The 72,089-nt window shown below is 35.6% G+C and overlaps 1 protein-coding gene and 1 pseudogene across 1 annotated transcript; one reads left to right on the top strand and one right to left on the bottom strand.

The window, feature by feature from the left end:
* Positions 1 to 17,100: 17,100 nt before the first annotated feature.
* SLITRK6 (SLIT and NTRK like family member 6) lies at positions 17,101 to 23,717 on the bottom strand. Its single transcript, XM_008499275.2, has 2 exons — positions 23,178 to 23,717; positions 17,101 to 19,995 (listed from the first exon to the last, which is right to left on the bottom strand). The coding sequence occupies exon 2, from the start codon at positions 19,978 to 19,980 to the stop codon at positions 17,461 to 17,463; it is 2,520 nt and encodes an 839-aa protein (XP_008497497.2). The 5' UTR covers positions 19,981 to 19,995; positions 23,178 to 23,717; the 3' UTR covers positions 17,101 to 17,460.
* A 13,236-nt stretch (positions 23,718 to 36,953) lies between these two features.
* LOC115600479 lies at positions 36,954 to 37,054 on the top strand (annotated as a pseudogene).
* Positions 37,055 to 72,089: the final 35,035 nt, after the last annotated feature.

Raw genomic sequence — 72,089 nt, 5'->3', positions numbered from 1 at the left:
TATTCTTTACAAAAATAAAATGTATACCTATTATAAAGTGATTGTAGCAGAATAACAACAGAAACTGAAGTCTGTTCTTGACTTATCAAGAGATAATCACTCATACTATTTAGTCACACATAGTATTTTGTACTCACACTCAAAGTTAATCCCTGTCAATAAAATGAAAACTTTATGCAAACTAAATAATAACAGCAAAGATAGAAAATATCCTATCTATAACCATAGATTTTACAAGATAGATCCTCTTAGGCAAAAGAAGGATTTTAGCAGAAATTTTCTTGTGTCAAAATGAGTTTCAACCATTAAGTTAGAAAGTATTGGACAAGGATACCAAAAGCATCACGATTTTTTAGACATTTCTCTGTGTGTGTGCTAAAGGTCCTTAATGCCCTTAATGGATCATGAATCCTCAATGAAGACAGAAGCTTTTCTCCAGACCACAATAAAGTGGCTCTCTTTAAGAAATGAGGCGTAAGACCTGCAGCACTCCTCAGCATTTTCTGCCAGCAAATTTACTCTGCTTAGTTCAGCAGCCTGGCTTTATGGATTGTTTTAAGTCTGTAACTCTCCTCAAGCACCATGGAAGGTATTTGGACACTGAAAACAGATTATGTATATATTCTACTATGTGGCAAAATATGTGAAAGAACAGGAAATTACCACATGAGGCATTTTAAGACATCTCCAATTTCAAATATTTTAATACTTTATGGAAAATGAATATCTGGAGTCTTGGTCCAAGAATTTCTTATCAGTTCTATGCAACCTACTTGTTACTAAATTAGAAAAATTGCTTTTCAACCTGTCAGTTCTGCTTTCCAGTAATTTAAATACATCTAGATAATTAATCAAAGATACATGCTTTTCTTAGAAAGAAAACAAGAAACTAGAAAGCTAGCATTCTTTCAAAACTGCATAAGCAACAGTTAAAAATGGTACAGTTTTCTTTTAGTAGTATTGGTATAGTATGATCCATGATCTCTGTGGTGGGTTGACTTCAGCAGCCACCTAGCTGTTCTCTCACTACCCCTCCTCAATGGGAAAGGGGGAGAAAATAAAATAAGAAAGGTCATGCATCAGGTTCAAAACAGGAACATGAGCAGTTCAGGAACATGCGAGTTACATTGCAGACCTCTTTGCTGCTTTTTCCTCCTCGTGAAGATGAGAGGTTCAGGAACTGCACCAAATTTATAACAAATTCCTTACCATTAAATAATATTAATATCACGGCCTTGGCCCAAATTGTGGGTCTTTTTTCATCTCCAAACAGTAATGTTAAATCAATGTCATTTTATGAAAATTTTAATAACTGTCAAGAAAAAAAGGTACCAGTCTGGATCTATGGTTACTGTTTTCAGTGACTCTGTGGGCACATAATAATGATTGACATTTTTCCATATCACTGCAATTTAAAAAAAAATAATCTAGAAAACTGGAATGAAAAAACAAGCTAGAAAGAGTGTCAGTAAGGTTTGGATATATGTGGTAATCAGTATATCATTCAGGACTCTAAAAATATTTTTTGTTGTGTGTCTGACATGTTAACATTAGTTTAATTTAGTCACCTGTGTTAATGACTTCTCATTAAACCTGCTGTACCAAACATTTTCAACTCTTCAATTCAATGGAACAAATAAGAAATATTTGAGAAAAAAAAAATCTTGAAAACCCAAAGCAGGTACGTACAAGATCAGACTATAGTTTGCTGTACTTTTCAGTGTTTAATGACTCAGGGCAAGACACTGATTTGTTAATTAATCAACATTAATTAAACTTTTCTAGGATAAGGAATAGATCTGGTTAACTTTAATGTGTTCACTCTGATTTATTTTGTCACATAGGTCAGAGACAATTCAAGGAGCTTATAGTACAGAAGAGACCAGAGAAGTTTTTAACCTAACTTTAAGTCAGAACACCTAATTTTAAGCATTTTCATGATTACACAAAACACTACTTTTGTTAAATACTTCACATTTTCCATTGCTTTTCTACATAAAATTACTGCTTAGTTTTAGTTTTTTAGTCAAAATTTTTATCACTTTTGCACATTGCATGTTAGCAATTGTTGTGTTGTTGGGGGTTTTTTCATGATTTTTTGTTTTAACTTTATTTTTTTATCTGTTGTTGCTAACAGCAGTAAGTTTCTGAACATACAAAATTGTCTGCAGAAAGGGAGAGCTGTCTTTTTAAACAGACACAGTTATCACTGCCACTGGTCAGATCAAGATGAGATTGTAACAACTCAGCGAAAGCCAGATGCAGTCCACTTTTTCAACATACCTTGAATTTCCTGTAGGCTGAAATACCTCTGTTTTTCCATTTCCATTTTCCTCAGGCAAGCAAGTCCTTGCTTGCAGGAAACCCATCTGGTTCTGCAATGCAGGAGCTGGCTGTGGGAGGTCACAATGTGAGGAGCCCAGGCGAGTACAGAAATGTCTTCTGAGCCCCAGGAAGCCCCCAGGCAGAACTACCCAGCTCTACCAGTCTCTCCTGTGAAGAAGTTAAAGAAGCTCAAGGCAGTAGTTGAGCAGCTGTTAAAGGGAAGTACAATTGCATCTTCCTGATTCCTATGAATCAGAAATAAAGATGTTAATTTAAAATGAGTGCTGAAAAACAAAATTATATTCAGGATGCTATTTTAATGTACTCATGTCCAAACTATATTTACACATTTCGCAGGTATGTTCAAAGTGAATTTTTTTAAATGCTGACCTCTAGCATTAAAAACTATCATTTTATACCATTATACTATCATTTTATACCATTATTAAAGAGCTCACCAGTAGGTAATATAAGAATATAACAATAGTCTAACTGCAATTTTTTTTGTTGTTGTAATGACTAAATGCATAGGGAACTGACAAAACAAATCATACAGAATTTTTTGTTTTAGAACAAAAACAAATTTGTGACTAAGACAAGTCAGATTTAACGGAAGGTCTGCAAAGCTTTGAAGACACCATTAACACTGTTTTAGGGAAAACTGTGTTTTATACATGTTTTGAAATGACAGAAAATAGAGAATATTACAAAACACTAAAAGATTAATTACTGCAATTAATGACTAGATCATAAAGTAAAAGACATAAAAGAAAGAGTCAGAGCTATTAAATGTATGAAAATCTTCCAGACTGCCACCCAGAGAGACAGAAATATGGTTTTTATGAACACGATTAATATTAGTCATATTATGGTAACATCTAAGTCTATGACAGACCAGTGAACATCTATTCCTTTAATGAAATCTGTACAAGTTCATACTACCTGAAAAGAATAAAACAATATAATTATCTGGAAAAGGAAGCAGGAAAAGGAGCAGGAAAAGTAAAGCAGAAGGGGAATAAAAGAAAACTTAAATTTACTGATATCCTCATTTACCAAATAGGAACTGAAACTGTAATTTGCTGAATCTCATACTTATGTCGGACAATATTTTGAATCTCCTAAATACGAATATATATGAATAGATATATTCAGAACCAATATTCATATGTATTGGGACCCTTGCCATTATTTTCTCATATTGTCTTTCAGGAAAATTGCTTTCTCATTTCCTGTCTCTCTTTTATGGGCTGAGGGAAAGGGAGGCAGGGAGGCAGGGAGGCAGGGAGGCAGGGAGGCAGGGAGGCAGGGAGGCAGGGAGGCAGGCAGGAAGGCAGGAAGGCAGGAAGGCAGGCAGGAAGGCAGGAAGGCAGGAAGGAAGGCAGGAAGGAAGGCAGGAAGGAAGGCAGGAAGGAAGGCAGGAAGGCAGGAAGGCAGGAAGGCAGGAAGGCAGGAAGGCAGGAAGGCAGGAAGGAAGGCAGGAAGGCAGGAAGGAAGGCAGGAAGGCAGGAAGGAAGGCAGGAAGGAAGGCAGGAAGGCAGGAAGGCAGGAAGGCAGGAAGGAAGGCAGGAAGGAAGGAAGGCAGGAAGGCAGGAAGGCAGGAAGGCAGGAAGGCAGGAAGGCAGGAAGGCAGGAAGGGAAGAAGGAAGGCAGGGAAGAAGGAAGGCAGGAAGGCAGGAAGGCAGGAAGGCAGGAAGGCAGGAAGGCAGGCAGGAAGGCAGGAAGGAAGGAAAGAGAAGAGCTGTATCTTTCCAACAGTCTGTGTTTTAACTGACTTCCTTCAAAGAATAAATATTTGAATCCATAGAGGAAAAAACCAAAAGAAAAGGGGATGCTTACTTATCCCAAATAAAAGTGACAGGCTTAAGATCTTTTCAAGGTACATGGCCTTTTAGCCATGAACAGAAGGAGAACAGAGGTGGATACTGTGGTATAAACATGGTGAGTTTAAAAAGACATCATGAACAAATTGGTGTATGGATATATGCATGAATTCCTATGCATATTTTACACATTTTACATACATACACATAGAAATAATTTTGAAGGTATTGTTAACTTATTTCCATTCAGAGAGAGAGTTGTTTTAATAGAACTTGTTTAGAAGGAGAAAGACAAGTCCGTTTATTTGATATAGTATACCATTTCTAAGCCTAATAGGTAACTTATGGTATTAAATATTTTCCTAAGAGTATTTCAGTTCTGCATACATCTTTGTAATTGCCGTATGGAACAATACACAAAGAACATCTGTAAAACCCCAGAAAAATTAAAAGAAACATTTTAAATGGTTTTGTGAATACATGCCCCGCAGTTAGATATAACTGTAGAATTCTGCTTGAATGAAACCTGAGGTGACAGTCAAGGGAGCACACTCATTTAGTAACATGTGATGAATTAAGAAACTGTATTACTTTTTAAAATCACTTAGGAAGTCTCTTCTCAATGTCCTTGGTTGTCTGGTTGATTCTTCTGGACAGCATGTCAAAAAGATTTGGAAACGTGCAGTCTGTACAAAGCACCATGTCTGGTTTAGCCTCTTTTTCACTTTTTAAGGAAACTTACATCAAAGCTTTGTATTTCCATTCCAATAAATGTGCTCTGTATGAGAGTTTTCCTTCTGGGACAAAATAATGCTCATTATCACAAAATTTATTCTAAAATTAATACATAACCTTTAGCATCCCTCACTCTTAAATATATTTTCTTTCAAAGAATAAGAATAAGCTAATTACATAAAGTCTGAGTATTATTAATTGTGATTAACCACTTATTTATGTTTATGCATAATAGAAAACAAAGCCATTTACAAAAATAAATCTTTCCAGGAAAAACTCTTCAAATGTCTAAGCATTTCAATGTCTAAGCATTCAAAAGAATCTAATGATTAAAAGAAAATACCACAAATACTATAAACTCAGATTCATCAAAATTATTATGGAAGAGTTGTTTGAACTTGACAGTTGTGGTTTTTAAAATGTTATCAAAGCAATCAGGGAATGACTACAACCGAGGTAAAAAAAATTACATAACCGAAAGATAATTCCCACCACTCACAAAGATTTGGTGTAACAAAGTAATTACAGTAACTTTTTCATGACTTTTTCAGAGTTATCCTCAATATTTCCATTTCTAGAATAGATTATTTAAATTAATTCTTCATGAAGCACAAATTAACATGACGTCTAATGTGATAAGAAATCCACACTCCTCTGAGTAGTAGCAGGTAAAGGGAATGTCATTCTATATAAAAAGACAGAACTTCTGAAACAGGAGTTTTTTAATTAGAGATGGCAATTACAGTACAAACTAATCTTTCTGTGGAACAAAAGTTTTAGCTCCAGCTTCTCATTTGTCAGGGGACACTTTGAGGCTTAAAGAAACCAGCTAGCACTGAATGCTGTGAACACTCTAGTTTAACAACTCCATGTAAACATAACACTAAATAGAGCACAGTATGCCTGCTGATTAATTTTCTCTCTTGATTTTAGAATTAATTCACAGAGTCAACAATGTCCTGAGTAGTGGATTAAAAGTCTTCACCCATGAGAAAGTCACAAATTCTCTCTTAATATAACAGCTGTAATATCTTAGTATACATATATAGAACTTGACCTATGATATTGTGTCTCCCTGTCCAGACTTCAGTATTTGCATTATATTATACACATGCATTTATACACCATGACTATAAGAAAAAAAAAAAGAACTTTCTTTTTCTGGTACTGCGTGTCTTACAAAACTACAAACAATTATAATTTTTAACTACTCAAAACCAAAAATCTAACCATTGGTTTTAGAATTACAAAGTGAAGTAAAACTTCTGCTCTAAGCATGTGTTGATCATATTCATAATCTTGACAGATGTTTGTTCAGCCTCAGTTAAAGACTCACGTAACAGAGATATAACAGCCTTTTAAATAGTATAGTTAATGTTCTGCTATCTTTATTATAAAGTTCTGTGAGAGTCTGATCTCATTGATTTGAAATTGTCTCAAAAGAACAATTTTAAAGTGAATAGCCCTGGCTAGGGTGAACTGAACTGGCCAGAGATGAGCAGGGAAAAGAGATAAGAACCTGGAAAGAGATGAAAACTAAGAACTGACTGCTGGGTGGAGACTGCTCCCCTTTTCCCCGTCCCTGCAATGCTGGGACGTCCCTCCAGGCACCATTGCCCTGGCCAGGGTGGAGGAAGCCACCTTGATTGTACTGATGCTGATGTACCTGGCTGAGGGGGCTGGAACAGAGCGGGGAATGGTGCCTGGAAAGAGATAAGAGCTGTGTGCTTGAAGCCCCCCCTCCAGGCAGCCTGTCTGCAATGGCTCTGATGCCAATGCCCCTGGCTGCTGTGGCAGCTGACTGACAGCTGCCCCTTTGGAACAAAAGGAACTCAGGGGTATATATGGCTGTCCATGCTGGGGCTGTTTGGTCATCTCTTGACCCACCGCCATCTTGCATCAGGCCCTGTCCAGGATCAGCGCCATCTTGAAGAAATTCGCTGGACATCTGGGCCCCTGGCGGTGACTCTCTCTCTCTCTCTCATTCTTTCTTCCCACTTTCTTCCCTTTTTTTCTCCACTTTTCTCTCTCTCTCTCTCTCCCTTATATCTTCTTTTCCTCTCTCACTTTTTTTTTGCCTGGCTCTATAGTTTTGCTTGTGTCAATTGTCAAATAAAGTCTGCTTGCACCCAACCCTTCTATGGCTGGACTTCGTTTTGTGGATACAAAATGAAAATAAATTTTAATGTTTCCTCAGACTATAACAAGTTCCATGGCTGTTTTTCTGTTTTAGCTTCATCTAACCTAACTGCCACCCACTAAATTTTAATACTATTGTTATTTTCGTATCTTAGAAATTAATCCTTTTCGTTTTACAACATACTTTTAGGCATTAAGAGAATGTCACCTTACTCCTTCTATATTTTTTTCTGTGAGGCTTTTCTGGTTTTGAAAAAACAGAAAATATACTATTTTTTGCACATGTATTTTCTTTGCAAATCTAGCTGTCTTTAATCACAGTTAGATCATGAACTACTATGAAAATATAATTTTTTGTAAAATTGTTATCTAATAATTTAATTCTTCAGGTATTTAGATATCTTCTTGTTCTGCTTCAAAAACAAAACCACTACTCAAATACTTTTCCAACAAAACCAAGATTTTTTAATCTATATGTAGTATATATGCATTCATATACAATCATACAGAAGTATGTGTGCATTTGAATGTATTTTAGACCATGATATTGGTGCACAGTTTTTAATTATAATTTTTTAAAATTTATTTATTTCAAACATCTAGTTCCAGTTTTTTTTAACAGTAAACAACGAAAACATGTTCTTCATTATGATTACAAAGCAAACGTGTTCATACTGAAGTGGTTCAGTACTGTACAGCTGCTTTCTTCTCCCTTAATATTTTCCTATTAGTTAAATGAAAAAGATTTGTCATTCATTCCGGAAGAATCCATATTTTATCATGGAGCACAAAACTTATTCTCTTCCATATCTGCAAAGGACCAGTTACACAAATAGTATGTTATCTGCCAAGTACAAACATCCAGATGTTAAGCAATGGATGAGTGAAATCCAGTAATTACTGAATTTTTCCCAAAATTAATCACAAACCCTAGAGTTAAGCTATTTAATTTAATTTTCAGTATGAAAATATACCTTAATCTAATATAACCTTATGATTATTGAAGACCATTAAATAGTTTGTTCATTAATACTGCACAGCTGACACAATTGTTAGAGTAGAAAAAATAACTCATCATTACCCCAGCCGTAGCTTAGGAAAGATGAATAGGTAAATAGAGAAGCACATGGAAGTCCACAATAGATGCTAACAAAACAACATTTTTCTTTCGCCTCACAATTTTTTTTCTCTTTGTTAGTGGTAGAAGGAGAAAAAATTTTCTTTAGTATAAAATGAAAAACTCAGTCAAAGAATGATGTTTAAATAGAAATGAGAAAAATATTGTAAAATTAATGCAAGAAATAGCTTACTCTTTTATGCTTCACACTGTTGGTTTTTAAAAAATGGGTAATCTAAATGTTACTATGCTTAGTTCACTGTTTTTAATCCGTGATTCTCCATGCTCTTTTCTAAATGATGTATAAAGTACTAGTACACTGTACAAAAATCAAGTACTAAAGTAATGTTTCTTCAGGTTATTAAATTATTTTCTCTAAGATCTTTGAAATACTCTCTTGAGCACCACATCTTTTTATTTGATTTCAAATTCCTTGATAATCTAAATTCTGGCAGTATACTGGTGACATGGTGTTTCTACGCTAATGACAGCTCTCCGGTGCACTATGCAAATTGAGCAGAAAATAATGAAATTCACTGTCTTTGTGCAAAAAATCCAATTTCATTTTCATTTAACTGAAATTTCTCATTCCTTCATATCAATGAAAATTACATTGTTTTTATGCCTTAGATACTTTAAAAAGGAGAAATCTAATCCTAATTTATAAAATAAATTCTAACAAATCCAAATTCACACAAACAATCCAAGAAGAGAAGAAAAAGGACAATTTTTTGACCAGTGTGAATTAATACTTTCCTTTAAAAAAAAAATTAAAAAAAATAGATATCTCTCATTAGTCACCTTTTCTTTTTTTCTTAAGCCCATGAAATTTTCTCCAAACTAGTTAGAAGAGAATTGCAGAGAAAGATTTTGGTCAACCACTAGGAGTTGTCCCAGCTGTTAGAATCAGTGTCCTAGCTCTTTCATCTGGCATGTGAACATTAAATACATGTCTCAAGTAATCTCCTTCATTAACTCCTTTAGCAAATTGGAATAATCACCTGCTACAAATAAAAGAGCAAGTACTTCATTGACTCACAGGCCTGACAATCAGTTGGTATGGCTGTTCCTTGTCAGCTGTGAGTTTGAAGAGTCTGGCATTAACACTTAGTAGTATGTGTTCTTAAACTAGGTTTATGAGAACTGGTAATTTTAGGATACTACAGAAATAATTTGTTGTGTTTCACACACAGCTGGTCAAACAGAAAATTTGAACATTCAACTTTGTTTCAATTTTTACAAACCCAGAAATTAAGATAGCAAAATATTTATGAAAAGTTGTTCATAAATATGCTCAGTTTTAAAAGGAAAAGGAAAGTAATATAATTTCTAAAACAAAACATTCAAATTAATTGCCAGCATGGTTTTACAAAGGCAAATTGTGTCTGAAAAGTTTGGCGCCCTTCTATGATGTGTGTACAGCACTGGTGTAAGGGAAGAGAAATTGATGTAATCTACACTGTTCTGCATGACATTCTTGTCTCTGAGTTGGAGAAATGTGGACTTAATGAATGGACCACTCAGAGGACGAGGAATCAAAACTCAAAGAGTTTTGATCAACAGCTCAATGTCCAAGTGGATATCATGGATGAGTGTCATTCTTCAGGGGTTGGTATTCTTTAACATCTTTGTTGGTGACATGGAAGGTGGGATTGAGTGCATTGTCAGAAAGTTTTCTGATAACACCAAGCTGTGTGATGTGGTCAATGAGCTAGAGGGAAGGGATGCCATCCAGAGGAAACTTGACAGGATCAAGGCAAGGTCAAGTGAAAGATCCTGCTCATGGGTCAGGACAATCTCGAGAACAAATACAGGCTGGGTAGAGAATAAGAACAGCAGAACCACTCTGAGAAGAAAGACATTGACATATTGGTTGGTGAGAAGCTAAACATGAACCAGTAATGTACACTTACAGCCCAGAAAGCCAACTATATTTTGGCCTGCATCAAAAGAAGCCTGGCCAGCAGGTCAAGGGATGTGCTTATCCCCTTCTACTCTGTTCTGATGAGACCACACCTGGAGTACTGTCTCCAGTTCTTGAGCCCACAGCACAGGAAGGATGTGGAGCTATTAGTGCAGAGAAGGGCCACAAAGATCATCAGAGGATGGTAACACCTTTCCTATAAAGACAGCTTGAAAGTGGGGTTTTTTCAGCCTGGAGAAGACAAGGCTGTGGAGAGACTTTATAGTGGACTTTCAAAAGCTGAAGGGGACCTACAAGAAAGCTGGAGAGGCTTTTTGCAAGGATAAGTAGTGATAGGGTGGTAGTGGGAACCATTTCAAACTGAAAGAAAGAAGATTTAAATTAGATATTAGGAGGAAGTGTCTTAGCATGAAGGTGGTGAAACACTGGCACAGTTTACCCTGGAAAGTTGTGGATGATCTCTCCCTGGAAGTGTTAAAGGCCAAATTCACAGAATCACAAAATCATCCAGATTAGAAAGGACCTTTGAGATCAAGTCCAACCCTTCTTAATCCTCTACCACTGTGGTTACCAGACCATGGCACTGAGTGCCACATCCACTCTCTTCTTAAAAACCTCCAGGGATGGAGAATCCACCACCTCCCTGGGCAGTCCATTCAAATGCCTGATCACCCTCTCTGTAAAGAATTTCTTCCTAATATCTAACCTAAACTTCCCCTGGCAGAACTTAAGTCCATGCCCTCTTGTTGTACTGGAAGCTACTGGGGAGAAGAGACTGACACCCCCGCTCACCCCCCCAGCTACACCCTCCTTTCAGGGAGTTGTAGAGAGTGATGAGGTCTCCCCTGAGCCTCCTCTTCTCCAGACTGAACACCCCCAGCTCACTCAGCCCTTCTGCACAGGACTTGTGCTGGATCCCTTCACAGCCTTCTTGCTCTTCGATGGGCAGCCTAGGTTAGTGAAGGTCTCCCTGCCTATGGAAGGGGGTCAGAACAAGATATTCTTAAAGTTCCATCCAACCCAAAATCTTCTATGATTCTATGATAATGATTATCATTTAGGTTTTGCATACAGTGGTACCTGCATATTTGGTTTCTGATTTGTTGATGTTTTACTTTCATCTTTAAATCATAATATACAATGATCCAGAGTATCGAAAGCCCCAGTCCTAATGAAATGTATAATCTAAATCTTTCATGGTTCCTCAAGACCTCTTCCTTTATAACACCACACCTTAGAGATTTTTCACTGTCCTCCAAATACTTAAGGATTCAGGGAACCCGAAGAGCCTGGAATCTTGCATTTTATCAAGTTTCATCAAGATTTGAGGGGATTTTTGGGGTCTACTCTAGAAGCTATATTGAAAAGACATTTGCCACAGAGGATCTTTTTTTGTTTTTTAAAAGTGCAATTGCAAAAAAAAAAAAAAAGTGCACATAACAGAGGTACAAAATAATTATTGTTTGGTCTCCTTGCCCAGGAAATTAGCAGTTTTTTACACAGCACACTATACAGTTTTAGCAGGGAAAGATGGAGGTAGTATCAAATTATTATTGACCATAATGTGGGGTTTTTTTAATGTCTCTTACTATGGAAGCATTTAAGACATACATAACCCATATATGGGTCAATACAAAGAAGCTATGTCAGCTTTGAATTTAAAAAAAATGCAAAAAGGCTGAAATGTCTTTAAAAAATTTAAGGTTATGCTAATCTGCCATAGGATTTCTGAATATATAAAAGGCTTCAGTCTTTTTATTTGTACAATTATCTACTCTTCTGAAGTTTAATTTGTAATTAACAACAACTGGAAGAATGAAGAAAATTCTTAAATTAGAAAACAACTTATTTCAAAATAAAATAATCTGAATTAATTGCTCTACAAAACCAAACATGAAATATGAGACCAAATTGTTTCTTCTTTTCTGTATTCCATCATTCCTTAGTAGTAGTAGTAATAGAGGTTGTCCTTCCAGTAGTAGTAGAAGGAGCAAATTGTAAATATTTTGAAGTTAATATCTGAAAACACAAAACTTTGATACATTTTTAATGAAATGTACTGTGCACATGTACTTGCACTCCATCTTGGTGAAGATGAATCAATAAAATTTTTTTTAAAAGTTCCTCATTGCATCTTGCTTTCATAGAGCTCAACAAACTCTGATGTTTTACTTTCTTCCTCAAGGTTAGCTGTTTTCCATTAGACTGTGGCTCTTAAGAATTTGTTCTCTTGTGCTAAAAAGCCAGAGCTGACTGTTAGGTGTGCAGAAAACACCATACTGTATCTTTCCAGTATGGCTATGAATTTCTCCATATGGATTCCAATACAATTTACTTGTATTTCAAGAAACAGAAGGATTTGATACCAATTCCTTGATCAAAATCAAGAGTATCATAAACATCAGAAAACCAAAAAAGAGTCAGGTCTTTTGACTTACAGTACAAGATGAATAATAGATGCATCTTCCCTATCCAAAATCCAACAGGGTGCACCAAACATCAAGTTCCAGAGGAACTGCTGAAAGCAGTGCACATACTGCAAAGCTCCTCCAAGAAGTGGATTTCAATTGCAAGAGACGACTGTATTGCCAGTAGCCTCTTTATGGCTCAGAAGGAACTTCAGTAATGGAAATGAAGTTATTCTGTATTGGGGAGCATAATAAATGTGCCAGTCTTAAGAAAGTTTCTCATATCTTTTGGTTTATGAAAATTGCTTGATTGATCTTTTCCCTCATGATGATTTCAGTGCATTTATGTGAAACTTGCATGTTGTGTTGTTGTGACTGATATAGACAATAGCATCCTCAGAATGATAATCCAGAATCCCTTCTGATGATGACTTTGAGATTCAGTCTCCATTTTTTCTCTTTTCACTATTGCTTTCTCCTGTGAAATAATGTTTTATTTAGTAAGGTAATTTTTAAAATTATAAGTATCTTTTTTTATTAACAGACCATGACAGGGTTTTTATAAGATATTTTGCCATCCCAGTCAAGTTTATCTTTTCAGTTTTAGCATACAACACCATTAGCAATCTCTATGTAAATGAGTGACACATTGTATGGTATATTGTAAACATCCTTTTTTAGCATTATCCTAGCTAATTCTTAGGCATGCATAGGGGGACCAAAAGCTCATCCTCAGATTCCAATGAGAAAAAAAATGATTGCAGGTGAAAAACTTTTAAATTTGAATCCTGTAACCTTTGTCATATGACTGACAAAATCTGTGAACCCATTTTCAGATTGGAGTCTGGTTACACAAAGGTTGATCTGCCACTTTAGTAGACAATGTGTGAAAATATTGTACTATTCTTGACTACACAAATACTCTATGTTGTTGGGAGTGGTCTTTGGAGTGGGGTGGTTTTTTCTTTTGTTTTGGTTTGATTGTTTGTTTTTCTGTTCAGAAGCTTGGAGATGCATCACTGTAGGTAATATATTCAAGTATCAGTACTAAGAGTCTGTATGAAAAATACCTGTAACAGGAAGAAAAAGAGAAATGCATTTGACTTTTATGATGCTGAAAATATAAAAATAAATAAATAAGTAAAAAGCATTACATTCTTTAAATATCTGTTTATTTATGGAACAAGTCTATAGTGTTATTTAATGTATTTTCTTCACCAAATGTGAGGTGAAAAATAATAGTGTTGGTTACCTTGAGGGACTCTAACAACAATAACATAGCTGCCACATGCACCAGTGTGCTTGATGAAGCACTCTTCTCACACTCAATTAAGCTATCATGCTGACAGGAGAAAAATGGATCCATTTTGTTGCAGATTGTCAAACATACTTTGCCTTCCAACCTCCATTATTCTAGCTAAGTGAAATGTATCAAAACACTTAACTGTGACTGTCACTGGAAAAAAAAAAAAAAAAAGACATTATAGTTTTAACACAAAAATTTCTGAATATTCCTCCTGAATTCCCAGACAGACCAACAGCATTAAGGACACATCATTTCTAAACATTAGAATTTTTTCAACAAACTTGTAGAAACAGATAACACTTCTTTCTCTGTGCATGCTACCTTCTGTATGTCATTTTTTATTTTTTTCAGCAATAATATAGATATTCTTCAGCTAAAGAATAATCATGTAAGGCAAAATTCTTATCTCTTTTTGTTATGGCAATATAAAGTTTCCCTATAGCTAGAATATCATTGTTTGAGAATGCTAATAAGAGGTAAAGTTGTAGGCAGACCCCTCTCATCATTATACAAACTTTCACTACATGGCAGTTCAGGAAGGACTGATGATGGGAAAGTGGATGCTGGGCCACATTCTAGTGATTCCTGGATATTACAAAACCACTTTCAGTGTTACAGATTGCCACAGAGTACAGCTACCCTAATAAAATGAATGATGTGAATCTCCTTGCTGAGGGAAAGCTAAAAGCTAAAGGCCTCTTTAATTCTGCTGAGTGATGCTCTGATACATAGCTGTATAACAGAGATGCTTTGACATTAAATGATCTCACTCTTTTTTCTGATGCTTTGAGACTGCAATGAAAAATAATATTTTACCACACAGTTGTCCTCAACGTTCTGCCAAGTAACTGTTAGCAGATAAGCAAAGTGACATCTGTGCATGTGGCAATTGTCTTCAGTCTGAAGCTATTTCTCTTAAATGTAAGCCTGAGGGCCTGAATCATCATTTCTCTGCATCTTGCCAATTGCAGGGTATTATTTTTATACCCATTTTTTGCTAATGAAAACAACTACTGAAATGAAAGACGCTGAAATATTAAACTCTGTTATCAAAGTACCATGTAAATTTTTCTTCTGTGTTTTATTTTGTTTTGTTTTGTCTTACACTAATTTGAGATCTCTGAGAATTAAATAAAGAACAATATTAGTAGATCTAATTCAATATTCAGTTTTCTGGTATCATTACCATTGACTGAATTAGGCTTTTCATTGTAACTTAATTATTTAAAATAATAAAATTACTTATATTTTTTTCTGTATAAAAGTAAATTTCTTAAATGTGGATGACTAGTGTCCTTCAGATGCTCTAACCATTCCCATCAGGGATGCAGTTTCTCCTCCAGCTGAGAATATTTTTTTTCCATAGGTTCTATGGCATGTAATGAAGTCCATTCACATCTTGAGTATGCAATGACAGCTGAAATAATACCAGTTTCCCAAGTTTATATAGCTGTATTTTCCCTTTTGTCTCACCCTTAACTGCACCTCCAGTATTATCTGTAAAGATATATTCAAGTATCATATTTCTCATTACGTTTACTTGTCTGGAAGAAAGATAGCAATGAAATATATGTTGTCACCAGATTTACTCTTCCTAATCCTAAATACACAGTTTTTCTGAACCAAATTATTTTCAATCATGGGAAGATAAATTAACACTTATTCTCTTATAACAAGCATTTTGTTTTTTGGAAGCTGACAAGTTTGACTTTCATAGCAAGTTGATGAAACCTCAGAAGTATTACTAAGGAAGTTGATTTGGTAACAGAGATGACATGGTCAGATCCTCAAATTACAGAAATTAGTGTAGCACCATCAAAGTCATTATTTCTACCCAAATTTGAAAGAACTGAGAATCTGACTTCTATGTGCAGTATAGGAAAATTTTCTCTCAGAAACTTCTGTACGAAGAATACGAAGAACTCACATTTATATATACAAACAGGTAAGACATTAACAGTAAGCTGAACTGAAGAATATAAGTTTATCAATACTTCAGTGCTAAGTTCAGCATACATATGTAGACACGTTATTAAGCTAATCTTTTGCTCTACAAATAGAAATTAGAAAAACAAGTTCATGCATAGTCAGTTTACAAAAGATATTCTTAGAGGAAGATAAATGCAGGTCAGAATATGTGTTTTGGCACCATGACAGACATGCACAGAAATCAAATGACCTTACTGCATTCTGGACAATATTCTTCTGTTCACATGATAAAAGTGAGAACCATTGAGTTTGATTCCCAAGCATCTCTAAACCTGTGCATGCAGAAGTTGCTGCCTTCTTTAAAAAGTGGCCTTTAAGAAAAAGACATTTTAAAAACTCTTTATTTCTTTTGCATCAATAGAGAGCAGCTCCTTGATTTGCTTGAAAGGCAGCCAGGAATAAACTTTTTCTTTTCTTGCGAGTGGAAAAAAAAATACAAAATTATACTGAATAAATAGTAAATATAAATCTAGTTAGAATTCATTGCAAAAATAAACCTGCAGTGTTCTACTTTTTTAACTATTTTCCCCACAATGCTTTATTTTATTATAATTTCAGAAAATATAAAGTATTTTTATGCAAACAACTAACTACTCTTTCTCTTCTTTGTGTGTGTATTGTTTCAGTTATTATGCATGGGAATTATTTTTTTATAGGATGGGAAAGGATCTGTATTTGCACTTGGAAGTTTCTAGCCACAGCAAATTCATTTTCTCCAAGAATATTTAAAGCCAACATAGAAGTTATTTTTATATATATCTAAAAAATCAGACTTATTAAACACAGTAACATATTTACAGTTGATTCTCAGTAGCTTCTCAAATTGCCTAAGATTATGAGTTGAAACACCAGTGATGCACAATATTTTATAGCAGCAGCACAGGAAAAGATTGTCCAAACTTAGGTAAAGCTATCAGACAGGGAAAGTAGCAAAAGGTTTGCTTTTTTTCTTCATTGAAGATGTTGGGTAAACATAGTTAAATATTTTTCCTTCCACATACTGATACAGAATGCATATCATGAAATTTCACGTACAATACTTAAATATCTGCAAGCTCCGGGTGCATATACAAGAATTGTTTCTTTTTGTGTATGTGTGTTTTTGTGGGTTTTTTGTTGTTTTTTTACTTGGGAGGGTGTTCTTGTTTAGGTTTGTGGGTTGTTTTTTTTTTCTTTTTTAAATGACATTTAGCATGACAACATTTCAGATCCTTTCATATTTATTATAATAGTTTGTTAGGTGTAGTTGTATACAGTGGTGGTGTATGCAGTGCATGTACTAACCTCACTAATACACTCTACCCATATAACTATAAACACAAGTGCTTTTTAAAAAAGGAATCTACTTAAACCAAGGGGAAAAAAAAAGAAAGAGTAAACATAACAAATATTTTTCTGTAGGTTGAGTACAGAATGGAGAGTGCCATACACACCTTTTTTAAATATTGAGGAATGTTGCAATAAGCATTCTTCCTCCCACAGTTCAATCATACAAAGTTCATGTTTAACTTGGTGTGAGACATGTCACCTGCACACAACCCCATGGCTTCCCACAGTGATCCCTGAGTTTTTTTTGCTAGGATTACTGCTGTGCTTAAGTTCTTACTGTTGACATGTTATTATAAGGCACTTTTATTTACAGTGGTTCCAATTTAAAATAGAATTACAGAAATTCAGCCCAACGTATAGTAACTTCATGTTTGTTGTTCCAGGACTTCCAGGTAGTCAGGCTCAGTATGTAAATTAGCTTTGAGTTCAAAATATTCATTTTTAGTTTGTTCTAGGAAAACCTTTCTTGGCCTGGAGTACATGAGTGTCTCCATTAGCTTCAGCTCCTCATGTGTTCCAGGATAATGAACTTCCATATCAGGCTGGAGCTGGACAATATTTTTTCTTAGATACTCTGTGATCCCTAGTTGCTGCAGTTCTCTCTCTTTTTCAAGAATGTTTCTATACAAGCAGCTGGCATCCTGAAAAGATAGAAATTCAGGAGATTGATCTGTAGTCTTATATTTGACATTTGAACCTGTAAGAGGTGAGCTGTTCTCTCTTTCCAGGAGACTTCGGCGGAGGTGTTTGGAATCATTAACTTCCTTCTCACTTCCCTCCTCCTGTTGCTCAGTGTGCTTGGGGCTGAAGGATGGGCTGCGGTAGACCTGAACCATGGGAGTAACCACACGTTGCTCATAGAGGGTTCCAGCTGGATGCTCCGTTGTGTGGTGTGTGGTCTTGTGCCCATACATGCTGTACTGGAGGTGGACTGGGCTATTATCTCTCATTTGCTCATCTGCTTGTTTCTTTTTGCATCTTCGTCGTCGATGCAGAACGAGAACGACTATTCCTGCTGCACAAAATACAATAGTGATAAACACAATTAGAAGTCCTAATATTAAAACAGAAAGTGGGACGGCATCTGTAAGGGACTGCAGGATGCTTTCTGCATTGTTGGTGGTAGTAGAAGAAGTTGTCACAATTATAAAACTGGCATGAGTTGGTAGGGCAGGGCTGTTTATTAAACCTGGACACAAAACTTCACTGTTCAAGGATTTTAGTTCTTTTTTTGCTAGGTGTCCTGGAGATTTACAAAAAATATCACCCATCATCGTATTCTTACTCAGTTTTTGTATCCATTTCTGCAGTCCAACTGAATCACAGGTGCAATCCCAAGGGTTGTCTTCAAGTTCAATTTGTACCAACATATCCAGCTCATCCAAGACATTGCTTACAGGTAAATGAGCAAATTGGTTTGTTTTCAGGTTTAGTCTGTTGAGTGGAACACCTGAAAAGATATGAGGTGGCAAAGTTTGCAGAAGGTTGTTATTTAAGTAGAGGACCTTAAGTTTTGGCATTGCATTAAATGTCCCTGGCAAAACTTCTTTGATGAAATTATATTCAAGGTACAAGTATTCAAGATGCTGAAGGCCAAGGAAGAGATTCTGACTTAGTTTTGTGAGATGATTGCCATTGAGATACAATTTCTGCAGTCTAGTCAGATTCATAAAGGAGCCTTCCTCAAGAATTTCAATGCGATTATTCCCCAGGTGAAGCATTTCCAGGCTGACATAGTCCACAAGATCTGATTTTAGTAATGTCTGAATAATGTTTCCAGCTAGAATAAGCTTTTTAGGATTTGGAGGAGGTGGTCCTAAATCAGACAAGCTTTCAATATTTCGCTCCTGACAGTGCATGAGAACTCCTGAGAGCATGTGGCTGGTGCAGTGACAGGGGACAGGACAATAGATTCCTGGAAACTGAGTAGGCTTGGGAGTATGAAGAACTAAACTTGGTTCTTTAGTGGGAGCTTTAATGATAGGAATCACCTTAGTTGATAGATGACTATCACTGATAGATGAGGTTACAAGCAAGGGCAGTGACCCTGAAGGATCCTCAAGTTCATTGGGAGGATGAGTGTGACAAAGTGATTCTTTTTTCAACCGACTTAAGATGCTGCCTTTGATAACTGGAGGACTGTTGCATACAACGTCACCTATTATTGACTGAGGAGGCATGTTTTCCAGCCATATCTTCAGCTGCAGCAAATCACAGTTACAGGCCCATTTATTATCTTCCAACTGTAGGTCGAGTATTCTACCAATGTGCTCCAAAAAGCCAACATAGGGCAGTGTCTGCAACTGGTTTCCACGAAGATCTAAATGGGTCAGTGGCACAAAACGAAATATGTTCGGAGGAAGATACTCAATGGCATTATCATTCAAAATAAGTACTTTAAGCCTGTTGAGCTTGCTAAAGGCACTTGCTTCAATTACTGTGATGAAATTGTTGTCTGCTTGAAGAAACTCCAGATTTTCCAATCCATTAAATGTATCCTCTCTAAGTGTTTCTAAAGAATTGTGATTGATATGAAGTTGCTTAAGAAGGCTGAGACCATTGAAAGCCCCGGGCTCAATATCTGCAATATTATTAAAGCCAAGATGTAGAGAGAGAGCATTAACAAGGCCAGCAAATTCATTCACATGTAACTTAGCCAGGCCATTGTTTAAGAGATTAAGATGAAAAGGCCGTGATGGTGGGACATTTATTTCCGATACCATCTTGATGCCTCTTTCTTCACAGTTTATAATCATAGTATCATCCTTTTCTTCACAGGAACACAAACTCTGACAGGTTCCTCTGACTGAAGGAAAATAAGGCTGTGACAGGAAGGGATCAGATGCAACCACAGCTGAATATAGAATGAAAATCCAGAGCTTCATCTTGTGGAGCAGATTCTATAAAGAAATAAAAATAGTAATAAATAAAATTTTAAAAAAGTAAAAAGGAAAAATATTTCACAGGGTTAGTTTTGTTTGTTTTTTTTTTCCTGTGGTCGAGAGAAGGAGTAGCTCTTCCTAGTACTTGTCATTGAGCTACTCCACCTCTCAAAAAGTACTGTAATCTGCAAAGCATTTCAATTACTTGCTAAACAGAGAAAAATATATTTAATGTATTGTATTGAATCAATAAACATGGTCATAAGTGGAATACTTCAGTATTTTCACATTAATACACCAAAGTAGGAGATAATCAGGAGTGTATTGTCTTTATTTATATAACATGTAGGATGTTTTCCCAGTAATTCATTTCTGTCTTGAGCAACTTACATCAGTGTTAATATGGTATTTTGGATCCTTGCTTTGTGTCATCATACAACACTGGAGTTTTTAAAAGTACCTCACTAAGATCAATTTAATATTGTCCACCTGCTGAAATGAAGAAATAAGATTTTACTTGTTTCAACAATGTGTTGTGAGTGAAAGCCTACTGAGTCAGGGTATAGAGAATTTCTCCTTTGGTTCTGTGTTATATATGTAAATCAAAAGTTATTTCCTTTGCAAGCCTTATTCTCGAAGCTTAAGAAGGAGATAACAAAATAATTATTTTTCTTTACTTAAATTTTAAGATATATGTAATAGTTTGTGTGTAAGTGGAAGCACAGCACCTAGTAGTGGAACATGTTTGAATATAATATACATATATGAATATAATATACATATAATTTTCTATACAAAGCCACCCTGCTATTATAACCATTAATTACCTCCAAAATACATAAATATACTTGTAACTTAACTGTTTTATGAATCAAAACTATCACCATGTTATGTATCTTCCATTTAGTATCATCCATATTATGTAACTTAAATTATTACCTGTCAATCTGATCTTGAACTTTGCAATACCTGACAAATGTATTATTAGAGTATAATTATGAAGTCACAAACAAAATATACACGTTGAAATCAAGCATTCGTTATCACTGTTTTGAAGTAATTCATGCAATACTCTGAAGATTCTGTTTCTTTCTTTCAAAGCTGTCATTAGCAATAAAAATAATAATTTTTGATATACGAGATGGAGAAAAACGACAGTTTATAAACATTAATTAAATACTTCCTAAAAAAACCCAAAAAACATTAAAACTGAATGGATGATTTACAACACGAGAACTTTTTTTGGGTTGAGTATTTATTCCAGGAATTCTATTTATCTCTATTTTTTTTAAGTAATTGATCAAATACAGGACATTTGATCTTTCATAGTAAACTTAAAACATGGAGTATGAAATTTCACTACACAACCAGCTGAAGTATTAATTTCTGAAATATTGGAACCTTTTACAAGAATCTACTCAATTACATGTATGAACATTCTTTCAGTGTGGCCACATGACTGGACATCTAACCAGTGCATATTTTTGTTGTCACCTTTGTTTTTAGCAACACCAAGGCTTCCCTTTAAAATGGATTAAGAAGATTTATACATGCAGACACTTCAGTGCTGTGATATGAATATTACACACACAAAAAAAGCAACAATAAAAATGTCTGCACATTAATTATGTTTTTCTCTGATAGCAGTCCCTGATAACTGGGAGTACATATATGAATTTGGAGCTAGGAAGTGCAATACATAACACTTCCTAAAAATGGTGTCCTTAAAAATGTGACCTTTTCATTTTGTTTCAGTAGGAAAAAATTTTTTGTCTCATAACACTCCTTGAACTCCAGCTGTCTATTTTGATATATGTCTTTAAGTTTGTTTTCCCAAGAAGTACTGGATAAGACACAACATGTCAAAATGCTCTTTTTACAAGTACGCAGAATAATTCTGGGATCATACTGTGCCAGAGGTTTATTCATGCTTTACATGCAGCAGTATCCTTTCTAGTGATCCAAGGTAAAAAATTCAGGCTCTTGACACAGATGCCAGCTTTAAACCTACTATGACTAATCAGACTTCATTTCTGTACATTTTTACTCTGTAGGAATTCTATCTTCAATCTGCATCAAATTCAAGCTGCACTTACAAAGTCCCCAAGAAAATTAAATGAAAAAAAAAAAAAAAGAATAATCTGAAAAGCATGTTACATTCTAGTGCATATTGAGAAATTAGGTTATAAAAATAAAAGCCCTCCTCTCAGAGATGAAAGAACATTTGTAACCAATTGGAAAACATTCCCATCTTAATCATCATCATATTTCTGTAGGCAGCACTGCCAGAAGTCAGACACACACACACACACCCAGAAATTAATAGTAGACTTGTATTTTTTCCTTTCATTCAATTTTTTTTTGGTCTAAACACTCAGGAATATGTAATGAAGCTCTCAGTGGGCTACTATTGTAAAATAAAAACTGCTTTGAAGTAACAGATGGTCAACATTTAACCAAAAGAATTCACAATAAAATAAAATTTAATTCAAAAGCCTTGACTAACCTGACCTTTTCCTGTTTCACGTGGTGAGGTTTTTCAGCAAATTCTACATGGTATCTTAAGTTTGTTCATTTTATCTGCTTTCATGTAAGTCACTTCTAAGTGCATAATATAAATAAGCTTTTTGCACTAGGGATTCTGTAAGACTCAAAGTGTCACAGTCCTTTCTAAGGAGAAAAGTTTAATACTTTCAAAAGCAGTCACCTTCTAGAAGAAGCATCCTATATTTGACAAATAATAAACAACAAATTTTTGAAACATTGCAAAAGCTTGTTTCATTTTACTCAGACTTTTGTTTGTCTGTTCATTTTAATTCAACTCTCTGTTGGAGAATTTCAAAGGTTCAAGCTAAGAATTAATAATTTTTTAAAAACCTTATGGATTATTTATGAAATTCTGAAGGGCATTACAGTAAGATGATGAATATAAGGCCAATTTTGCACTTCAGGAAATAAAAACAAACATCCATTCCCCCCCCCCCCAAGGAATCTGAAATCAGCGTTTCCTTAATACACTCATTCTACACATTTGGCAGTTTGAATAAATGCACCTGGCAGATTGTTTGAAATACAGTATAGTCTGACATCATTTAACATAAAAGTTACAGAAAGCCATGCAGAAAATAATAAATTCAGTGGGTACTGAGAAGTGAATTTCTTCTGTGATCAGCTATTTAACTAACTGGAATCCTGCTTACCTGTACAGCAGTAACACTCTCTGAATCTCTCAGTAATGCACAGTTGGAGCAGCTGTTTCAATGCGATGTAATTTTTCCCTGCGAAAAATACCCACTTTCTTCTGAGTTTCACTTTGCTGCAAGCTCTGGTAATACTACAGCTCCACAAAGTTAAAATCCTTTTTCAGAAGACGAAGTACAAAGCATTCCGTTGCAAGAAATCTTCCAAGCAGCGTGCACATTAGACCATCCTGTAAGCAGTTGTCCTTTTTCCCAATTAAAATTCACAGCATACTTCACAGCTATGCTGACTTTTCTGCATATATTTAACTGTTTGCAAGCATTTGGATGCAGTAAACAAACAAGATGCTCAGCAAAGCTTTACTTGATCACTTGGGTTTTCAGCTTTTTTTAGGTGTAAGCTGCTTCTGTGTTGTCTCTGCTCTTTCTAGTCTTTCTTGTTAGCTCAGTTTGTTATTAGTCAGATTGCCAGGGGCTGGGAGGTAGGCGTAAATAAAGAGAGTTCTTGGCTTTTGACTCAGCCTTTAAGCCCTTCCCCACCAGAGAGCTTTAATCTGCCAATGTCATTTAATACAAGATACAGCTCCACCTTGAGACAGATCAGCTCCTCCTCCTGCAATTTCTTTACCTCCTTTTCCCCTTATCTAAGTGAACTCGGAAAGTAAAATTCAGCTAAATATCATAATATAATGGATGATTTTGCAAAACAGTAAACATGTACTGCAGCTTTTACAGTTTATTCTCTTGGGCAAATCTTGCATTTAGTTTATATGTGCAAATGCTTACTTTAGAAACTGAGAGCATTCCAGCCCAAATACACTCCAAAAAACACACCACAAGGAAAACCTTGTCCTCTGGATATTTTTTCTGTCACAATGAAAATGAAGTGCATGATTATTTAAATGAGATGGTACAGCTCCCAGTCCAGTCCACTCAATGTGACTGAGGTAGGGATGAGTATGTGCAGTTGTATGTATTTTATTTATAATTATTGTAGAATATTAGTGCTTATGCTCCACAATGATTGCCTTCAGTTAAAGTTTTAAAAAAGAAGTTTTAAAACTGTCCACCTTGTTCTGTAGGATGAAAACCGAGTTGAGTGTAACAGTTTTACAAATATTAGTGTAGTGTGATAGTATCTGTGAGACTGTATTGTACTTGCATGAAATGATACTTTGATAACAGGCTCAGTTTGGGGGGGGGCTATTCTTAAAGGTGTGTATCATGCTTAAGATTTTGTTTTTGTATTCATACACAGTTAAATAAAGCTACATTAGAGATAAAGAAAACGTTTATTCCATGCAAAGATTTTTCTCCTCCTTCCTGCACTGCATGGGACGGTTTTATATGCTGATGAGCTTCCTTGTTCATCCCCCTGCCACAAAGCCTCAAAGCATCCTGGTGAACAACATGGATGTTGCATGGAATAGTAACAGTGCTTCTTTGGTATACTTACCCTGTAGAGCATACCATTCCTATTTTGTTAGTATTCTGTCTTTGATTACTTTACAGATTGTATATTGCAGACTCAAGAACAATCATATTACAGTAATTTTTTCTGTGTATATAGTTCTCTAAATGGCCTCACTAGCCTTTGAATTGTGACAAACTGTTCCATGTGATGGCTATCAAGATACGGTCCAATGTATACATACACACACGTATATATACTTCTACATCTATAGGCATGTTTATATATGCTCTGGTTTATTAGAATGTGATTATTAATACTTAATTTTCTACAGATAAAATATGTAATTTAGGAATATTAAAAAAAAAAAGAAAGATATAACATCCCTGAGAAACAGCAAGATTTTTTTTCCCATTTATTTCAACATGCCACTTACTTGATTGCATTTTGCTGCTTTTAATGAACCTTGCCACTCTGTCAAGATTTGCAGATATTTTCACTATTAAGGCTCAAAGATTCTCAGACATCTGTGCCTGTTAATTTTGAATGTATGAATTGTAAGTCAGATTCTTTCAGATTTTTACTGAACATTTTACAGATGCTAACACTTGTGATTGTTTGAGATGGAGAATATCTGTATATATGAATACACAGAATCGGAAGTGAAAACTGGACTATTTGCTTTTCATTAAAAATCCACAAGAACTAAACCAGGTTACAGAAATATTTCCAGGTATCAACTAGTAAAAATAGGAGAGCATTTCCTAACCATACACAATTAAAAAACACCAAGAATTTTTGTCAACAATGTTTTTCATTCCACAAACTGTATATATACCAGGTTTATAGAAATATAGTTAATTGTTTCCCTACCATGATTTTATGAATCATTAAGTGTAAAGAATGCAAATCTGCCAGTGCATCTTCATCTTCAGTGTTGAACTGGCATGGAATTTGTACCCTGTACTTTAAACATTCCCCTTTATCAATTGTTATGACAATGCTAAGATTTGTGAAGCTCGATAAATAAGATCTAAAACTGTCAGGCTTAGTTACTTCCGAAAAGGCCCTAAGCTTTTATGTCATTACTCTTTACCTCTTCACAGAGTACAGCACCTCCACAGATAAGAAATGATGCCATAACCCTCTCTATATATATATTGTGCGGGATTTTCCTCCATCTATTGAGTTTTCTTTCTTACCAATATGAGAAGTAGAGATAGAACTTCTAATGCTATAAAGCATGTATGCCTTGTTAAAAAAAAAAAAAAAAAAAAAAAAGCAAAGCTCAAAGAGGATGTTTTAATACTGTATACCATGTTTCATTGAATTCTGTGTTATATGGTAAACTGTGCAGCATTCTTTACCTGTATATACTTTAGAGGAAACACCAGAGCCTGAATTATATAACTTGTAAACATTGGTATCACCAGAAAATGCCCATCAAGGCTATTGTTGAACCAGTTGTTTTCTTCTTAGAAGTACAATAGCTCCATTCAGAAAAATTCTGAAGAATACATAGACAGGTGTAAGAAACAGTGAAAAGCTTTCTCAGATTCTTTCTATCAGAATTTACTAGTACCACTTCTAAATTACTTTGAAGAATATTTTCCATATAAAGGATACTAATTTCCAATGTAAAAATTATTCTTACAGTTTCCAGATTAGTTTTCAAAGTATGATTTTTTCATGGTACCTTATTCATGTATTTGAGAAGTCAGTGTTTAAACATAACAGGAGGAATAATGAACTGCATTTGCTTTTTTAATGGAAGGTAGAGCTCCCCCTCCTCCTCATTCATAGCTCATGCTGCTTCTCAGAATGCACATAAGGAGCCATTGATTCTACACAGTATGTGTGATCAAAATAATGTATCCTGTTATGTCTGAAACAAGTTGTTAGCTGATATCAGCAACTCTTCACCTACTCTGCTTTCAACACCATGTCTTTGAATTCTGTATAACTACTTGTCTGAGAACCTAAGACACTACCCCTAAAAGAAGAATTCTTCTGGAACAACTATGTAGCATCTGAGTATTTATACCCGAGACAACAGGCTGAGGGACCCTGTGTGTGCAGATGTGCATGAGCTATGTACACACTGCTTATGAGTTTTAATAAACAAAAAATTCCCACAATACAATGTAGCTGCAACTGTGTAAGCTTCCAGAACCTCCTGCAAGCCCAAAGCAAAGCTTCTCTCTCCCACGACCAAGGAAATTAAGAAAGGATATATTGAACTACGAGTTTCACAGTAATCAAGTGAAGAGGAAAGAAAAATATTATTTCTCAATTAGAAAAGAGGTAGCTTTGGTTTGTAGGTATCCATTTATTTAATTGAGCTACAATTTACATATGCATATGTAAAATACACGTATATATACATACATAATATTATATGCATTGGTAATTATCATGCAAAACTCACATTCCCAGAAGTATTTTGAAGAAAGATATGTTAGATTTCATGGGGTTTGTATTTCATTTTTCAAGATGAAAAGACATGCAGTAGGTTCAATTTCCTGCTGGAACTGAACACCACATTTTATTCTACCAGCCTTAGCACCATGACCCCTTACAAAATACTGGCTTTTTCTCCTCTCCTCTCCTCTCCTCTCCTCTCCTCTCCTCTCCTCTCCTCTCCTCTCCCCTCCCCTCCTCTCCTCTCCTCTCTCTCCTCTCCTCTCCTTCTCCTCCTCTCCTCTCCTCTCCTCTCCTCTCCTCTCCTCTCCTCTCTCTCCTCTCCTCTCCTCTCCTCTCCTCTCCTCTCCTCTCCTCTCCCCTCCCTCCCCTCCCTCCCCCCCTCCCTCCCTCCTCTCCTCTCCTCTCTCTCTCCTCTCCTCTCCTCTCCTCTCCTCTCCCTCCCCTCCCCTCCCCTCCCTCCCCCTCCCCTCCCCTCCCCTCCTCTCCTCTCCTCTCCTCTCCTCTCCTCCTCTCCTCTCCTCTCCTCTCCTCTCCTCTCCTCTCCTCTCCTCTCCTCTCCTCTCTCCTCTCCTCTCCTCTCCTCTCCTCTCCTCTCCTCTCCTCTCCTCTCCTCTCCTCTCCTCTCCTCTCCTCTCCTCTCCTCTCCTCTCCTCTCCTCCTGAGGAAATATTTGGATGTCAGTTCAAAAAATGCCTAGAGGTGACTGGCCTGTAGATAACAAAAGTTACAAGAGAACTTGCATTCTTTGGTTGTGATGGCTCAAATGCTATCTTTTTAAAAATCTACTTTGCTTGCCAATGACCCAAGAACAAACAAAAAACCCAACCAACCAAGGAAAACCAAAACACAACAAAACAAAAAAACCACTGAATCTTAGTTAGTACTGTACAGCATGCTAGCAGCTGAAGAACCTCTCAAGTACTTTACCTCCGCTTCCTTTTCTTGGTAACTTTTGCAACCCCAGAAGCGTTGTTTTCCATCAACTTGAAATTTCTGTAGATTTAGGGGGAAGTGGTCCTCTCCACTACCACAGAGCTATCTCAGACTTCAGCCAAATGGAGTGAATTATTTAATTTTTTGGTAAATTTGAATAACATTTAAACAATAATAATTTAAATATCCTTGTAAGTTTATATATGGTACTTATGTTCTACTTGCTTTTTTTTTTTTTCCACAATATTAGTTAGCCAATTAGTTGCCAAATGCACCTCTAAGTAACCTGCCTCATATTACAGTTACAATAATTGATGTGTAAGCAGACTTCTGGCCTTTCATTATCTGACTGTAGATATATGCTTTTGTCATTTAAGACCCTTGAAAAAAACTTACTTCAATACCAACAGTCAGTGCAACCCAGAGGTGAAGGAATTGTGTAGTTTTTGAAATTAATAATGGAATATTCTGTAAAGCATTTTTTAATAGCAAAATTTCTTGGTCTGCTGCTCCAAAGATGGAGAGCAAGTAATACAAATATGTACATACTGTATTATTTTGCAATATGCTTATTATGTTCTTTTTCAAATTACAACTTGGGATGCTTGTAGTTTCAGATGAACTGTTAACTTTAGATTCACCTGTGAATGGGTTTAAAAATTTGCTGCTAGGAAAAAAAAAATTGCAGATATCCTAATAAACTCTTTAAATGAAAAGGAAAAGAAGGAAAAAAAATCATTGCGTGTGCATCAATCAATAATCAAAACCAGAGGTATGGTATAATTTACATACATTTACATTTATTTTTTCATTATTAAAAATTTTCTGGAGTGTTAAAAAATTCCTAATCTTGGTCTTTTTTCAATAAGCCTGAAAAGGAAAGCATGAAATACTGAAACTGCTGTGTAAAATGATTTGCTTTCCTTTACCACATGAATAATGCATTGATATTTAACATTAATACCCTGTTAAACACAAATGAGTTTCTACATGCGAACTACGCCTAAGCCTATTTATGATTATGTGCACCTATGGCTATCCTAATTATGCATTACATGCTACTGCTATTCCACAGAAATCTAGCTAATATATATTATATCAAGCAACTTGGAAAAACACCTCTACTACTCTGTAGTAGTCAATGAAGTCTGGCATATCACTATTTTGCAAGTAGCCATAGCATTTAACCAATTAATCTTGAGGATACTGTATGCATACTCAGTAAAATTCACAGAACAAACACAAGCCTAATGCATTAATGAATTAATATTTCAGCTGTACTTTGAAGGTGATTTTGTCTTCTTTCTGATAATGCATATCCTTTACAGAGGCACTGACTTATGTTCTGAAATTCAGCTTCAAACATATAATATGGGAACTGAGGCAAATGAGCACACAGGACAAAACACTCTTTGGATCTGTAAAGTCATAGGTACCGTTCAAGAGAGTAGCAGATCTTGACATCTGGAAATATGACCCTTACCTCTCTGACTTCACAATACAGAATTGATAGGAACTAGTTTTCAGTCTAAAAATTTGTTAGTTAAGTCTGAGTTAATCAACGTATTGACCTTTTTTTAATGCATGGACAAATAAGGGATACTTTCTCTTATCTACCCTAAGATGACAGTTTTTGGAATGCATTACTGTGGAAGTCTCTGTAATTCATTGAGATATATAGATCGGGTTGGAGCTAATGGGAAATAAACAAGCTGAAAAAAATCTGAATATATCTGACTACAAATGCAACTCAGGAAAAGTATGGCAGATATGTGCTCTGCTATCCACCATGAAACACTTATTTGGTTAAAAATGCATGAGAAGAAAATAATGTATTAAGTTGGCCGGTATCAATAAGTTAAACCCTGCATCTAAATCCTCATACATTCTTAGGAGCAGCTACCTCCTTGACTCCATTTTCTTAGTTTTGCATTCTGTCACATAGCTATACTTATGGTTTCTACTCACAGTGTTATCTCAGAGTGAATAGAGCTCTGTGAAATGTTCACACTATTATCAAAGAGCAAATATAACCCATTAAAGAAATTATATCTGACAGACTCAGAGCTCATTTCAGCCTTTCTGTCAAACTGGGAAGAGCACACAAACCTACATCTTCAAATAATTTTTTTTCTTTTTCTTCTGTTCTCAAATATAAATTTATTTTCAGAAAGCAGTTCTTAAAAATGTGACAGCAATGTTAGCCACAATAGAAATAAAAAACATAAGCTTAAAATAAGAAAATTTAAATTAAGAAAAGTTAAATTGACAGAGTAAAAAGTATATAATTTCCTGAATTCAAAAAACATTATTTTAAAAGTTTTCAGGGAATTCTCTTTTCTGAAGAGGGTGCATATGCAAGCCCATTTTTTGCAAAAAGAATGTCGGATTTCTGCTTTAAAAATGTATGCCTCAAGTTTAAAATTATTGGCAGGTGTTTGACGGCACAACTTTTACTCTAGCATCAGACTCATTAGGATAACTTCTGGTTTATTTCAAACATAGGAATGCACTTATATAAATTTCTTTTTCTTTAGTGTTATTTTTTAATTTTTTCTTTTTTTTTTTTTTTAATTAGGTGTACTCCTGCTTTGTTTTTCAACAGTCAGATAGTGCAGACCTAATGAACCTTGGAGTTCACCTTTAGATGAGAGTAAGAATATTTTTATTTTATATAATTCACTGGATCTTATATGAAATGCCTTTTGTGGCTAAGATCTTGTAAATCTGTTTTTGTTTTTTTTAACATGGTTGAGGAAAAACAGTAATTCAGCAAAATTAGATATTTTCCATCTGTAAAAGGGAAGAAAATCCTTCTTAGGATGAAGAAAGAAAAAAATTAATTTAGTCCACAGGGGTGAGGGATGAAGACAGGAGTGGGAATATGTCCAGTGAAGAAAAAAGCAGGAAGTAGGTCAGAAAGAGTGAATTTTATGTTCTTTCTGCTACTCCAGAAGGTGAGAATAAGGTAAAGAATCGACTTTATTGAGAGTCCATATCACCTGCTGAGGTCACATTTTTGCACACCCTTACCTTTTCTGAATGATGCTGACAGATACAATAAACAGGAACATATAAATTATTTCTGCTTCCAAAAATCTATTGCCTTACGTGCTTTATGAACATTTAATCTTTGCTATTAAATTGTCCTTTCATTTGGGATCTTATAGATAAAGCAGCATGTCTCAGAACCTTAAGGTGAGGGCAGCTTCCAAATTAGTTTTCAGACTTATTTCTTCCTAAATCTTTATCTGACTTAAAGATTTAAATCAACTGACCATCCACTGGCAACTGCACAAAGCCATATGGATTTCAGTGTGTCACCAACCTTGAGCAGGTGTAAGCTTCACTGTAGGACAGCTACTGAGTCACTATTAGAAACTAATATTTTGCATTACATCAGGGATGGATTTTCTCATCAGAATCACCTACAGCATTGTATTCACCATCTCAGTCCAATTAAAAACAAAGAATAAATTTACAAAGGTAAATTTTTATGAAGTGCTGGGCTACGTGCAGCATAAAATAACAGAATACAGATAAATTATTTCTCCCTCTCTGTTTCAGGTTGTAGTTGTTTGTTTCTTTCTTTTGTTTTTTTTTTTTAAACAATAAGATAGAGTCTCAGAAAGTACCATAGTTTTTACTTGAGAATGTTTCTATTGGATGTTACTCATATGAATTAGAAAAACAACATCTAACTTTAGTACTTTCTACTTTTTGGAAGATTTTTTGTGTAAATGATGACCACAAATTTGCCAAAACAGAGTTGATTTTTTTAATATTTTAAATCTTTAAGAAGTCTAGAACACACATAACTGATGTACATGCTACATGTAACGAATGGTAACAAACATCCATCTGTTTTCCAGTTTTCCATAGAAATAAATTTATCTCCATACTTCAGGGAAGACCTATGGAACATTTTAAATTCACATGAAAAACAACAAAAAATCCATTATTAAATTTAAAAAATTTTCTTATTATGTCAATAATACGAAAGCAAAATTACAGTTGGTATTGTAATCTCCCACAGATAAATTATATCCTGAAAGAAGTAGCAGCATTTCTCAAATGTATTTAGGTATAGTTAACATTGTGTAGCTACCTTTCTTCATATGGTTTCAAAGCAAAGATAGATGCAGTATATAACCCTTATGTAGAAATTAATGCTATTTTGAAAGGGAAAAATATTCTTGTCATTAGAATGAAGGGGTTTAGGTGTCAGATAATTAATCTTTCTATAAGAGAGCAAAAAAAGATCTCAGTTGTCTGCATCATAGAAACTGAAAGGACTGCATGCAAAATTATGGCTTCTCTACATTAATCACCTTTCAGGTATTTCATAAGAATGAAGAATTGTTAAGACCAGGTTGGAGATATGAAATATGCAGAATAAAGTCAGAGAGAGGAATTTGTGTTGACAACATCTACAGCTGGAGTATAAAACTAGCTGTTTTATCAAAAAGGTTCTCTGTCAGAACTACATTTATTTCAAGAGCCAGACAGATGCCTTCTCATTCTCATTGACAATGTTGTCAGTCTCACAACTTTGTATGTATAGTCTCAGTTCAGGAGGCAAAATACGACACTGGATTGTTCAGCTTCAACACGTAGTCAGATAGTAGTAGATCAGACAGTTGTTCTTAATTTGCCATTACATTCAGGTGATAATATTGTAGAAAGATCCATAGTCTATTCCTCCCAAAAATTCTGGGTTTAGTTAATTAGTATTATAATACTAGAAGCATTACCTTTAAAAAATGCAACCTATTTCCTCCTGTCAACCATTTAAACATGACTGCTTAGATCAGTTCACAGAATACCTTTTGATGATGCAGTGACTGAAACGAGGGTCATCAAACCATGGAGTACATTGCTGAGAGGTTGTAGGTCTCCATTTTTAGAGATATACAAAACCTATCTGGACATGTTCCCAGGTCTACTGCTGTAGCTGATATGACTCAGCCAGGGAAGGTGAACTAGAGATGAACTAAGCAGATCCCTTCCAGCTTAAATGTTTCTGTGGCTTGACTTGACTTCAGAGTCAGGTGGTGACACAGAGTGAAAGTGTCTGTGACTGTAACCATGATTTCATATTGACTGCTGCTTTAGCAAGCAATGAAAAGGGAAGCTGATAAGAACTACAGTAATAATACTGCTTTCTCATTTTCCAGTTTATATGAAAAAAACTGTTATAACTAACTTGCATCATATTTTACACACCACCCTAGCAAATCTCTTCACCTGTCCTTCATAATCTGTAATTCCTTTTTAACTGAATAAGAATTCACATCCAGAAAATGATTTATAGGAAAAGATAAAATCATTATAAGAACTTTAATGACTTTTAAAACTGTGTTACTAGCTGTGTGTTCTCTTGTTTAATGCACATATACATTGATAATATAGGGTTGTATTATTAAGACTCACAAATATTTGGGCTTGTTAGTGTGAGAATTCAACAGACATATTTTTTATTCCCTATTTATTTTGAAAATTTCAGTGTATATTTGGAAAACTTAAACTGCACTTGTGCTCTTTGAACTGTGAATTTGTCTAAATGGAAAGTTTCTTAATTTTTCTTGTACAAAGTAATGTACACAGAGTAAAGTGGACTGAGTTTACTGTGAAAGTAGGTGATATTACTTTAGATTTATAGCTCAACATCACCCTCTCCTGGCAATATGTCTGAACTAAAATATTAATGGTTAGTTTTTAAAAGTATATTTTTTTTTTATTGTTATAAATATATGAAACTCACTGTAATTTAAAAATATGCTTAATTTACTGGTGAGGAAAAAAATTCAGATATTCTTTGTTTTTCTTTTGGCAACCACAAATCACCAAAATTAAACCTTCTAGTATATATTCATTGTGAATTTAAACTATTTTATTTTATATTCATTTAAGTACCTGTGCAAACTTGACCAGCTTTCAGATAGTTACCAACCCATGTGTAGATACCATTGTTGCATTTTGCTTTATTTCTTCCGTCTGTTAATTAATCAAGGTTAAAAAAATATAAAGAAAAGGTCTAATCAAAGAAGAGATCAGAAATTTACTTCAGTTCAAATATAATGTGAAAAAGGGAAACAAAACTGGAAATGTTGGGGAGAGAAATAAGTTATAGTTTTCACTTACCAACCTGGGTTATACACTGCTCAGGAATGGTAGATTCTCTTTCTCTCTCTTTACCTTGAAAGCTCTTTGGAACAGCTTCTTAAGCATTTATGTGCTTCTTATCATTATCAGTTTCCAAAACCAATTTTATCTTCCGTAAAATTTCAATAGTTATCTGGAAAAATATGCTGCTATTGTAAAAAATTAGATAATTCTATAGAGTCATTAGAAACCTAAGAATCAAGATAAAGTAAAAGTCATCTGGAATAAATTTCTGTTGACATTGTAATTTTCAGTTATTCTAAAAATAAAAGCATATGATGATCTAAATTTAAAATAGGTGACCTCTGGCCTGAACAGCAAGACTAGATTTTTTTTCAGGGTTCAGTATCTTCTTCACAGTAGAAAAATTACAAACATCAGATTTGGAACTTGATGTTAACAACAGAAATTACTGTCACTGTCTTTACACTTTTTAGTATTTATTATTTTTCCTCAAATAATGTATCTGTTGAAATATATAAACTTAAGTGTATGAAGTTTTCTAGTACAGTTATAAATGTTTACACATTTTGGCTCTATTGAAATAATTGGAAATTTTGACATTCACTTCACTGAGTAGGTAGTTCCATCTGGCGAATACCCATATGCATCTCCTCTCTATTTGAATTTTAGTGATCTTATTTATGTTCATAATATTTTGACTAGTTTAAAAGAGTTATAGTTATGCAACATCTGGCAATGTTTGCTTCAAATATACCATTAAGTGACCAGGTGTTCATTTTATGTTTTATATTTTTTAACTTACATTTTTGCATATTAAATAAAAAACCTGAAATATTAGCCCTGCCTAATTTAGAATTAGCTTGATAGCAATAAAAATTAGGGTTCATTACAATTAAAGAAATCTTTGTGATTATTTTGTGTATTTATTTTTTCACTAACAACAATGGTATCGAACTCTGTTTCTGCCTTTTTTGTCAACACTGGAGTGGGAAAAATGAGCTCAAATATTATCAGTATTTAATTATACCTGTAGATACCAAAGATGAACACCTGTCATGGTTTCACAGCTGGCAATTAACTGAATGACTGATGCTCTCTATTAATCCCCCTCCCTGATAAAGAAAGGAGACACAACAAGGAAAAGAGACTTACAGGTTGGAAACTGTGCAGCTTTAATGAAACAGTAATGATTTCAAAAAAGAAAAATAATTAAATGTATCAAAATATACAGAAAAATGATACCATATTCCTCACCCCTTTCCCCCCAGTAATGCTCATGTTGCCACCGAGGCTGCAGGGCAGCCCTGGGAAAGTCCAGGCTGGAATCCTGGAGTCAGCAGCAGTCGGGAGCTAGAGGCAGGAACACACAGATTCAGGCTGGCACGGATCAGGGCCACAGGCAGATGAATTGGTTGAATCGTACCAGGATGCTGAAGAAGGCAGGAAGAGAAGAAGGGCTAAGGGGTGTAGGGAGGAGGCTTGACCCTCATGATCACTCAAATTTTTACCATGTATGGGCTGGAATACTCTATTTGGTCAATTTTGGTCACTTGTTTTATCTGCTTCTCCCTAAAGGAAGGTTGCAGGTGTGACACCTTTGCTCCCTTGAGCATGAAATGTTCCTTAGAACGGAGAAGTGGCCTTGGTTCTGCATCCCAGTCTCTAGCTGTAACTATAAACAAAGAGCATTATCAGTCCTATCAGCAGACACTCACTGAGAAACTTGCTGCTAATTTCAGGAAGTACAGATACTTAAAATAGACTTAACTGAAAGAAAATTACAAGACAGAAAATTAATTCTATCCTGGCCCAAACCAGGACATCACTTAGAGAAAAGATCTTACACAAAAAATAGCATTTACCTAATGTTCAAAAACATCAATAAAACAAGATCATTACCACCCTGCAGCCCCAGAATGAAACTTTCCCTTAATTTTTTAATCAGTTTACAGTTTTCCTGGTCAGGGACAGTAAAATCAAAACTGCTTGAATTCATGGAATAGAAAATATTTTTTTGTACCCAAATCAGAAATGTCCTTCCTTTCTTCTACTAAGCTTGTTGGTTTATTTGGGAGTAAGATTATCTGCAAGGTGGTAGTTGCTTCAGTGAGAATTGACTCATGTAGATGGATTAGGATATTAGGTTTCAAAAGACTGTAAAAGAATTACTCACAGTTTGTCAGCAAAGTAATTTTTTTAGACACTGAAAAATATAGTTATCAAGTTTACAAGAAATAATAGCAAGATAGGAATGAAAGAGACCTCAAGATCACAAGATGGTAAACACATCATAGAATCCATAAGCTGTGATAACTGTTGTGATTAGATTTATTCTAATCCTATTTCCAGAATTGGAAGCAAAGGAATAGAAGAATGTGTGCTCTGAATGAAGACATAGAACTACTACAGCACAGAGGTTGCAGTTAACACAAAAAGACAATGACTCTTGTGGAATCAAATTCTGTAGACTAAAGGAAACAAAAGTCATATGGAAGACAAATTTGCTAAGATAGGCACCATCTGATTAAATATCTTCTATTGATTTTAGCCTGAAAACATACCATTTACAAAAAAATGGATAAACCATCAGGAATTATTTTCTTTTCATACACATAGACATGGAATAAATGTATTCATAAATAGAAATTAAACAATTCTTGTATGTTGACATATACGTATGTAACATTTCAGCTTTCAAGATGTGTGTAGATTAATGCAAGAAATTTAAATATCTAATGTGCTTGATTAGTTTATAGAAAACAGGGGAAAGCATACCACAATCAGCTGAAAATAAAAAAAAGAAAGAAATATTCTTGGGGGTTTAGTCTAAATTCAGATTATTAAACAATACTGGGAGTAAAAGGATATCTAAAACAAAGCTCATTTCAGCATCACATATACTAAAATTGGAATGATACATAGATTGGAATGGACCTTGTGAAGAGATGACATGAAAATTCATGAAGCATTCCATATTTTTGACACAGGCAAGTATAGTCTTTGTTGGGTTAAAAACCGGCTACTTGGCAGGGCCCAGAGAATTGTAGTTGATGGAGTTAAATCCAGCTGGCAATTGGTCACCAGTGGTGTTCACCAAGGCTCACTTTTGGGGCTGGTACTGTTGACTATTTTCTTTAATGATCTAGATGAGGGAATTGAGTGCTTTCTCTGTAAGTTTGCAGATATCACCAAGCTGGGTGGGAATGTTGATCTGTTCAAGGGTAGGAATGATCTGAAAAGGAACCTGGATAGGCTGGACCAGAGGGCCAGTCAATAAAAAGAGCTTTAACATGGCCAAGTGTTGCGTCCTGCACTGTCTGGTTCTGGAGCCCTCAACAGCTGAAGGAAATGAAGGAAAGTCCAGAGGAAGGTCATAAAGACAATCAGAGGGCTGGAGCACCTCTTACTATGACAGGCTAAGAGGTACTGATCTAGTAAGCTAATCTAATTATAATGACATTTGTACACATTTCATTAATTACACCAGGAAATGTTTTAACTATTCTACAGTAGTTCTCTGAGAAATAAAATGAGGTTCACAAACCAAATCAAATCAGTCTGACTATAATTTTGCCTCATAACTCTCAATATGAAAGCTGGATATGAAAAAAATATTCCTTCTTTATGTAACAGGAAGAGTTGTAGGCTATTGCCATTAAAGTGGGATGGAATACATGCATGTTGAGTATAGTTAAACTGAAATTGAAATGAACTGGAATACCCAAGGTCTTGAAAAAATGCACGGTTTCATGTTATACATCTCTTAGGCTCTGCTCACATAGCCACAACAGATATGAAATGACCAGAAACAATTTAATGATTTTAAAAAATTATTGGTGAAAAGTTTAGACCTCACCATGTATCCCAGTTTATAGATCTGTAACTACAATGATCATTTAAGTATCTCTAGCATTAATTTCACAAAAGCTCATTTACTTTCAACACTGAAGAGAAAATTCCTTTGACAGGTTCTGCTTTGAGAAGCTAACTGCTCTCTTTCAACATTTGTGCTTGTGGGAAATTAAGCACATATTCATATGGTTCAGATTTTCTGGGTGACAAGCAGTAACACAATTTGTCATACATTAACAAGATGCCTTCTAATAAAGGGTCTGGTCATTTGAATTCATTCATCCATCATAACAAACTAAGTTGATTATCACTTTGTGTCAGTAGATCTGTCTGTTAAACAGATGATGTAGACTGGAATTTTGGTAGTGAAAACAGTTCTAGCTTAAAGTTAGACCTCAGAAATATTAAAGAGGTGAATAATGAAAATACAGCCTGAAAAAAAGGGCACAATTTTTAACGTCAATAAATAAAACATTAATTGATGATCAAAACATCACTATTTGCAGTCACACATATCTAGAGGACACAAGAAACTCAAGAGTTTAAATATAGTGTATTATATTCATGGTAAAAGTAGTATTTTTAATGAACACCATAAACCATGATTCCATTTTTTGTGATTATTTATTAGTCTAGAGAAACTGAAAAACACACAAAGGAGAAAAAGACAGCTCTGGTTACCGTAATGAAATTTAAGTTTAGAGCAGCACTCAATGGAGTCCAAAGCAGGAGGGTCTAAGATGTATATAAGCTGGGATGCAAATGTGTATCTGATAATACAATATTTGCCACAATATGCTTACTCCACTAAAATTAGATGCTTCAGGGTGAGGATGAGTTCATTCCAGAACCCACACTTCCATTTAAACAAGGACATCTTGATCATTCTGTATATGTGTGACAAATGAATTCATTGCTTGAATTACATTAAATTTTCTCGTCAGCGTTTGTATTTAGCATAAGGACTCAGGCTAGTGCAATTATGATCTCTCTTTTTCTCATTCATGTATATGTACATGTATTTATGTAAATGCCTTCTTCATTTTGAGTGCCTTCAGAGTGGGATAATTATCTCAATACACTGGAAACTGCAACCAATTTTAACGGAGAGATGGGAGCATCAAGGACAATAGTATTCTTTAACTGTTATGAGAATAAATATCTCGGGGAGGAAGAGATGGGTTTTGTGTATTCATGAAGGAAAAAGTAAAAAGCAAGCCAAATTTATACTACAAACTAGAATTGAAATAGGAGTTATAAAACCACATGACACACTGCTGTCTGTGAGTATGGAATTACTTGCTTCAATACACGGAAGAAATTACGAAGATTTTTCATGTGAATGAAGCCACCAACCTTAGGGTTCAACAGAGCAGAAGGGTGAGTATAACAGCAAGAAGGGTATAAAAGAAGTATATATATATATATATAACAATTTTAACTACATTATTACTAATATTTTTTGTGAACAATTGGATATGAACTAATACCGGTCAGACTATAAAGATTTTATTTATATTAATAATAATGGTTGATTGCATGTATCTGAAAGATGTGCTTTCCTGTTAGGAAAGATGAGGCCCACCTGGAACTAAAGCTGGTGAGGAGTAACAAAGACAACAAGAAGGGCTTCTTGCAGTACATCAATTAAAAAAAAAAAAACAGTAGGGGAAATCTGGGCCTGCTGATGAACGAGACAGGTGCCCTAATGGCCAAAGACATGGGAAAAGCAGAGTTATTAAATGCCTTCTTTGCTCCAGTCTTCAGTGCAGAAGCCTACCCTCTTGAATACCAGACCCTGGAGGTAAGAGAGAAGGTTTGGAGATAAGGTTCTCCTTCAGTAGAAAAGGACCAGGCTGGAGACCACTTATCAACTTGGATATCCATAAATCCATGGGCTTTGTTGTGATGCATTCATTAATTCTGAGAGAGATGGAATATCTTACTGCTACACCACTCTCCATCATCTTTGAGAGCAGGAGAACAGGAGAGGTGCCTGAGGATTGGAGGAAGGCTAATGTCACTTCAGTCTTCAAAAAGGGCAAGAAGTAGGATTCAGGGATCTACAGGCTAGTTAGTCTCACCTCTGTCCCTGGTAAGATGTTGGAAAAAATAATTCTTGATGTCATCACAAAACATGTGGAAGGAAAAAATATAACTGGGAGAAGTCAGCATGGATTCAACCAAGGGAAATCATACTTAACCAATCTGAGTGCCTTCTGTGACCTAGTCTGGTTGACTAGATGAGGGGAGAGCAGTGAATGGTATCTACCTTGACTTCATCAGGGCTTTTGATACTGTGTCCCATAACATCCTCATTAGGAAACTCAAAAAGTTTGGGCTAGATGAGTGGACAGTGGCCACTCAAGCTGGCTATGTGAAAGAACTCAGAGGGTGATGATCAATGGGGCAGAATTGGGTTGAAAACCTGGAACCAGTGGTGTCATCCAGGGGTCAATACTCAGTATAGTTTTGTTTAACATGTACATCAGTGGCCTGTGAGAGGGGACAGAGTGTATACGCCACAAGTCCGGTGATGACACAAATCTAGGAGTGGTGGCTGACCCTCTGGGGGGCTGGGCTGCCATCCAGCATGACCTGGACAGGATGGAGAGCTGGGCAGATTAGAACTTGATGAGGTTCAATAAGAGGGTGATGTAGGGTCCTGCACTTGGGGAGGAAGAATCCCCAAGAACCAATGTGGGCTAGGTGTGGACCTGCTGGAAAGAGAAATCACAGAAATCACAGAAAGTCAGGGATTTGAAGTGACCTTGAAAGATCACCTAGGCCAACCTCCTGCTAGAGCAGGGTCACCTACAGGAGGTCACGTAGCAATGCCTCTGGGCAGATTTCTAATGTCTCCAGAGAAGGAGACTACAACCTCCCTGAGGCAGCCTGTTCCAGTGCTCTGTCACCCTCACAGTGAAAAATTTTTTTCCTTATATTTATGTGGAATAGATCTGGGGGTCCTCATAGATAGTAAATACTCCATGAGCCAGCAGTGTGCCCTTGTTGTCAGGAGGGCCAACAGTACCCTAGGTTGCACAAAATGTGGCCAGTAGGTTGAGAGAGGTCACTCTCCCCCTATACTCTGCCCTGGTGAGGCCACAGCTTGGATACTGCATCCAGTTCTGAGCTACCCAGGCCAAGAGAGACTGGGAACTACTGGAGAGAGTCCAGCAGAAGACAACAAAGAGGACTGATGGATTGGATCCTCTCTCTTGTAATGAAAGGCTGAGAGAGCTGGGACTCTTTAGCCTGGAGAAGAGAAGGTTGAGGGGAGCCCTTATCAATTTCTACAAGTATTTGAAAGTTGGGTGCAAGGAAGATGGAGCATGACCCTTCTCAGTAGTTCCCAGTGACAGGACAAAGGGCAACAGGCATAAGCTGGAACACAGGAAGTTCCATTTAAACATAAGAAAAATCTCTCTTACTATAAGGATGACAAGTCACTGGAGCAGGATGTCCAGAGAGATTGTGGATTCCTTTTCTCTGGAGAAATTGAAAACCCACCTGGATGAAGTCCTTGAGTAATGTTCTTTAGGTGATCCTGCTTTAGTGGGGGAGTTGGACTAGATGATCTCTAGAGTTCCCTTGCAACTTTGATAAATCTGTGATTCTGTGATTTACTACCACAGACTATATTTTAGCATTGTCTCATGTACTTTTCTAGACTTTATAAAATACATCAGTGAGCTAACTGAGATAACTAATTGTATTATTAATTGCATTTAAAAGGTTACATTCTTGCCAGTCTAGCACCAATAAATAAATAAATAAATAGAAATTAATGAAGCCAACAAGACCCAATTGTAAGCATTTAGGCATCTGGGAGGTAACTGAAGTAAGAGATGAAAACTTTGTATAATTTCTTAAGAATACCGATACTCACTGCATAACTTTTGAAAATTTAAACTAACTGAACACCAGTTTCTATATACTTGTCTTTTTTAGGATTGAATGCATTTATACATAGTAAAATCATACGAAGATTTTGGAAGGGTATGTCATATAAATGCAATTAGTGTTAATAAGTGCTGTTTACAAGTTCTGAAATAAGCCAGATATAAAATAGTGAATTTTAAGCATTATATTCTATTTCAGTAAGCACAGCAATCTGAAGCAATAATTGTTTGATTGGCTTGGAATTGTTTCTGGTTTTGGTTTTGGGTTTTTTTTTTTATTGGCTGGGGTCTTTTGGGTTTTGGGGCTTTTTGTTTGTTTGGGGTTTGTGTGTTAGTTGTTTTATTTTTGGTGTTGCTGTTGTGGTTTTTTTTCCTAATAAATAACTTCAGCATAACAAGACTTTTCCTTCCTATTGTCTTGTTCAGGTACTTATTTCATCTCTGATTGATAATTCTTCTTCTTCAATTACTTTCAATTATGTTCTTAGTTACTATTTTAAACTATTTTGTCTCACATACCTTAATTAATGGTATTAAAATTACTGTTTGAACTTGAATCTGTCTTTTATTCCTTTGCAGCAAGTAGCTTGCTGAAGGATTCATTACCAAGTCAAATTTCGTAACTTGTTACAAAGTACTTCTAGAAGGAAGCAGGCCTAATGTGTTTTGAAAACTATCCACCTCTGCCCTCTGGTGGTCATGTCTTCCCCCAGCCAAATCTTAAGAAGGGGGAAAGTAACAACACAATTTGAGAAGTAAAACTTTTATTGATTTTAGCTTATTTCATCCAAGCTTACAAAATTTAGTGACTTTTTTCTCTAGGATCTATTTTTGTACAAAAATTCTTTTGATTCATGTTTTCAAAATAAAAATAAAATACTTTGTAAATATGAAAATAATTCTTCACAAAAGCCTTTCAAGAGATTTTCAGTTTTGAAGCACTGTAGCATGGGAAATCATACTCCAACTCATTCAGAGAATTTTACTTGAAATTCCTATATTTTTTTTCATAAAACACAGTCTAGGAAAAAAAAAAAAAACAAACAAAAAACCAAACAGCACAAAACCAAAACATTGTGAATTATTTTACTATACCAAATACAATTACACTCTTTTATAATCTAGGATGGTATAATTTTTTCTTTAGGAATAAAAGTTCCAATCTTCTAACTTAGCTGTTTTGAGATTATTCCCTACCTGAAGTGTCCTCTCTGGTAGGTTCATGCTTCTAGGCTTTCTATCAATGCAAAGAGCCACTTACTGGCTGGCAGCCAAATCTAAAAACCCCTTTTTGGCCCAAGGAAATCTTCCTTTCCCAGATCTCTGGAGCCTGTCTGACAAACCCTTACTTCTCTCAGCATCTGTTTGGGATGCAGGTGGTAGCCTCTTATGCTGCATGCCTGTTAATTCTGTGTCCTTCAGTTATGTCCTCCTGAACCTCCTCTTCAAGATCAGTTGTACACTACAGAAAGGAGCAGTCATTCAGCAAGGCTCACCAGCTCTCACTTGCGCTTTAAAGGAGCACAGAATCATAACCTAATTCCAGTTGGAGGTGTGGTCTAGAGAACATCTGTCCAAAACCCACTGAAAGCTGGGTGTATTTCAAATCTGGGTGCTGTTGTGTAGGGACTTGTCCTGTCAACCTGTTAACAACTTAAAGGATAGACTTCACAGCTGCTCCAGGTATCTTGCTCTAGTGTTTGATTGCCCTCATTTCAAGGACTCTTCTGCTAGTATGCTATCTGAACTTTCTGTGGTTCAGTTTGTGTTTTCTCCTCATGTCCTACCACTGAATATTTCAGACGACCTTTTCTCCACTTACTTTGCATCCTCTCACAAAGTGACTGACAGCAGCAACACAAAAATCCATCTCCATCTGCCTCTCCTCATAGACTATGCTCTACAGCTCTCTGCAAATAGATGTCAGCCCGCTGCACATCAGGGTCTTCTGATGGACTCACTCCAGTATTTGAATCTTCTCTGGATCCCCAAACTGGATAGTGTTCCAGACATTTCTCATGTGTCCAAAAGGAAGGGGACAAATGTCTTCCCTTAACCTGATGATCCCATTTTTAGTCATACAGCTCAGGATGATATTGGCCATAACCATTACAGAACATACTCTCGATTCACAGAAACCCTGACTTGTGCAAAACTGTTTTCCATTCAGTACTTTGTGCTTTCAGAAAATCTCCTGCATTCCTTGTACCTAGACACATTGATCTTCACAAAATGATATGGTTAAAGTCCTCCCTTCAAACCTGGCCTTGAGATATCTTTTAAAATCTGGTCAGGTTAGGTTTGTACCATAACAGTTGCAGCATTGAAATGTTGTTTTCAGTAGTAGGAGCAAATCAGCATTGTGTTTCAAATATGCTTTTATAGAGTAAATTCTCTACTTCAGGTATGCAGGTTAGTTCTTTTTCAACTAATGCCAGAAAAAAAGATTTCTCGCTGGGGAATATAGGCTATTCACTATCACTGCAACTGTTTATTATATACTAATTTAAATTTGTTAAAGGTCAAATTTATATTTTTTAATCACTTTCTGTCACTTTTATACATTTTAGGAGACCTACCCTGGGGGAATCCAGACATTCCCATGTACTGTCCGTATTAATTTTATCTTTAAACTTTAGCATCTGCTAAACATTTTGACAGGAAGAATTTTGATTCCCTTTTCAGCACTTTCATTTCTGTGATCTAACAATATACATTTGCCTTCCAGAATGCCAGCCATAGACAAAGAGAACTTGACTCTTGTGAGCCCTCAAATTTTTTCTGAGTATGATGTATATCTGATGGATTTCTCCATCTGGTCAATTTTGGTCACCTTTCTTGTCCTCTCCTCCCTAAGGGAAGGTTGCAGGTGTGACCCCTTTAGTCCACTTCTCTTTCCAGAGCATAAGGTCTTCCTCAGAACCGAGCAGCAGTCTTGCTTCTGCATACCACTCTCTAGCCATACGTATAAACATGCAGCATTATCAGTCCCATCAGCAGACACTGACTGAGAAATATGCCATGAACTTCAGGAAGTGCAGCTACTTAGAAGAGAATTAGCTGAAAGTAAAATTACAAGAAAGAATATTGGTTCTATCCTTGCTCAAACCAGGAGAGAGATACAGAGTATAATAGAAATAGGGTCTTAGAATTTTTATTTTAAAAAAAAAAAGACTTACATTCATGTAAATTTCATCTCAAACTACTTTTCATGCATCTTTGAACTACAGAGGAGTATGAATGTTAACATGCACTTCATCATCTTGACTATTCACTTTTGCTCTTCTGCAAGACTCAAATCTTGAAGAAGTGTCCCTACAGGCTTCCTTACAGCCAGCTTGTATAAGGTAAGATTGTTGATGAAATTATATGGTTTTCTATTTGTTCTAAGACTAGTTCAAATATAATACAAAAATTATTTTACATTTAAAGTTAATACAATCATGTTCTTCAATAGTTCTGAAACTGAACTTTACAAGCTACATTTGCAGTGACAGAGGATTTTTTCTCTATGTAGGATCTCTCTTCATTTTTCCAAGTATTCCAGGCTTGCTTGCATCTACACTGCTAGATTGTTTTCTTTGGGATGGGCTGCCTGTGTCCATTCTATATAGCACTTGGCATAGGTCTTCTCTGGGTCCCACATGGCATTTCTGTGGAGCTTATAATGAATTAGTACACTTGGCTTGAGAGGTGGTAATGAAACTGATATAAATAACATGGAAGCAGCATGCAAACCCTGAATAGTACTGAATAGCTTGAGACTATCAGTGTATGTTAGTGTGAAATATAAAGGTAAATGAGATTGTCTGAAATGGAGGGTCTTCAAAAGAATGTTGGTGACCTGTATCAAGTAGAGGTAGCCAGCTGTTATCGCTTTTCTAGATTTAGCTCAGGAAGCAGTTCTTGAAATGACATTTGGAGAGTGTCAGCTAATTTGCTGCAAAGGGGACCATTTGAGTAACTAAACCCAATTCTGAGTGGATGTTCAGCAGTGCACAACCCCAGGAAGACCAATGAAGTTTAGTTAATCAGGTAGATATGCTGCAGAAATGTGACCTTTAAAATAATCCAGTACAACAGTCATATTAACATCATAAAGACCCCACTGAAAATATGGATAAGGACAATATGTGTCTTCTGCTGTAACTGAAAGATATGGTGAATGTCATTCTGTAGGAAGGTAATTGTAACATGAAGAGTCAATCTGCTCACTAGTTATGCATATAATAATCTCTGGTTTAGATAATCTTAGAAATCGAAAGTTTAGTATATCCTACTTCAGTAATCAGTGCTGTTAAACAGGTGAAGCCAATTGTATAAAATTTATTTGTTTTGCCTTTTCCGTGACAGAGGTTGCCAAAAATAATTCTCTATTGTTATCAGAAGAAAGATAAGAGTTCTAAATAATTTGGTTTTAACCCCACCTGATGTCATTCTTGAGAGACTTAATTAAATTCAGACAACATAACATCTTGTTAAATTGTGGAGACGATTAAAAAGGGAATGAGGGAGATGGAGAAAGATAAAGCTCATTATTATTCCTGTGAATTAACGAGACCAATCAATAAATGATCTCACTATACTATAGAAGTTGCACTCTTGGAAGAACTTTTATATTTAAGTAAAATTTAAATTTTACATTTTCAGTCTAACTCCAGCCGGCAACTAAGTATCACAAAACCAATCAGTCACTCACCCACAGTGAGATGGGAGTGAGACTCAGAACAGTAAAAGTGAGAAAACTCATGGGTTGAGGTAAAGACAGGTAAATAGATAAAGCAAAAGTCACACATGCAAGCAGAGCAAAACAAAGGAGATGCAGCCCTAGCCTACTGCTGGTGGGGTGATGTGAAAAGCAGAAAAGACCTTGACTGTGTCAACACTGCTCAACAATAATGTGCCTGTGTTTTCAATTCTATATTCAGCACATATCCAAATCATAGCACCATCCTTGCTACAATGAAGAAAATTGACTCTATACCAGTCAAAACCAGCACAAAAATGTAAGGGGTTTGTATTCCAGTTGCTGTGAGTCATTTAAATGTTTTTATTATGTATAAGGAAGAAAAGCATATAATTATTATTATTCTCTGATTTTGGTTTTATCACACCAAGACACAGACTTTCATTTGCTTTGGGAATCCCAAATACTTTTGAGATCTTAAGGTATAACATTTTCTATCCATGTCAATAACAGTTGAGACACTTAATGTAACATTATGATTGTCATTAGAATTATTCAGTTTACATTTTTAGAAGGTGATTCATCCTACCTAGCTGTGATCACGCAGATGCAGACACCTAGAATTGTATTATAACAGGAAAAAAGTAATACTTTCTATCTTAAATACCAACCTGGAATATATACCAACCTGAGTCTTTAGTAGAAGACTCATTCAAAAAAAATAAACTCAAGTACTTCACCATCAGAATAATAATTTTTACCATGATGCAAGGCAGTAAATCTATGTAAAGAATATTAGGAATGCAACAAAATTATATAGGTATGAGAAGAAATTTGAAACTTGGAAATGCCCAGAAGTAAGATCAGTCTATGGCTAAGAGAGTAACTAAAGCACGCTCAGAAAAACTATGCTGAAAGTAGTCAGATGAGAAAATGTTAGTGCAAGTAACCTACATATTTGCTTTCTTTTTACTCTACAACATCTTTTTGCAGTCACAGCTGGAAGGCACTAATGAATTAGGTGGATAATGAATTTTTGTAGCCTCCTAATTCTTATATATATATATGTATAAATTTTTTATAAAGCACATGTTCTAGATCTTTTCAGTTAAAACATATTCTTAAATACCCATATAGAAATATTTAGCACAAATAAACAACTTCATTCCTACTAATTGTAGCAATTTCTTTTATCTTTCATTTCTTCTGCAGATAAATTCAGCTTTTACTGTTGTTTTTTGTTTTGGTGTAGGTTTTATATTTGTTGGCTTGTTTGTGTTTTTGTTTATCTTTTTTCTTGTTTTGTTGGGGTATTTAATTTTGTTTTGATTTGTTTCTCTTTGAGAGAATAAATATCCAATAAAATCTGGTGTAAGTATAAAATATTACAGACACAAGCAAAAAAACTTGATAAGGTTGATGGTAAGAGATCCCTCTCTCTGAACTCTTAAAACCAGTATATTTGCTAAGACAGAACACAGTGTATTTTTGTGCTGTGACATGTGAACTCTTAAATTATGGCCTTGTTTTCTCAGCATTTTCTCTTAAGTAGACCAGTATAGAAAAAAGGGAGGGGAAAGAAGCTCACACATGGTGCCATCAAGTAGAAACATAAATCTAGTTTAAACATCTTCAGCCACTTATACTAAGAATGAAATCTCAGGTTACATTAAACAGCTCTTCACAAACCATTCAAAAGTGTCTTGTCACCTAAAAAGTCATGAAACACTCAATATTTGAGAGGCTGTCAAGGGTGAAAAGATTAACCTTTTATGCTAAATAATTTTGAGGTTCAAGTCAAAGATGTGAGTTTGGAAAGGGAGGCAGAGAACAGGATGGGCTGTTATTCTTGCTTTTTTATTTGATGGTGTTTTCCGCACTCAGCATTTGCACATTTGGTGACAGTGTCTGTAGGTTTATAGGAATATAAATCAATAGATGATCACAGTGATTTGTGAAGAAATTGCAGTATATACTAATACAAGAAAAGAGCATTTTCAGACAAAAGGATAGAAGTGAATTTTGCTTGTAAGTCACTGCCTATTGCTAGTGCATTTGACATCTCTGATCTACTCCCTTTCAGCATTTTTTTACAAAAAAGTAGAAAAGAAGGGAAAAAAAAAAAAAAGAGGGGGTGATAAAAACTAGAACTAGCATACTCCACTTGCTTAAGTGCTTCTGTAATGAGATAAACCATTAAAACAATAACTAAAAACAAAATATATAATGGAAGTAGTTATAAGTCATAGCTCTACTTCCAGAGCTTAGATGACTACTAAGCCTTGTATGGATGTTCTGGCTGTATACTAAATCAGTAACTGAAAGAAACTTCACAGAACACCAGTTCTCTCATTTTCCTTTACAGAACAAGATTTCAGGAAATCAGTCAGTCAAAAGTTCTCAGTGAGAAGATTAAGTACTGGCTCTGGAAATTTGGAAAAATCACGTCTCTATGATGTGCAGTGGGTTAAGATCCATCAGCTCTCTAATCAAAATATAATTGTTTAAAATGTTACTAGTTCCATAAACTTTTTGAATTAAAATATCCTCTGAGCCATTAGCATGTGTCCCGGGTAACATGACTGTATTTTCCTGTATAAGTTCATAAGATACAAATTTCATTACTTCTTCTTTCAAATAGATTTTGTAATAGAAAATGTAAACTATAAGCAGTAGTAATAATTATTAGGAATTTATCCGCTAGTTGTTTGCAATTAAAGATGTGTGTTCTATATACTATAGTAATCTCAATAATTTTTTTTTCCTTTAAAGTAAAAATACAACATTTTTTGCTTGCTTTTAGTTATAGCTTAAAAGTATTCTGCGCATGTAAATATGTGACCTTTTTCAGTATTCACCTTACATGCTACAAGAATTCAAATTTCTCTTTGGAAGTCTACAGCAAAGTTTTTTAAGTGGAATTATACTCTAAAAATTAATAATGAGTTGAGAACTTTGAACTGGAAAATAAGTCATAAAATAACATGTTCTCATTATATTAAAGAAATATCTGTAGTGCTAAAACTGATTGCATGTGATGAAAGTCTGTTGCTGAGAGAACAGAAGGAATATGTAGAGGTATTTTTCTTATTATGATCTATCCACCCTGCCAAGGAAACTGAGAAGTTTAAGTGAAATGCTTAATAGCATAGAAATGCTATTAGAAAATACCAATTTTAGAATGCTCCACTAATTTTGACAAGAAAGTACAAAGAATTTTGGTGTCCTAAATTATCCAGAGATTAAATAGAAAGGATTAACTCCAGGAGTGCAATTTGAAAACTTTTCTCAGTTTTGACCAGTGGAAGATTTTTGCCACTATTCCCTGAGATTTCAATAGGAAGGGGTCCTTTCAACAAGTTGACCCAACAAAAAGACAGAACTGGCTTTGTAAAACACAGTCTCTACCCTGACACTCTAGGCTGTAAAAAAGACATCTAACCTACACTCTCTGAGACACACTTTCAAATCCCTATCTTTTGTGAACATCTCCTCATTATATTTTACAGAAGTTAATTCCCCAACTTCACTGATTTCATCATGATTCTTTCTCAGTCTAACACTAGACACAGCGAGCAATAAAACAAAGGAAGATTTCTTGAGTCAGAAGGTTTAACACTAAATTTGTCTGAATCTGAAATAATTATATTTTTCTATTTTGGGCTGCTTGCTTATTAAGGTTTCAGGCATACAGTAGAAGGCTCGAACTTTCCTTTTCCTCATAAACCCTGCCTTAAAATGCCCACGGGGCTGCTTTGAATTCCTGAAAATATGATCCTAAACTCTGTTTTTCTACTTTACTGCATTAGAGGGAGTACCTACATTCATTTTACACACATTCTATAAAGCCAACAGAGTCAAGTGTGTTATTGATTTAATAGAAAGCACTTGTGGTACTTGTGTCATGTCAGCACAAATAGTAGATCAGGAATCTGGCATTTTGCCCAGATAGCTTTGTACAGGTGTATATATATTTATATATATAGGTCATATATAATCTGATAGAAATATTCCTGCATCATGCTGATCTTTATTATCCTGAGTACTTACAGCAAGGTTCTTTAGGTGCCACAAAACTATCAAATTATTCTATTACAGAATGTGCTGTTATTCAGTCACTGGAAATGTATTATGCTGTTTAAACCATCCCAATGTCTAAACCAGTTAAGGATTCACAAGCTGTACTTCCCTACATATGATTCTGCTATGTAGCCTAGTCTGTAAGGCATTCATTTATAATATGTACTGCACAATGATGGAGAATTCAAAAGACAAAAACCAGGACAAAGAATAAGGCATCATTTGCCTGTCCACATAACAAGGTCATGTTTAGACTTGCTACTAAGTTCTAGATTCTATTATTTAGCTTTTGGTGGTTGAAAACCACTTCTCCCCTTTTTGGGTACAATGGCCACACTAGCGGGATTTGCAAGCAAAGACTGAGGTACTTTATCATGTTTCCTGATTTTACAAACATTCCATGTGAACTGAATAATTATGGGATTAAAGACAGAGGCTAACTCTGTAAGCTAATGAAGTTCTTGTAACAGCAAAAAGGTAATTTCTTGTCTATATTTCTCATAATGTAGAAATAGTTTAATCCATGCAAAAACATTACAAATTTTACCCAAAGATCAGGACCTCAATTTGCTTCTTTTCCTTAGTTTTGATTTGCTGATTCTTTCCAGTTTTCTGAGACTGATTTTCCTATCTGTAAAAAATGAAATTTTTACAAAACAGGAAATGTAGGGATTACTTCTTTATCAAAGAACTTGTGTCTCATTTGGATAGGATGTTCTGCTTGGAAAACGGGGTGTAGGCTTATACTCTGAAATATAGAAAGACATGTAGTCCAGGTCTCCTTCTTTATGTCCAAAATACTTATGAATGCACAGGTTTGATTTTGCTAACAATGATATTAAATGAAATATCTCTCACAGGCTGTGATTGCCATGTCTTAATCTCAAAGTGATGCTGTCAGTAAAGTGAGTTAGTTGTAACTATGCTTGATCCACTGGACCTCTTTGGACACAAACGTTGAATTTCAAATTTCATGAGGCTAAGCATAGGTTGTGAGACAATAAACTTTGCCCACATATATTGTGCATTATGGTTTTTTGGGGTTTTTTTTTAAGAGTTTTTTTGTGGTCTTTTTTATTTGTTTGTTTTGAGTTTGTTTTTTTTGGGGGTGGGTTGTTTTTGTCTGTTTGGTTTGGCTTTGTTTTTTTTTTTTTAGAGGTGTGGCATATTTCTTTCAATTATTACTCACAAATTTAGGGCATGAAAAATTTCAGATGTTTAGAGGAATATTTGTGCCTAAACATAGATGATTCAGATATTGAGATAATATTTAAATTATGTTTTCAGGATAGAGAGCTATATGTCTTCTTTTCTGAAACAGTTTAGCTTTCCTTGAAAATCACATGCATTGAGGAAGTATTGGGAAAGCCTCCAGTCTGTTAATTGCTAAGAACCCTCCAGTAGATGGAGACAGAGAATAGGACTTTTTAGATGATGTATCAAAATAATTTTTTTCAATGTTAGTGTTCATTCATTTTCTGTCATTCTTCTTAAGGTGTTTATCATAACTGTAATGTGCTCAAGAGACCACAAACAGCAGTGTTTAGATAAGAATTCAAACAAACTCCTCATGTAAACGGCGAGGGGGACTAATTAGGAAATACATGAACAATCAATTTCCTGCTTTCTTATCTGTCATTTCAGTAGCTGTTTAAAAGGAAATACACCTTTATAGTACATTCCCTGTATACATAGTTATCTGTAAACTTGTAATATGAGTATATCATATAATTCTGATTTCGAAATAATTTATTTTAACATGCAAATTTTCTTCTCTACTATTCTAGTCTTTGCCATATTTGAAGCAATCTTGAGATTTCTGAGGCCTTATGGAAAGAACTGGTAGAACTGAAAGAATTGTTAGACTCAAAGGGCAGATTTTCTTGAATTTTCCTTCCTTCTGATGAATGGCGTAAATATGTGGTGCAAGTCTGCAACTTCTTCATCAGCAATTCAGTGGTATCAGGAACTCTACAGTGTTGCGCGGATGAGCAAAAGGCCTCATTCATTTAGAAAGATATGGAAAGATTGACCTTGCTTCTGAGTAAGCAAGTACTAGAAGAAAATTTCCTTGGAATGCTTTATCTTCTTTACCTCAAAAAGCAGGAGTCTCTGACTAAAACCTGTTGAAATTTTTTTTTTTCTTTGCTAAAGCACACTGTCTCACTAATATTTTTCAAAGAAAGTTGGCAAAGAGGTTTCTTTTCTCCTTATAAAGTAATGCTTTCTGTCAGTAATAAATGAGGAGCAGTGTACAGTGACATAAGTCATTATCAGAAAACTTAGTACATCTGTATGTGTGTATATATATATGAAGACAAAGGAAGTGTCTTTAAAGATAAATATCTTGCTCTCAGCTTTTTTCACAAAACGTAATATCCCAGTTTTCTGTCACTTATTGAGACATGAATTATTTTGGCAACACCAAGAATTGTCAAGAATTGATGCATTTTTATTTTAGAAAGAGTTCACTTAAGCAGAACATCAGGGATTTTGAGTATGTCAAGGACAGCAAACACAGGCAATTTGTTTTACCCAGTGTCTTGCTACTCTAAAGGTCAATCAATCTCCCTTTTCTACCGCCTTATACTGGAATTCTGGCAGAGATTTACTAGCATAACAAGTGATCTGAATTTGGTTTTGTCCTTTGTGCTAGAAGCCCCTGAAGTCATTGATCAGAAAGGAACATTTGTAGCTTTAGTTACAAAGTGAGCATTCAAAATAATATTCAATACTTTCTGCTGTTCTCTGTTCCCTTTGTTGTTTCAGGCGTAGTGGCACCATCTGATTTTTTCAACAGCTTTCCTGAGTCAAGGCAAAAGCACAGTCCTGACAAAGGTTGTTTCAATGACAGAAAGAGATGCAGGAGAGATTGTTTGGTACAACAAAGGTCTTCTATGGCTTGAATGTTTTATGATTTTACCTTGTCTATGGAACTTAGATGAGTGAACAACCTCCTTCTTTAGAAATAAGAAACACAGGTCAAATATGAGGCAAAATAACTGGTGTGGAGGAGATGGAAGCTAACAATCCTCAGGGATGTAATCATGGCTGTAAACCTTTTTCAGGACTATGTTTTACTTGTATACCCGCTCAGCCTCTTTGAAAATAATGTACTCCAGGTCTTAGCAAATGCATAGTGAAAGGATTGGCATTTTCCTCTAACCTCAGAGTTCCTTCTCACATGGTAACTGCTGCACCATTCTGGACTGCACATAGCAGTTTCTTGTTTCAGCCTTCCATCTTTCCTGACTGTCTTAATTTCATAACAAATGTCAACATCATTGGATTTAACACAAAAAGCTTGTAATTGCCAAGCTACTTTGTTGGTTGTAATTACCAAGTCAGTTTAAAGGGGCAACCATATTATTTGCTTGGAAGAATAGAGAGTTCTCTTCAGATTTTATGGTGTCTCAAGAAATAGAATAATCTGCTTGATCTTGTAATCATAAATTGCTTTGCTGTTTCTAGATTGTCCTACACTCTCTATGTTTTTTTTCCAATAAGTTTCTCCCAAGCCCAAAAAATTGTTACCACTCCATGTCCTCTTCCTTTTCCTTTCAGCATTTAAACACATTGGTGCAGCTCTATGATTGTCTTCAGCAGAGACTAGTTTGTGCTACTTTTCTTCAAAGGAAACAACACCAGTAAACTTCATATATATAAACTATCTGTTCCACAATGATTCATGCATAGCCTACCAGGAAAAAAAAACCCAAAAAAACAAACTACTTGTGTTCTTGTGTCATTCGAGATACGTATCCTTGGTGTGTTTTGCTTTTGTTTTTTTTCTGAAAATGTCAGAGTAAAACAGATTTGCATTTCATTACTATAACTGTGTTCCATGATAAAAAAAATCCAAAGGATTTTATAATGACTTTTTTAAAATTTCTAGCAGAATGTCACTCTCATGGTAGCATAACCAAAATATTTATTTTAGAGCCATCATTTTTATATTTATACATTTTTATATGCCATAGCAACTTAATGAGCTGCAATAAAATACACCTTGGATTTATTACATTCACTTAGATAATTTAATTAATACCTTGACTTTATAACTTCACTAACACAGAGTACGTAACCTCAGAGAGAAATGTCAGCTGCCTATTTCTACCAGTTTTATCCTTCCTTTTATGCTCTTTGAAATCTTTAATGCAATGCTACTGAAATGTATGAACTGGTGATGAGAACACATATATACATTTCCTAGCCAGAATTATCTGCTTCTCACTCCACCTTTCTTTTCCTTTTTTTACCATAAATGATAAGAAACACAGACAGTTCTTTCTGAGACAGTTGCAAATCTCAACCAAACAGACCCTATAGGAAACACATGACAATAGAAATAAAAAATTTTTAGATGCATTGTTAAAGTAATGTCATATTTGATGTTTGTTTCTACTAGAAATACCAGACACCTGTGGAAAGAGTAGCATAACCCAGCTGTCCTCAGAAGATCAGTATACATGCATTAAGCAAGAAGAATATACTCAAAATATCAGGTAATACAAATACAGCAGTGTGATCTGCTGTGTGTGATCTTTGAATAACCAATCTTATAAGCAATTTAATTTAATGACAGACTTACATGGTATTGCTAGGTAAATTATGATAGATTTTGACCAAAATTTTGTAGCTTACATTCACATAAAGTTGTACATACTGGAACTATAGCTACTCTATCTACTATCAAAATTAAGAAAAAAATTTTCTATATATTATTGCAAGAATGTGGTACTTTGTACACTATTGTTGTGTAACTGCATGTAAGTTCATGCAGAGCCTTTGTAGCATACTCAAGCAAGGATCTAGTAAAGAAAACTATTCTCATGATGTGATTTTAATGTCTGTGAAACAAAATATATTTGGTTTTCTCACATTTTATATGATGTCTATTACCATTTAGGGATAGGATATATCACAGGATTTTGTATTAACCTGTATACATACAGAAATCTCTGTATGCCTTAGTCACATTCTATACACTGCTGTCAGTCAAGGAGAACTAGACACACCAGGAGTGTGATTAGCTATATGCAAAGCTAGGATGAACGAGACACATTTTTTTTTGTACAGTAGTTCCACTTTAAAAGGTCACAGTCTGCTATACTTTTATACACTATGTAAATTCTTGTATGTGAAAGAAAGTAACAAATTATTTACTGTGCAGAATGAATTCCTGAAAGCTGAAATTTCTGGCAACTGGTACCTGGTTTATATGCTTACTTTGTGGGGGAGGTGGAGTGGCTTGGGGATTGGTATTGATATAGTTATCTATATCATTCACTAAAAATTCGGATGAAGAGTGTCATTACCCCTTTCTCATACAAAATAAAGTCACAGTAGGGTTTATTCTGGTTAAGCCCAGAAGGTCTCTGCTGTGCCTCATCCTGAACAAAAACATTAAGACAGCACTAGTAAATCATAGCCAAGATACTGTGCCAATTATTGAAAAGATTTCTTTTCACAGGATGGGAAAAAAAAAAGAAAAAAACAAAAAAAACCAAAACCCAAACAGTAATACTCCCAGGTTCACCATGCTTTTCTACATTTTTATCTTCATCCTTACAAAATGAATTGTTACTTAAATAGGTATAGCTGCAGCAAAAGGCAATTATTTTATTTCCAAATTGTCTGAATATAATTTTAGATCACATGTGATATTTAATTGTTGGTATTATAGAGTGCTGGTTTCTTGATTATCACAGATACTATTGTAAATTTTAAAAAATACATTATTTAGCTAATCCAACATTTTATTAAACTATGCTTAAGATATTTTTCCTTTATGAAAGTTGGTTGTAAATGCAGCAGATCCATGTCCATGTTTCTGTTCTTTTGAAACACAAACTTGGAAAAGGTCATGCCCTGGAGTGGCAGCAGACCCTTTTACCAAAGCACACCCATGAGTTCTGGTTCCAAGGCTAATGGCTTTTCATGTAAATTTTACATAACCATTTCATGAAATGTACACAAAAGGAAAGAAACTCTCAAGTGTCATATGGAATCCTTCTCCTCTGGAAAAAGGAATCTCAAAGAGTTTCTTGCATGTAGAACAACTACTATAGCACATGCAGAGAGAGACTCAGTGGAGCCACTCTGAGAAGACTTCCCAGAAGTGGTCTGCAGTGGGATTTCATATTGCAGAATCCCAGAATCACAGAATTGAAGTTGGAAAATACCTCTGAGATCATCAAGTCCAGCCTATGATCTACTAGCACATCATCTAGACCATGGCACTAGGTGCCACATCCAGCCTTTCCTTAAACACCTCCAGGGACGGTGATTTCATCACTTCCCTGGGCAATCCATTCCAATGCCTCTTTGTGAGGAGGTGTTTCCTGTTGTCCAACCTAAACCTCCCCTGGAGCAGCTTCAGGCCATGCCCTCTAATCTTGTCTCCAGCTGCTTGGCAGAAAAGCCTGACCCCTGCTTGACTGCACCTTCCTTCACATAGCTGTAGACAGTGATAAGGTCCACACTGAATCTCCTCCATTGGAGAGATTTGCTTTTCTTATAAGACAAGTCTCTTCACCAGCTACCTTGCTCTTCTCTGGACCCACTTCAGCACCTCACATTTTTCCTATCTGAAACTTGATATAATTGCTGAACTTCCTGTAAAAATCTGCCTTTAATGCTACATGAGGGTTTTCTGTACAGTTGTGGGTATTGTGAATGAACATCAACTATTATATCTGCAGCACCCCACATGACACCTCGTTAAACACTGCTTCTTTCATGCACATTGCGAATAATAGATTTCCTCCCCCTGTAGTTTATTTGCAAATATTAATATGGAGCTATGTGAGAGGTGGCAAATTTAATGTGGGCGATAATAAAGGAATGGGTTAATGAAGTTTTCTTGTTTACTAGAAGGAATGGTGGAAAAATACTGGAAAAACAATAGAAAAGTACTGGACCTTGGTGGGAGAAACCTAGAAGGGTCTTGTGGGCAGACCTTAGGAAAGTGCTAGAGTACATATTTACAGACCCTTAGATGAATAAAATTGTCTCAGAAAGGGAAACTTTTGTGAGTCCGTGAATAATATGCCACAGAGCTATATAAAAAATAGGTTGAAATTAAATGCAGTGACATATCACCAGGGAAACAGGAAATTATTCACAATCTTACAGTGCTGCTTTTCCTTTTCAGATGCTCTAAAGAGATAATACTGTTGTTGAAATACTTATAAATCTGGAAGCAAAAGATAGTATTTTCAAAAGCCAGTAAGAAGGTGTGAATTGGACTGTTGTTAAGACACTTTAGTTGCATGTGAGTTTATGAAAAAAATTACTGTGTAAAAAAGTTTTACTTTTTGCTGTTAAAAGAATTGTTATCTTCAAATGAAAATTATGAAAATGCCCTGAGGTCCCAAGTTGGAAGAACAGTTTTAAACTGAAAGAGAGTAGATTTAGATTAGATATTAGGAAGAAATTATTTCTGTGAAGGTAGTGATACACTGAAACAGGTTGCCCAGAAAAGTTGTTGGTGACCCCTCCCTCAAAGTAATCAAGGCCAGATTGGATGGGGCTTCAAGAAATTTGGTCAAGTGGAAGGTGTCCCTGCCCATGGCAGATGGCTTGGAACTAGGTAATCTTTAATGTCCTTTCCAACCCAAACCCATCTGTGATTCTATGACTCCCTGCTCCACTCATGAGTCCTAAAGCAAACCAAGATTATCTTAATCCATACTAAGGGTTCACTGTCCATATTTCTACTTGTGGCTACACTGCTATTTTATTTTAACTTTAAATTTTATTTTGCACACCATGGAAGAAAAAATATGTAGCTCTCACTTCTTTCAGTATGTATCTGCATCAAGCTATAAAGCAGTGATCTTGCCTGGCCTGGGTCACATATTTCCACTGTTTTTATTGAATTATTACTTGGAAATTGATTTGAGTGACAGCTTTTCAGCTTTGGTATATTTCCACAGCTGCAGATCTTCTGATATGCTATGCTGCTTATACTCAATAATCATAAGCCATATTTGACAAGACTGTAATGTTGAACATGTGAAATACACAAGAGCTTTTATAAATGAGGACAATATTTAGCAAAAGTGCTTTGGAATGACAAAGAAAAATGAAAAAACAAACCTATATTAATAAAACTAATAGAAATGAAAAATTACTGCATGGAATTTTCTCAAAGGCCTTGTCAGTTAGAATTCTGGGCAAATAAACACTTCAGGACTCATCACCCTCTTAAAAATCTTCAACAGTAATACACTACCTTTTATGAAAGATTTGGGACGAGCCATCTTTGTCTAATACAAGGCCTTCAGGGAATCACTTTGGCAGAAGTTCAAGGGCATCACTCTCTGAAGAGCTCCACAGACATTAGAATAAAAAATTATCAACATACACTGTACTAAAAAAAGACCTGTAGGACATCAATCTAGTTAAGTCCAAGGACATGTCTCTGTAGAATCCTCTAGGGTGTCAGAGAAAAGAGTATCTCTGCACATCATTGCAGATTCTTCATAATTACTGCAGGGATATTACCAGGAGAACTGCTTCAGGGAACAAAAAGCCTTTGGGTCACATATCTTGTATTATTCACCTGATTATATCAGTGTAATAAACTGTCATACAGACCATTGTGGTGTGGGTTGTCTGTGGAAACTATGAAATACTGTGAAAATTAACATTTGAACATGTGGAATGATCTTCAAATGTAGTAGAATATGGATCTGAGGGAGCAGTTTAGATAATGAGTCTTAGAAATCATGATTCTAATTGCTCATAATCCACAAGATCTATAAGGCATTCACTAGGCCGTCTTGAGCCAACAAACACACACTCGCACACAGTATAAAAATAGATTAAATTAGCAAAAAGATAGATTGTGGCTGATGACACTGAGAGTATGAATGCTCTGAGCATCACAAGTAAAATTCTGCCTCTTAACCTTTGACTGGCCAGGTATGGAAATTAATGTTTGTTGTCAATTTTTATGTTGAAAAGTTCTTTCTAACTGCTTCATGCACCACTGTATATCTTTTTTCTCTAGTTAAAAATCACTAAGTTGCAAGGAAAATAGTTCTGTTATCAGGATGAGTTTATTCAGTCTTTAACTATTTATTTCTCAATGTTCATGCCTAAAGAAAACAAGGATAATGGGCTACAAAATTTGTCCTTAACAATTGATTTGAAGACATTGCCTGAGGCTGAGGAATTTATATCAGTATGTACCAATTCATTCCTCAATGTGTAATGTTATGTGATAAAAGCTCATGTACTCATCTATAACGGAGCACACAGCACAAAGGCTGGTGGGAACCTGACTGAAGGAACACACTATATGGGCCCTTCCCAGGGCTGCCCCAGGAGACTCTCAGCTCCTGGGCCAAGAATGAAACCCATCAGGGATGGTCAAGGGGAGCAGGTCTCCAAACTACCTTTGAGACTGAGTGGAATCACTGCCTAGAGGTATGAGATGCATTATAGGATGAAGGAAAAGAGCATTTTAGGATTGCACACAACTTTCTTTGGGCTGCTTAAGAGAGGAAGAAAAAGTGGGGAAAGTAAGGGAGGTAGATGATTTGAGGAGGATCAAAAAAGGAAAATCATAAAATCATAGAATAGTTTGGGTTGGAAGATCACCTAGGTTCAGCTGCCTCTCCCACTAAACCTCCCACTCTAAATAATTTCTTCCTAATGTGTAATCAAAATCTACTTTTTTTTAATCTTAAAACCACCTCTCCCTCTTCCTGTTACTACATAACCTTGCAAGAAATCCCTCCTCAGACTTGCTATGGGCCCTCTTCAGGTGCTGGGAGGCTGATATAAGGCCTCCTAATGAGGTTGAGCAACCCCAGCTGTCCCAGCCTGTCTTCACAGAAGAGAATATAATAATATTGTGATTATTACACATAATAATGTGATAAAAAGGGCTTGTTTCATGTAAACACATGGCTGGTCAGTATGCTTGTCTGGCAGTGCTCTGCATCTGATCAGTGAGGACTGTCCTGATGTATAAAATGCCATTTCTAAGTCTTTTCTTGATGGATGTTTGGTCTTGAGGAGAGAGGAAGGGACAGGGTCTGAATGCCAGCCACTAGAGTCTGAGCCACAGGTCAGTAGGCCCTGGTACAAGGAACTGGAGAGAAAAGAATGACTGGACTTGGGTGCCAATAAGTAGATTGGGCCCTCAGGTCAGTGCTGCCCATGGGTCAGTGCTGCCAGGGACTGGACCAAATGCAGGTGTGTAAGAGAGTTGTGATCACCAACATGGATCAAGCCTGACTAGCCAGAGAGTAAATGAAATGGCCTGGAGCCAAGGTTTTGAGTGTGTCTCTACAGGTGAACCCATGGTGGAATTGGCAATGTCCCGGCCATCTCCAAATGTGAGAATGTCCATGTGTGTATCTGTGCAGCCTTGTAGGTCTGCACATGCATATGTAATGAAGTCTCTACTGGCAGGTGCTACAGATATGTGGTCCATGTCCCAGCACCAGGAAGACTTAGATCCAGAGCCAGCTACTGGGTAGACTAAGAGTCTAGGACAAACTTCTGTTGTACTTGTTGATCTTGTATCTGTGAATATATTCTCACTGGCGGATCTCTCTCTTGCTAAGCCAGAGAAGGGAACAGGATGAGGACACTGATGTTATCTGTGTTTATTTACGTGCTGAGTGTGTCTACCTGTGATCTCTGTATATTAATGTACAGCTGTTATGGATACATGTGATTATCGGGAATGCATCTTCAACATCCCTATTCATTGCACCTGGGCAGTATAGAGCTGCAGCAACCTTGCCTTGGGATGCAGCCTCCAACAGAGAGAGTATCACTCAATTGAACACAACTTAGGACTCATCTTAACAGTTATGAGAAAAACAGTGGAGCTTTGTTAATTTCTCATTGTATTTATGGCTGTAAGTAAATAGCAGTGCCTCAAAGACTGTTCTAAAGCCATTGAAATCAACAAATTTGAGATTAATACATGATCTGGAAACAAAATAGAACTAATAATGCTAAGCTCTAAAACCAAGTAAAACATCATCAGTAATATGAATTCAACATTTAAGAAAATTCCACTCCATTCATAAACATTTTTCACTTAGAAACACTTAAATGCCCACTGAATTATAGTGATCAGCCTTGTAAATAACCTTTAATATAATTAATAATGGATTTTTTTTTTAGAATAAACAAGAGAAAAGGGTTGCAAAATTGATGATCACTTACTGAAACAAAAAATCTCTAGCAACTAATTATCTACTTAAAATTGTGCATTCTATTTTTCTATTTGTACATCTTTCTAACATGGTTACTCTTTGGAAACAGAATATATCATTCTGTTTTTCCTTTTTGTCTTCCTCTCCACAAATGAAAAAGCAGTCTGATTTCTAACAGGACATTTTTTAAATGAACATATTTGATTTTTGGAAAAGACTTTTAATATCTATGAGAGTGCTGCAAAACATTCCATTTTTTAAGAAAAAATCATGAAATATATCTGATATTTTCTATAAGTAACAAAATTGGATCTTAGCTTGGTTGTTTTTTGTTCTTTCATTGAAATATGCATTCTTAGAGGCATCCAGAATGGCTTCAAAATCAGTGTATATAAATTCAGAATAAAATTACTTATCTAAGTGACAATAAAGCCAAGGCTTGGGATTTATTTTCTGCTCCTGAATAAGGAGCACAGTGTGACAGAAGTATATTAGAGACTTACCCTCTCTCAAATTGAGAGTTGAGTGATGACAATGAAATCTAGCAAGTGTACTGGAGTTCATTGCTTTCTTGAAGTCAAGTGTTAATAAAAGTTAAATTATGCATAATAAAATATGCTTTGTTCTTTCTTTGTGGTTGTTCAGAATGAGTTCAGTCAGAGGCCATCATATTCAACTATCAGATTAATCTATGAGTTGGAAAATTCCCAGTAACCTAGCATGTATTTGTTTTAAAATAAATTAAAACATGGAAATGTTTTATTATGTTTTGAAAATACAGATAATATAAGATGGACTATGATAAAGTAATGAAAATCCTGGATTTTTAATTTATTTTTTTTAAACTAAAAAAACCATGGTTTTGAACACCCATTAATATTTTGTTCATAAACTCTTTCTGTTGATACAGGTAGCAATCAAGTCAAACATCTCTGCAGACCCATAAATCCCTGTAATATTATCTATTTCTGTATATGTGCTTTGTTTGCTTTGCATCACATTATGTTACCAAGGGAAAACATTTAGATCTGTAACATCTAGAATTTCTCCTTAAAAGAAATATTTTAACAAAGTTAGCATGCTTGCGTTTTCAATACTGCTGAAAAATAAATAATGATTTCTCTTTAATTTAGATCCTGTGAAACCAGAGAAGGAACAGAAGAGTGCTTCTATGAATCGAAATCATGAATGTTTCAATATAAAGAAAATTCCTTAGCAAATTACAAACCATAAAGAAAATTGCTACTTAAATGGTATCAAGCACAATTCTTCAGCAAACAGAAAAAGAAACAAGTAATCCTGGACATCTAAAGAAAAAAATTAAATAGAATAAGAATTTCAGATTAAGAATAGTAGAATCATAGAATGACCAGTGTTTAAAAGATGCTAAAGATCATCTTGTTCTAACTCCCCTGCATAGGCAGGGACAACTTCTACTAGACCAGGTTTCTCAAGGCCCCATCCAACCTGGGCTTGAACAATTCCAGCGAGGGGGCAGCCATAACTTCTTTAAGCAACCAGTTCCAGTGTCTCACCATGCTGAAGTTAAAGAATTTCTTCCTAATGTCTAACCTAAATCTCCCCTCCTCAAGTTTGTAACCATCTCCTGTTGTCCTCTCGCAACACATCCATGTAAAAATCCCTACCCCAGCTTTCTTTCAGGCCACTTTCAGATATTGGAAGGTTGCTATAAGGTCACTTTGGAGCCTCCTTTCCTACAGGATGAACAACCCCAACTTCTTTAGCCTGTCTTCATAAGGGAGGTCCTCCAGACCTCTGATCATTTTCGTGTCTCTCCTCTGGTTATTCAGTCTGGAGAGAAGGCTCTGAGGAGACCTTGTTGTAGACTTAGAATAGAATGACTAAGGTTGGAAGGGATCTCATAGTTCCAACTAGTTCCAACTCCCCTGCATAGGCAGGGACTATTAGGAAAGCTAGAAAATAGGTAGGAGAATGTACGTTCTAAAACTACCAGACTTTATTTCTAGAAACTACGGAATTATTTCATCTTAGCATGAGTGAAGTCCTGCCAGGTCTCCTGCCAGGTCTCCAGTAATATTCCTTACTACTGACCTGAATACCTACAGGGTGAATTATAACTTGTGTGCTGCTGTTTTGGCTCAGTAGATGCTTTTGCAGTAATACAGTTTTGTATCGTTCTATCCAGCATTTCTGAGCTATGGTGTCATTATGCTGCTCAATTTTGCATAAACTTGTCTAGAATCTCAACAGTATCAGCACAGGACAGAACCTCCGCTGATATTTAAGGATGTGAAAATCCACTATGTGCCTTTTCTTCCACATGCATACAGATCATGAAGCCTTGGAGTGTGACTGACCTGGTACAATGATTTCTACATGCTGGCATAATGTTTTACATTTTTACCATTTAAAGATATAAGCAATCCAGGACCTGCTACTGTTAAGTGCAGGTGTCATCTCTTATCTCTCACTGCAATGAGGTCCATTTGTCTCATTGTCAGATGCTACAAATCTTGTCCTTTCAGTTCTTCCCATAATTGCTCCATAACTCTGCAGTATGTTCTCCCTGCTGCCCTCAAAAATGAGATGCAGAGCACTACCTGTATCTGTCTTGCTGCAGACATTTACTGCAGGGCAAATCAGAGCTACTTTGGCTTCAAGGATGTGAAATATTTTTCAGTTCTGTTTCACAGCCTGCTGTAGCTAAATTTACTCTGGTGACTTTCCTTAATTGGTTTGGTAGGATGTCAGCAGCTGTCATATAATGATATAAACTAAAGAGACTGCTAGTATGTATCATTGAATGCAAAATGATGATGTCTTCTCCTCTTTTATGAACTTTTTCAGTTTAATTATAGTCACAGTCTCACATAAAACAAAGAAATCTACAGGACCATTATGTCTGCATGCTGCCACAATGAAACTGTGGTGCCCTGTGTAGTAAAGGAGCATCCTTACCTCTATGCCTTCACAAGAGCATGACAGAATTTCAGTTTTAGAATTTCTAAACTGTCAAGAGGCACTTATTATTACTTCTTGTCCTAATGTTCAACTCATTTGCAAAACAGCCACCTAGAGACAAAAATTTTACTGTGGTTTTACACCTGGTGCATAAAACATGTTAGCAAATTTGAACAAAGTTCCCTCAAGTTGCAAAAAAGGCTTTTCATAGTGTTAATATACATCTGCATATATTCTTCAAGAATTGATAAAGAAGACTTCATTGAACTGGAAACTGTAAAAGCTGAGGACTGTAGAAACTTTTCTCTATCTCCAGCACCCTTACCCAGAATATTTAGGCTTTACCTACTAAGCAATGTTGTGCAAATATCCATTATTTACTCATCTACTTATATCCAGCAGTGGATGGGAGTGCAGAACAATTCCATTTCACCTCTACAAATGTACAGGTAGCACTGAATGGCATATAGAGATTTACTGTCATCTTTGGCATTAGGGTACAATATCAAGAGTACTCCACTGTTTCCTGTACCTAAGTTGTCCCTGCATGCCTAAAATAGAAGGCAGAAGATTTTGAAGTCCATGCAATGAGCTGGCCTCCAATTTTCACTCCAGACTTCCACATGCATTATCAGCCTCTGAATTTCCTAAAAAAAATCTTCATTTTTCAAATGAATCATTAAAATTTACCTTGCAGGAAGAACACATGCACTTTTACTATATGTGCTTGTAGCTGAGTAATGTTTCTCAATGTTTAACTTTTTCTTCTGGGACAAAACTATTTCAGTTCTTGCCACATATATGTTTTCTCTCTGTCTCAGCTCAGTTCATAGACACTTGGTAGCAACCTCTGACTGGGAGCTCAGTGGAAAAAGGCACTTAAGTAAGCCACAGCAGGACTGAAAATCATAGTCTGAAGAAAACTAACAACAAACAAACAAAAACAACAAAAAAACCCCTCTCAGAATCATCTGCAGGATCACGCTATCACACTCCTATTTTTTCCATCCCCACTGCAAACAGATAGAAATGGGTTTCCCAAGCAAGGAAGAAAAATCTTGTGCAGTTTGATTACTTTGTATCTCTTTTTTTTTTTCACTGTCAGTCTCTCATCATGAACAAAACCAAATTGTCCAGCTAAAACACAGAAGTGTCATTGAGGCGACCTTAGATACTCTACCAGCTACTAGCAGATTGAACATTTGTATATTGCATAGATTTTTAACACTGAAGAATAAATCTCGCTAGATAACGTTAAGTCTACAAGTCTGCATTTAAATTTGGTTTTAATCCAGATTTCTTTGAAAAGTTTGCAAAAGTCTTCAAGCTTTACTATGACCATAGATAATGTTTTCTCTTATCACAAGTTTTCTGAGTGATTTTATTGTATCTTATAAAATTTTCTATGCTTGCTGCTTGCTGTTTTCATCATTCTTGACTTTCAGGGTGTGCTATTGGTTTTCAATTGAATAAATGCCTTGTAGGCATCCTTTCTATTATGCTTTTATCCTTCAGGCTTATTTATAATTTCAATAGGAATATATAGTGATCTTCATTTTCAGTGCATGATCTCTTTAAGCAGATTTTTTCTATTCATGTTATCGTCCTCTTTTCTACTTAAAATTTGTCAGCTTTCATCAATTTAATCCTGAAGAGCATCATGATCTGAATGTTGGTGTTAATGACTTGCAATGATTTATTGAATTAATATTTCTTGCATATAGAAATAAAGAAAACTATCATATATCCCAGGTAATATGTATAGAGTTTGTGAATCTTTTTATTTTTTTAATTGAAGATTTAAAAAATAATAGTATTTTTGAAAACTGGTTTTTATGTGTGTCCTGGTTTGGGACAGGATTAAGGTAATTTTCTGTCTTGCAATTTTGCTTTCAGTTAAGTCTCTTGTAAGTAGCTGCACTTGCTGAAATTAACAGCAAGTTTCTCAGACAGTGTCTGCTTCTAGGACTGATAACACTCGATGTTTATAGTTACAGATGGAGACTGGTGTGCAGAGCCAAGGACACTGCTCAGTTTTGAAGAACATTTTGCCCTCCGGAAGGAGAAAAAGAGTAAAGAGGTCCCACCTGAAGCCCTCCTTTGGGGAGGAATGGACAAGATAGATGGCCAAAATTGTCCAGACAGGGTATTCCATCCCTTGCACGTCATACTTGGTATAAATTTGAGGGATCACAAGGGTCAAACCCATTTCTTCCTTCCCTTCCTTCTTCACCTGTCTCTGTTTGCTTTGGCATCCTGGGAGGATTCCGTCCATTCGTCTGCCTGTGGTCCTGACCTGTGCCAGCCTGAATCTGTGTGTTCTTGCCTCCCAACTGCTGCTGACTCCAGGATTTCAGCCTGGACTTTCCCAGGGCTGCCCTGGAGACTTGGTGGTGATGTGGGAGTTACGGGGGGAAAGGGGACAGCAATGTGGTATCAATTTTCCTGTATATTTGTATATATTTAGTATGTTTCCTTTTTATCATTACTGTTTTATTAAAGCTGTGTAGTTTAGTTTCCAACCCATAAGTCTCTCTCTTATTCTCTCTCCTTTCTTTATCAGGGAGGAGAGAGGGATTCATAGAGAGCATCTGTCATTTGGTTTAATTGCCAGGCCAGTGTTAAACTGTGACAATGTGTTTATGTTGTTAAAATGAGTTCTTACGTAATGTCTGCTCTTTTCTAATTGTAGTTAGTACTTTTCCCAAATCTTATCTCAATGTAATGAAAAAATAATTGAAATTAAAATTAAACCACAAAAACCACTCTAATCTTGGGTATGCAATGAAGTTAAAATATATCCATGGTCCTGATCATCTTGAAATCTACAAATGCAGTTTATTACTTAAAGGATACTGGGAATACATTTCCTAGGTGCTTCAGAATTTATGCTGAAGTTATACAATAAATTGATGTTACTATGTAATTGTATAATGACTCCCCAATATTTTACCATCAGTGAAATTAAAATGAGCTGAGTTCCAGGAAGCCTACTTGCCTTGCATGATGTGAGGTTTAATGTATGTACATTCACATTTCAGATTCAGAGCTGCTGAAGGAACACTGTCTTTCTGTGTTCATTAGAGCACTGCTGGGGCCAGCTAACTATAGCAGCTCCTTGATGCAGCTGATCCACATCTCCATCTAGACAAGAGTTAGGTTAAGCTATCTGAAACACTGATTTTCTGGCTCCTAGACACATATTCTGCCTGTGCAGGGGGTTTTTATGACTAAATAACACTTTGCAGGATTACAACACTTAAGTAAAAAAACCACTCAAATGGAATGCTTGGAAAAGGATAGATACTAAGGTTTTCTTGACTTTGATTGGAATTTATATTAAAAAGATGAGATGCTTTGCATTCATTAAAATATTCACAGACTAGACATATTTTATGTGAAATTTGTTGTTGTTGCTCTCTTTGGACTATTATGATTGTAATCTTTTGTGTATTTCTACAGACTTCTTTTACATCAAGAAATCTTTGGAATTTCTGTCTTAAGGCCTCCAATTTTATTTTTTTTTCCCTTTCTGCTTCAATGTGTCTATTAAATTTTGCAGAGATTATCTTCCTTACAGTGTGATTATTGTGAAAACTCACAGGTTTCAAAGAATCACAGAATCATCTGGATTGGAAAGGACCTCTGAGATCATCAGGTACAACCCTTCTTAACCCACTGCCACTGTGGTTACCAGACCATGGCACTGGGTGCCACATCCAGTCTAGTCAGGGACACAGAATCCACCACCTCCCTAGACAGCCCATTCCAATGCCTGACAACCATCTCTGTAAAGAGTATCTTCCTAATATCCAACCTAAACCTCCCCTGGCAGAGCTTAAGTCCATGCCCTTTTGTCTTACTGGGAGCTACTGGGGAGAAGAGACCAACCCCCCCCTGTCTCCAGCCTCCTTTCAGCGAGTTGTAGAGAGTGATGAGATCTCCCCTGAGCCTCCTCTGCTCCAGACTGAACACCCCCAGCTCCCTCAGCTCTTCCTCACAGGACTTGTACTGGATCCCTTCACAGCCTCCTTGCTCTTCTCTGGACCTGCTCCAGCACCTCAGTCTCCTTCCTGAACTGAGGGGCCCAGAACTGGACACAAGACTCAAGCTGTGGCCTCACCAGGGCTGAGTACAGGGGCAGAATCCCTTCCCTGGACTTGCTGGACAGACTGTTGCTGATCCAGGTCAGGATGCCATTGGCCTTCTTGGTTACCTGGGCACACTTCTGGCTCATGTTCAGCTTCCTGTCAGTCCAGACTCCCAGGTTCCTTTCTGCCTGGCTGCTCTCAACCACTCTGTGCCCAGCCTGGAGCTCCCCATGGGGTTGTTTCATAGCACTGCATGTAGTTTCTCTCCAGGAAAGAGGGCTGCCATTACATATAATACCAACCTTTTTTGTCTGTTTACTAGCAAGAATGTGAATTTTCTAGAGAAAATAGTGATGTTCTTAGTTTTCCTTAATAGCATAGTTATATTTTACAGTCATCTCCAGTACTTATGTTTGACTATCCCAAAAACTCTGCAAAAGAAGAAATACATACATACACACTGATATTATGCAGTATTTTGAAGTGTCATGTGAAAAGACCCTAAAAGAAACAACATACAGAGCTGGTCTCCAGTGAGAAAATGAACTGAAATAGCAGATCAGAATTGCAGCAGTAGCTGCTACTGAAGAAATAAAAATAGTAAATATAATACTATAACTCTTTTCTACTTCTTTAATTAAGGACAACAGAAAGGTATTATGTTTCTGAGAGAATATTATGTACATTTGAAAAGGGTTTGCAAAGACACAAGATTTAAATTTCATTTCACACTTCTCTTTAGATAACCCTTTGTCCACTTTTTTTCCTTACTGTTCCTGAATATCAGATAAGGATAACACATCACTTAAAATAACATTAAGGAGGAAAAAAGAGTTTTCAGAAAATAAAAATACAAAGGAAAGATCAATTGAGGGAGGTTTTGAAGGTAAGTTTTCTATTAATGAGGGAGAAATACACGAAATGCTGACAGCTTAGTGTGTTGAAGTGAGAGTACATAGCATGGCTTCTCTTCTCTATGTAAAATAATTAAAGTTACTTTACTGTCTTGATTTCTTTTCCACTCTAAGAGTTGATTCTCTGAGTGTTATATTTGCTCTGCTATTAAATGGTTCTAACACTAGCCACCATAAGTATTACAATGATGAGCATATGTTCCAGTTTGGGACAGCATATATATTCAGGTTTGGTTTGGTTTGGTTGTTTTTTTTTTCTTTTTGATAGGCATGGCACATTATTTATTAAAAATTACCCTCTGAAAAAAACAAAGGAAAAACAAAGAAAATTAATTAATGAGCATTATTTGAATGTTTATATGAATAACAGTATGGATTTTTCACTACAGGAATGACTGCAAAGAAGTTAGAACTGTAACAGGAATCTCATTTACAAACATGACTGAGCCAGTAATGATTCTAAGATGAAGACAGAGTGTTCTGTGATCAAAAAATATGTCTAAAAGAAAAATTTTTTAAGCTGCAGAATGTTTTATTGCAATGAAATGATATGCAAACAAATTCAAGCACAACAATAACACAAAACCAGAAAGTTAAGAGGCATGCTAGAGACATGGCAAATTATCACTTTGCATATTTATGACTCATAAATCAACAGCACTTTGAAGTAATGCAAAAGAGTTTAATAGAAATGAGAACTGTGTCCGCAACATCAGAGAAAGGCTCCATTAAGTCAATATTAATCCAAAATGTTCTGTTGTTTAATGAAAAAAAAAATAATGCACATTAATCTAAATACTTGGAAGTCACAAAATACAAATTGTAAATTTTCCCATTTAGCACACAGGGAGACAGATCTTTGAGCATCATATATCACAACAATAGAATAACAAGCACAATTTGTTTACAGTAACTTGTACAGTGACAAAAGGAAGACAAATTGAAATTGTACTAGACAATATTCTGAATTTTTTCTTGAAAAAATATGGATAAAAGTTCTTGTCAATCGGATGAGAGCTCAGTTAAAATGTAGATTTTAAGTATGTATTAATTTAAATAATTTTCTCTGTCCTAAATACTATGAAAAATTAAGTTAATTATTCCCTCCCAAATTCTAAAATCACAGCTGGTTATAAGACTGCCTTGTTGACACACTGTTCAACTGCTTAAAACCCTAGTTTGCTTATCTAGCCCAAAGCATAATTACCATGCATAATTCAATATATATAAATTTAAACATCAGATTACTAAGGTTGCTGTTTTTCTGAATTAGAAAAGAGTTGATAAATTTGATTAAAGTTGATATAAAATATTTCCAATTATATTAAACTAGCCTTATTATTAGTGAATGGAATACACTTTGAAGCCCTTTACCTGAACCTACAGTAGCCTTGTACTGTTGAGCTGACAGTTCACTGAAAATCACTCTTTCTTGCTTTTCTCCTGTGCTCATTAAGGTAAAAGGGTAAGTGAATACATTTCCATTCATCATTGACAAAATGTATCAGGGTTATACAAGTTATACAGTTATAAAGACAAACTGTATAAAAGTCAACACAAGCAAAAGGGAAGTATTGTTGCTAGCAAGGAAGTAAAATTGTTTCTCAAGAGTTTTTTGCTAACAAAGTCTGAATTTATTACAAGATCCTTGAGAAGGTTTCTTTGTACAGATATCAAGTTTCTCTTCTTGATGAAAATAATTGAACTTCAAAGAATTTTAGAGTAAATACTAGCTCAAATATATTTAAACTTATTCACATTACAGAACATGGTAGTATACCAGAGGAAAAAAAAATTGAAAGTTGGAAAAGATTGGTTTTAGTAAATATGCAGTGAAAGAAGGGTGAAATTATAAAAACCTAACACTTTTATTTATTCTTTCTGAATGTTATATTTGCCAAGGAATAGGGTAATACAGTGAAGGCACCTGCTAAAAATTAAGGTAGCTCTAGAAAGGAAAAAAAATGGGAAGACTGAAAATGAGAAAATAAAATAAAATAAAAACTAATTGTACAATAACATAGAGAAGATAATTTACATGAAAGAGAAGGATGAGAAATATTTGAAGTTAACTGAAACAAACAAAAAAAAAGATCATTGACACTGAACTTAATAATGTTTCTAGCACTTACAGCACTTGTGACAGGTGCTGTCTTTAGAAAAATGAGAGTAAATAGAAGTTTTCCCTTGAGATGCATTCTGATTTTTCTGATATCAAAAAATAACATCAAGTAACTAACAAATCTATTTTACTTTAAAATACATGCAGCAGATAGTGGTTTAAGTTTTGAAGACATGGGCCTAGATGTACTAGCCCTTTACCCTTGAAGCAAAAACAGCTGGTGATTTTGGGC

Source organism: Calypte anna, chromosome 1 (genome assembly GCF_003957555.1).
Source record: "Calypte anna isolate BGI_N300 chromosome 1, bCalAnn1_v1.p, whole genome shotgun sequence".
In the NCBI taxonomy this organism is placed as follows: domain Eukaryota; kingdom Metazoa; phylum Chordata; class Aves; order Apodiformes; family Trochilidae; genus Calypte; species Calypte anna.
Note: the sequence above shows the minus strand (reverse complement) of the source record. Positions and strands in the feature narration are given on the sequence as shown.

What these genes read in the sequence shown, in the direction of transcription:
- SLITRK6 (XM_008499275.2), bottom strand. Translation starts at nt 19,980, where the DNA reads ATGAAGCTCTGGATTTTCATTCTATATTCAGCTGTGGTTGCATCTGAT.